General features: G+C 34.8%; 3 protein-coding genes and 1 pseudogene across 3 annotated transcripts; all 4 read left to right on the top strand.

Moving 5' to 3' along the window:
* The first annotated feature begins 578 nt into the window (after positions 1-578).
* LOC107618749 (small ribosomal subunit protein eS8) lies at positions 579-2,974 on the top strand. The gene is made up of 5 exons (XM_016320892.3): positions 579-643; positions 759-831; positions 1,358-1,688; positions 2,417-2,586; positions 2,682-2,974. The coding sequence occupies exons 1-5, from the start codon at positions 640-642 to the stop codon at positions 2,755-2,757; spliced, it is 654 nt and encodes a 217-aa protein (XP_016176378.1). The 5' UTR covers positions 579-639; the 3' UTR covers positions 2,758-2,974.
* An 825-nt stretch (positions 2,975-3,799) lies between these two features.
* CSLC6 (Cellulose-synthase-like C6) lies at positions 3,800-10,650 on the top strand. Its single transcript, XM_016320215.3, has 5 exons — positions 3,800-5,262; positions 7,451-7,759; positions 8,268-8,558; positions 8,634-8,747; positions 9,382-10,650. The coding sequence occupies exons 1-5, from the start codon at positions 4,498-4,500 to the stop codon at positions 10,015-10,017; spliced, it is 2,115 nt and encodes a 704-aa protein (XP_016175701.1). The 5' UTR covers positions 3,800-4,497; the 3' UTR covers positions 10,018-10,650.
* An 11,901-nt stretch (positions 10,651-22,551) lies between these two features.
* Positions 22,552-23,136, top strand: LOC148543819 (uncharacterized). The gene is made up of 2 exons (XM_088498085.1): positions 22,552-22,602; positions 22,672-23,136. The coding sequence occupies exons 1-2, from the start codon at positions 22,552-22,554 to the stop codon at positions 23,134-23,136; spliced, it is 516 nt and encodes a 171-aa protein (XP_088354211.1).
* Positions 23,137-31,005: 7,869 nt separating this feature from the next.
* Positions 31,006-31,585, top strand: LOC107615052 (putative ribose-5-phosphate isomerase 3, chloroplastic pseudogene; annotated as a pseudogene).
* Positions 31,586-60,948: the final 29,363 nt, after the last annotated feature.

Here is a 60,948-nt window from a genome sequence, read left to right as displayed (position 1 = left end):
AGTTATTATTAAATACATAATATTTAATGTATAAATAATTAACTTTTTTGTCAATTTTGTATTAGCGACTTATTTTCACAAGTAAATCTTCTTTTATACATTCTATTAATTGGGATAAGAGATAAAAATAAGTAGTTAGAGTTTATATTCTATAGTAGAAGACGACTATCATAGTGGAGATAAGAGATTAAAAGGTTATAATAAATAGAAATAAATTATGAATAGTGATGAAATTAAAATTTAAGATAAAAATTGATATTAAATTATAAAATTATCATTTTTCCGTGTATGGCTCGCTATTACAAATTTACAATTGAGTTTTATTTTGGGGGGGGGGTGGGGGGGACAAAGCGTTGTCCGGTTGAGGAAAACCCAACCAAACAAGACCCAGTTACTGATTACAATTAACATTAGGCTCAATTTAGGCCTGTAATCGTAACCCAAAGAGAAAAAAAAATCAGAAACTAGGTCATAAAAAAAGAGAAGCCCATTACCAAAAACAAAAAGAAGCCCTGACCCAAAGAGAAAAGAACACAAGCTCGTATATAACTATATATATATATATAGTGTAAGGCACAATTAGGGTTTAAGGTGGTAGCAGGGAGAGGCCGACTCTGTTGTGGTTTTGGTTCAGCCAAGATGGGTATGATTCAATCAACATTATCGCTCTTCTCCAATTGCCACGCCAATTATGTCATGATTTCACAGAATCCAATTGCAACACCAATTATGTGATGGATTTGTTTGTTGTGTTGCAGGTATTTCCAGGGATTCTATGCACAAGAGGCGCGCCACTGGTGGCAAGAAGAAGGTTTGGAGGAAGAAGAGGAAGTACGATTTCACTCTCTCTTTCGATTCTCCGTGTTTTTCTTCATTTTGTTTTTTTTTGTTTTTCGAAGTGCCTTAGTTTCTCTTAGTTTCAAACCCAAATTTCAACCCTTGTCCTTGATTGGATCTAGTTAGTTTCATTTTTTATTTAGGCTTCTTGGATTAAATTGGGAGATGAAGAACTGACAGTGTTAGCTCATTGGAATGTTGCATAGAAGTTTGATGCAAAATGTAGAACTTGTTTGAAAGTGGCTTATCTGTTATTGCCTGATTTGTGAAAGGATCCAGTTTCTTCTCCTGATATGTGTTATTTAATAATTTCGTTTTATATATTTAGGAAATAGAAAATCATAAGTACAGAAAGTGGAAATGCAATACAATGAGGTTGTTTTATTTTCTATTCCTGTAGTAAAACCTAAATTGAAATGAAATAGTACTATACAACATTTTCTTAATAAACTGGCCTATATATATATATATGTCCTAAATAATTTTTATGAAGCCAAGATACTTTTATGGTTTAACATAGGTATGAGCTTGGGCGCCAGCCAGCCAACACTAAGTTATCGAGCAATAAGACGGTCAGGAGGATTCGTGTTAGAGGTGGCAATGTGAAGTGGAGGGCATTGAGGTTGGATACCGGAAACTATTCATGGGGAAGTGAAGCTGTGACTCGCAAGACTCGTATTCTTGATGTTGTTTACAATGCCTCAAACAATGAGCTCGTGAGAACTCAGACTCTTGTCAAGAGTGCCATTGTTCAGGTTGATGCTGCCCCATTCAAGCAGTGGTACCTTCAGCATTATGGTGTTGATATTGGCAGGAAGAAGAAAACAGCTGCTGCCAAGAAGGATGCTGAGGTGAATGAAGCCTTCTGATCTTTTCTCTTTGTTTTGTTTTAGTATGATAAGCTTTCGTCATGTTTTATCCTGTCTTCATAATCAATGTAAATGATAAGCCTTTTGAAAATAATTAACCAACTTCTAGTTGCTCCTTAAAGAAACAAAAATGGAGATATTATTTTTATTACTCCTGAGAATTTAATTCAAACAATATAGGAAATTAGGGGAAGTGGTATTTCTTTTTTAACAAAATTCTATAAACTAAGCTGTAAGCATAATGATATTTATACAATATTTGTATACTGAAGTCCAATTGATTAGTTTATTTTATCCTTTCGATGTTGAACTTGGGTGTTCTTGCATTTTTTGTCATACAAATAATATTGGTCATTACTCATGAATATCTCAAGATTTTAAGTAACCACTCTCATGCATTTGTTTATGTTTGTTACATCTAACAGTGCCTGAACAGTGTCAATATGATATATTTGTTTTTGTTTGATGCTTTGCATATAATTTATGAAAATCTATTAGTAGCATTTATTTTAAATTTGACTTGTGTTTTTTATTAAATTTTCATTGTGCTTTTCACCCCTTAAAATGTGATTTTCTTATACTCTAATTTTTGCATTTTAGAATTTTGGTTTTCATTTTCCATTAGATCAAATGCACAAAATGCAGCATAAATAAGAATGCTGTGCAGAGGCTGATGTGTTTCTTATTATCCATTGATGTCTAATTTGCAGGAAGGTGAGACCCCCACGGAGGAAGCCAAGAAAAGCAACCATGTGCAGAGAAAAATCGAGAAACGTCAGAAAGATCGTAAGCTTGATCCCCATATTGAAGAGCAGTTTGGTGGTGGGAGATTGCTGGCTTGCATTGCTTCTCGACCTGGTCAATGTGGCAGGGCTGACGGGTAATGCATATAATTATTGCTTGTTTGGGTTGCACTGAATTGGCTAATTTGATTCTTGATCCGTTGCTTGTTTCATTCCTTCTTGAATGCTGCAGCTATATTTTGGAAGGTAAGGAGCTTGAATTTTACATGAAGAAAATCCAGAAGAAGAAGGGAAAGGGTGCTGCCTAATTGTTCTATTCTCATACTTGTATTATGGATTTATTCGTTTTTGTTGGGGATTGGTTCCATTCTTGGTGATTTTTGCACCGTCATCACCTTCTGAATGAAGCCATAACACGTTAGTGTGACTTAACGCGTATTGTTATCTTAGTTTTGTTTTTGATGTTCCTTTTGTTTTTGTTTTTTTTTTCCCTTAAATTATGAGTACTAGTAATTTTCATCAAAATGTTTTGAATTGATAGATAATACTTCGCTTAATTATATTGGCAGATCAAGTTAGAGATGCATAAGGATATAGTAAAAATTGCACTTTTTAAAAACTTTTATCGGTGTCTCTCAATCGCTTGTAATACATCTATTAAATAAGCATTTTTCTTTGTTGTTCCATTCGGTCCAAATGGGGACTAACTGCTAAGAAAATGTGTGCTGTTGACACTTGACACTTGGTGAATATCTCCGACACCCATTCTGGGAATGGAGAGTTTACTACTTATAATCCTCTGATTATGTGGCTTTATCTACTTGATCCATTTTTTAAATTTATTTTCACATATAAACATTTATTTAATTTTGGCTAAACAATTGGAATGGTACCAAAAAATCTGTATCATTGACGAAAATCTTTTTTAAAAAAAAAAAAATTCCAACGACAAATAAATTAAAAAATCACGACAAAAATAATAAAAAATGCCTTTTTGTTTTATAAGTAGAAAACAAAAGTTGTATTTGGCAAATAATTTATGTATTTAATTTGAATTTTTTGGAAATATTTGACTGCGTATTTAGGTGTATACAAAACTCAACAAAATTTAATAACTGGAAATTTTTTTCACTTTTTTATTTTAAAAAATTACAAAAAAATATTTAGAGCAAAATTAAGAAATTTTAAAAATAAAAAATATTTCATTCTTCTAATCATATTAATAAAAAATATTAAATATATTAAAATTTGATGTTTTTAATTATTTTATCACATTTTTAAATTTATTATTGATATTTTTTAAAATTATTTCTTTAATTATATAACTTTTTTTAATACTATTTTAATAATGTCAGTTATTTTCTAATGAAATTGCACACACAATGACAGAGACACAAGTGAGAAAGAGAAACCCCACTGGGCAGTGGATTTTCCCAAGATAAGTTAAGTAAAACACTGATACTGTTCCGAAACTGATATAAAAGGGAAAGAAAGCTCACTAGTAGAAGTAGCAGCAATAGTAGTCTCGCGATCTGAACAGCGACATAAAAACGTGGTTACCCTGGTCTCCCTTAATTGAACTCACATGATTCTGCCATCATTTCAGTTAACAAACACACGAGCCAAATCCAATTCAACTCCTTCTTCACCCACGCGCCCATCTACCACTTCACGCGCCACCGTCCTCCGCTCAATAATAACAGATCTCGTTGCAGCCAACACCCGCGTCGGTGCCATAAGAAAAACAATAAAACAATAAAACAAAAAATGAGCTGAAACAAGATCAAGTGGCTAAAATTTTGGTTCCACATTTTCCAAATATAGTTATACTCTTCTAGCTTTCATTCGCCCTTTGCCTTTGGAATTTGGATCACACTTCACCAAAAAGAAAAAAAAAAAAATAGAACATCAAAACACAGCCCCAAAAAATAAGAGAGAAAAAAGGGGAAGAAACAAAAGATCTCGAGTCTCTTCGTTTTTTTTTCTCACCATTTATTCCTCATTCATTGTTTCTTTTTTTTTTTTTTTCGGTTATTGTTACTCTTCCTATGTCTCGGGCACCAAACTATGAGTTTCAGGAATGGTGGAATAAGCAGAGAGAAAAGAACAACGTAGACCTTTTCCAAGACAAGGAGCACCAAACGGAATCAGCTCCTTTTCTTTCCGTCGACATCCAGGGCGGCGGCGATGTCAAGGGTGGTGGTGGAGGCGGCGGACGCGGCGGAAAAGCTCGTTCCTCCGATCCATTGGTGGAGAAGGACCGGGCACGGAGCGCACGCCAGCTGTCATGGGTTGTGAGGCTGAAATTCCAGCAGGTTGGCGCGTTTCTTGCGTGGATATCGAACGGCGCCGTCCATCTCGTCCGGACAGCCAACCGGCGGATCTCCTCGGCCGGATCGCGGTCCGATTCCTCGTCGCGGCTCTACCGGGCGATCAGGGCGTTCTTAATTGTGGTGATCCTCTTATTAGGGTTTGAATTGTTAGCATATTTTAAAGGATGGCATTTCAGCCCTCCGGTGGTTGGGTCCGCCGAGGTGCTGGGGATGGTGGGAGTTGTTTACGCCAGATGGCTCGAGATTCGGGCCGAGTACCTTGCCCCGCCACTGCAGGGTTTGGCCAATGTGTGCACATTTTTGTTCATTGTGCAGACAGTTGATAGGATTGTGTTGATCTTGGGGTGTTTTTGGATCAAGTTCCGGCGGCTCAAGCCGGTGGCTTCGATTGAGTATGCCAGCATTGGAGAGAATAGGGAGGTGAATGTGGAAGAATATCCTATGGTGTTGATTCAGATTCCCATGTGCAATGAGAGGGAGGTAAGAATGATGTAGGTTCCATTGTCCTTTCGAAACGAATTCTTTTTCTTATGTTTGTCGTTTAGATTTGTTAATGTTGCACTTGTTGATATTTAAAAATGCTGATGCTGGTTTGTTTTATTTGATTGTGATTTGTGCTTATGGTGCCAACTTGGTTTTCTAACTTATTGAGATGCTTAAGTAATGCTTCATTTCCAAATTATAGTTTCTTGTGTTAGTAGGTTGGAGAACATTTGTCTGGAGTAATATGACACATATTTGTTGGCATACTAACATTAACTTGTAATAAGGTTCCGTTGATTGAATGGATGATTAGATAAATGAAACAATCTAGGAGCTATTCTTGTGCACCTTCTTGTGAATTTCATTTGAATTTGTCAATGTGTGTTCAGTCATGGATGGCTCTGTTGCTGGAGCTATAGAATTTATATCAATGATTTAATTATGTCTTTGTATATAATTCTCTCCCATGTAAACCTCATCCGTTGTCTTTTTTGACTCAAATTAATGTTCATTTTTGTTGAAAGGTGCTAGTGTATTCTATGTCTCTTCAAATCCTTAAATTCTACAGAGCAGTACACCAACAAAGGCTCAAATTGAAATAATCCTCACTGGGGTTGTGTTGTTTCTTCATGGGATGTAAATTGTTTTGTAAAATACCATGCATGTTAAATTTTGTTCTTTCATTGGTGAAATGAATGATAAGGGCTCATGAATAGCCTTGTGGTGCTAACCTGCATTTGATTTTAACAGTTTTGTGTAAAACAAAAAATGAGGTGGTTTAGTGATACCACAACGATTCGTTTTTTTGTTTTGGTAAAAAATTCTGATGTGTGGAAATTGAGCAGGGGTAAAAAAAACCACGGGTGAACTGGATTTTACCCTATTTCTAATTTGACAATGAATTTTTAGTTGTTGGTTTATCAGTCTAAAGTCAATGTTTGTTAGGGAACTTGTTGCTTAATGTTGATTTTCTAGACGAATTTGAACTAGAAAAGGTTGACAGTTCGGTGTCAAAGTGTGTGTTTGAGTTCCATAATGGCTGCAAATCTAGAAAAATACGGAAATGTATGTGATTGGCTAGTTTGAGATAGTTACCTAAAACTATGTGCAACATTGTAGAATTAAAGAAAGGATATGATTGTTAGAGATTCTGAAAAGAAACGAATTCTAATGGGGAAGGGTAGGATTTTATATGTAGGGAGTTATTTATAACCAAGTAATTAAGCTTTAACAGGCTGAGTTGGGGCAAACCAAAACTGAGAGGGGGGCTGGGGATTGAATTGAAAAATAGTGGTACTGCTCCAGTACCATGTTGAATTTAGAGGAAAATAAAAGAGAAGGATGTGTAAAGTGGGGTAAAGCACAAAATGATAGCAGAATCGTCTAGTTTCAAAATGTTTTGTGTGCTTGTTGACTCGCCAAAGGTGTTTTAGTTATACGATGAGAAGATCAACATAGGTTCAAATGAGAAACGTGTAATTAATAGTTGTAGAGAAGAGAAGATGGTTGATTTAGAAGTATTTTGGGGAAATTGGATTTCGATGCAGTATGATAGTGTTTGATTTATGTAGACGACCTTCCTTAACTGGATAAAGTTGGGTTGTTTTGCAATGGAGTGCTCTCTTAGCCTAATCATCACAAAATATCTCAAGTTTGATTTATTAGACCTACTAGTTTTAAAATCTAGAGAGTTAACCTTGGCATAATAATAAGATTGTTGTCCTGCAACCTACAAGTTCCCCAAATCAAATGCCAGACGCTCTGCTCGAGGGTAAGACTGTCTATATATACCTTCCTGAGATTCTACTTGGTGACAGCCTCAAGCGTGGTCCTACTCAGGTTTCAGATAATCTTCTTCTTCACATACAACACAAACATACATGGAGGGGAAAAAAAATATTTCTCCTGCATACAAGGCAGATTTGGTTTCATGAACACCTATAACTTCTGAGTTGGCTGGTGTTACCTTTTATGTCTTGATTTGTAATGCAAAGTGAATTAGATAAGATTGTCCTTTCTTTAGATGGCGATTGGCATAGTTACTTTCTTGGAAATGTTTTGATTTTATCAATTGGAGCATGGATGGTGCTGACTTTTCTGTATGAGCTGAGAATCTTATATCTTAATTTATATTACCATACTCTCCTTTTTGGTATCATCATAATTTGTACCTTGTTGACCATAGGTTTACCAGCAATCCATTGGAGCGGTTTGTATCATGGATTGGCCAAAAGAGAGAATGCTTGTACAGGTTCTTGATGATTCCGATGATGTAGACATCCAACAACTCATCAAGGCAGAAGTGCATAAATGGCAACAGAGGGGTGTTCGGATAATATATAGACATCGTCTCATACGTACAGGTTACAAGGCAGGGAATCTTAAATCTGCAATGAGCTGTGATTATGTTAAGGATTATGAGTTTGTAGCGATATTTGATGCTGATTTTCAGCCAACTCCAGATTTCTTATTGAAGACGATACCTTATTTCGAGGTAATTCATGTTTATACATTTAAGGGATAAAGAAAAAATAACAGGAAGAAGAATTATTAACTTCAACTATGAAACGGAGTACACTTTCTTTTGTGGCATCATAAATTTTGGTCCAATTCATCCCAAGTGCAACACATTATGCTGATAGTTGAGTTTTTCTTTTTAAGTATATAAATCTAGGAAGTTAACAATTTACATTAAGAATAAATTTTCTTTTATTATTCAATAAGTGTGATATGCATCTCCTTTTTTTATATCCCCACTTCTAAATTTGGTTTGAATTAACAATTCAGGTCAGGAGATGTCATCACAAATGGCAGTTATTAACAAATCATTTCATTGTATAAAGAAGATATTCCAATGAACTAAATAAATACTGCAAATGTTTTAAATAATTTAAAAGAGGACAAAAAAAAGATTGATTGCTAAATGAAAATTCCTTTTGGTTCCGGTATTGAGTGTGAGTGTCTTTGTAATCTGATTGGTCCTTGTTTTTCTCTCATTGAAGGGAAATGATGATTTGGCATTAGTCCAAGCAAGATGGGCGTTTGTAAACAAGGATGAGAACTTGCTTACAAGATTGCAGAACATAAATTTATCATTCCACTTTGAAGTTGAACAGCAGGTGAATGGCTGGTTCCTAAACTTCTTCGGTTTCAACGGAACCGCAGGTGTCTGGAGAATAAAGGCCCTAGAGGACAGTGGTGGCTGGTTGGAGCGAACAACTGTCGAGGACATGGATATTGCCGTTCGTGCTCATCTGCATGGATGGAAGTTTGTATTTATCAATGACGTTAAGGTGAGCATTATTTCAAATATCGCAGCTTAATCTGAAATATTTTAGTTTTTATATATCTATTTATGGTTCTTGCAGTGCCTTTGCGAGCTTCCAGAGACCTATGAGGCATATAAGAAGCAGCAACACCGATGGCATTCTGGTCCAATGCAATTGTTTCGTCTATGCTTTTTTGACATTCTTCGTTCGAAGGTATTCAATTTTATGTATGTTTTCTTTTAAGAATAATTTGACTTATCTTAAATCGAGGAAACTACTACTCTGTTATTATATAGTGAAAGTAAGAATGGTGTGTATGCTCAAAAGAACCTAAATCTAGTTTAAGACAAACATAGGTAGCAGGCACAAAAATATACAATCATCTATTTCCTCTACATTAAAATATTTACATTTAGAATCAGAATACAAAAGTTGAAAGCTTTTCAGTCATTTAAAGTCAGAATTTGATTTCCAAGTTTCCTGTTTCACTAAGAATTCCTATTCTTGGTGGTTGAGTTGGAAGAATTATTGCTTAAAATAACTTACAAAGATGTTCAATCAGTCACATATTGAAGTTGCCTTTTGTGGTTACCAGGATTAATCAGGATAATTCTAATAGCTCCTTCATTTGAAAATCTTTTCTAAATTTGTGTATAATCTTCATAAACATTATAGATTGAAGGTAGAGAGAATCAAATAATAGATAATTGTTATCAAATATGCTTTTTATTTTTAATGCATGTACTGCTACCTAGTTTATGTCATCCATTTCATTAAAAATAATTGAGTATTTGACTTACAGAAGGATCTAATATTATTGTGCCGATGTAAATTTTATTTTCTCCAGATTAGTTGGGTAAAGAAGGCCAATATGATATTTCTTTTCTTCCTTCTAAGGAAGCTCATTCTTCCATTTTATTCATTCACCCTCTTCTGCTTCATTCTTCCAATGACGATGTTCCTTCCCGAAGCTGAACTACCTGCCTTAGTTGTTTGTTACATTCCTGGCCTCATGTCTGTCCTAAGCATTCTTCCGGCTCCACGCTCATTTCCATTCATTGTACCATACCTTCTGTTTGAGAACACCATGTCAGTGACCAAATTCAATGCCATGGTATCCGGCTTATTTCGCTTTGGAAGTTCTTATGAGTGGGTAGTCACGAAAAAACTAGGAAGGTCATCAGAGACAGATTTGATCGCCTACGAGAAGGAATCTGAACCTCTAATGCAATCTGCCACTCTTCATAGATCATCCTCGGATTCGGGCATCGAAGAACTAAGCAAACTAGATTTGTCTAAGAAAAGTGGAAAGACGAAGAGAAATCTTCTGTTCAGGAAAGAACTTGCTCTCGCATTTATCTTGCTAACTGCTTCGGTTAGAAGCTTATTATCTGCACAAGGAATTCACTTCTACTTCCTATTATTTCAAGGTATAAGCTTCCTGGTTGTTGGTCTCGATTTGATCGGCGAGCAGGTTAGCTGAGCTTCTGTATTTGGAATTTCGGGTGGATGCATAACCTTCTCGGATCCCCATTGATTCAAATTAAAAGGTCAGAATGGCCAAAACCTTAAACCCCATGATCACATTGATTTTGATCCTAAGATGTTTAAATACCATGTGGTTTTTGGTTCCCACTTGAAGCGATTCAGTTGCGGCTTGGCTCCAAAACTTGCAGTTCAGATTGTTTCTTTTTTTTTTTTTTGGTGTAAAGATTTCTTCCCTCTTGTTGTGCCAAGTCATATATTGCCTTCAGCTACCTAGAAAGTTATTTCAAACCATAATAGAAATGGAAACCATGGGAAAACCAAAAAAAGGGGATCACATTTCTGACCTTATAATAGTTGATACAGTTGTTTTGCCTGGTAGAACTTTTAGAAGGCAGAAATTATTAGATTATAGCATTTATTATTCTTTTTTCATATGGACAAACTGTACAATCACCATATAGTAGTATCATTGTGTTGTCGTTTGAATTGGATTTTTTCTAAGTCAGATTTTGGTCCCCTTCGGTTCACATATGTTTTCCTGTGTTCCCATTTTTGTAATTCTTTTGGTAGCTTCATTATTGTAGTTGGATTTGTTATCAATGACACTATTGGCTTTCCTCTTTTTTCACATTAGTTTTATTAATATTGGTTGTGTCCTCACCATAGTGGATTCTGTAATTTTTCAAGATTATGAATATCGTCGTTGATACGTAGAGATAGTTGAGATAAAAACTTGTTTGGTTGTGTAGATAAAGACATATATAATATTTTCTATTTCGAAGATAGAAAAATCTTGTATTTTCCGTAAGAGAGAGAACGTGGGAACCGGAAATATTCACCACATTGCTTTCCCATACTGTATTGGACCACCATCACGAACTGTTTAACTGACGTTGAAGAAGTTTTCATCTTTACTATTTTGTTTCACGTTACAACCATGATACAATGACTCTTGTTCGTCTTTGTCTACATGTCTATTTCTTTCTTAAACACAGTATTCAAGTGCAACTCAAAGGGGAGAATAGGTGCCTTTGGTGAATAAGAGACATGATATCTAAGCAACCCCAACAAATTACTCTGTCTGCTAGCTCTCATGATTACATCGAATTTCATTTATTTGAAGTCCTCTTTTCGGGGATACTAAGGGTATCCATTTGCCAAAAGCCAACAATTAATCTCTAACACCATTGGAGTTCACCTTTCGGTAGTAATAGACTGGCTACGAAACATATCATATTTCTTGTCGAGATTTCTTAAGTTCAAGGTCCATATAGTTTCCTAGTATAGTAAAATAGTAGAGATCTTATTTTAAATTGGTGAATTCTAATACGTCTATGATTATGGTAACTGTGATGATTATGTAAGTATTATTAAAATTAAAATCACACTTTTTTTTCACATTTTAGTAATATTTTTTTAAGGTTTAATTATTCTGTTGGTCCCTATATTTTTGCGAAATTTTTAATTAAGTTCCTATACTTTTTTTTTCTTTTAATTGGATCTCTGTACCAAATTTTTTTTCAATTAAGTCATTCTTGATAGTAATTGGCTTAATTGTATACGGATCCAACTAAAAAAAAAAATTGGTGCAGGAACTCAAATAAAAAAAAGGTGTAAGGACTCAATTAAAAAAAAATTGGTGTAAAGACTCAATTAGAAAAAAAAATATAAGGACCTAATTAAAAATTTTGCAAAACTATAGAGATCAACAAAATAATTAAACCTTTTTTAACAACACTTTTTAAAAGATATTGCTAAATAATAAAAAAAATATTATTTTAATTTTAACAACACCTTTTTAAAATGCCATAGTTATAGTAGTTGTTGTCACCAATAATTTTCTTCTTCATCAGTTGTGAGCTTGGCTACGATGCTATTGCTATGCTAGGGAATCTAGCTTGCAAGTTATATTATTCTGATGATATTTCATATCACAACGGTCATTATTGAATAACAAACTAACATCATATTGCTGGGTCATATTTAATTTCCCAGCAACAGTTATATATATATATATAGACAAATTCTGTGATACTTATAATTTTGGTGTTAAAATTGTTAAATTTGTCTTTTATAATAAGTTTTAAATATTAAAAAATTATTTATTTTTATATTTTTAATTTAAATATTAATTTTTATCTTTATTTAATAAATTAGGCAAATATATATAAACAGCATAACATTCACCTTATTATTATTACTACTACTACTTAGTGTGAAATTGGGAAAATTGGCGAAAAGATGTTTATGATGATGATTTGGACAAACTGAGCATATATAGGGATGACTACTTGTATCCAATATTATGGTAGAATTTTCATTTTTATTTACTCTTAATTTGCCTCTATTTAATTTATGATAGTTCCTAAAATTTACTATATAAACACCAAATTTCATACTAAACAAAGTTCTCAATTTTTTTCAAATTTCTTTTTCTGTTTCTATTTTTTCAAAAAAAATAAATAAATAAAAGAGAACCAAGGTATTCACACACACTCCAATAAAGTACGAATAGATTTTTTATTTATTCAAGGGGTGGTGGTCTACCATGTAGCTTGAAGAATATGATTGGAGGGCTATCAATTTTAAATGAAGAATCATATTTCATTAAAAAGAAATGACAAGATCGCTCGTTATAATATGTTGTTTTAGAATTCTTTACTATTATTATCTAAGAAGTATATTGAAAAACCTTTTTTTTTTCAATAGTTTGTTAGAACTTAATCTAAATGAGACAAAGACAAGAATTGTGATAAACACAAATAATCTTTTTAATACTTTTGAATAAGTTATGTCATAAAAAAATGTTTTTTAAACATTTTTACATAATTTAATAAATATCTTAAATGTTAATCAACCTCAATAATGTGTAGTGGTTTTATAAATATCTCAATACTAGAGCAGGTTTCATAAACCAATATAATTTTGGTTAATGAATTGTTATATATTTAATATTTATTTCATTTTCAACATCACCAATCTAATCACTTTGCATGAGGGTCATCTACAATCTTGTCAAACTGAAGGGGAAAAAGAAGGAAAATATGTGCACAATCATATCTTATTGTGATGTGATTTTTTTTTTCTTCTCCTTTTTCATTGGGGGAAAAATTATTACCGTGTTGAAAATAGGGTAAATTACTTCAATAAACTTAGGGCTGGCAATTCATACCCTACCCGCGGGTACCTAATCCGATCTAACCCGTTCGGGTAGGGTAGGATACGGTTCGGATATGCCTGCGGGTAGGGTAGGGTACGGGTTTAGGGTGTACTCTATCCTACCCTATTCGCACCTCAAATATAACACATATTTTATAAAAATTAGGTATATAGTGAAGGAAGTGAGAGTTAAACCCACAACCTCTCTTATGTAATAACTTACAATAAGTAAACAACCACTAAATTAGTTAGTTAATTTAGTAATTTAGAGCATTAGTTTGTTATTTTTTATGTTATTAATATATATAAAATTTGAAATGATTGAATTTTATATTTACTTTGAAAAAATTTGATATTTCTACGGGTAGGATAGGGTAGTGTAGGGTTTAGAACTTTAGGGTGCGGGTAGGGTTAGGGTTGAGAGATTCTCAACCCGCGGGTAGGGTAGGGTCCAAACCCTATCCTACCCTACCCATTGCCAGCCTTAAATAAACTAAATGGCATTTAATATTATCTGAATGTCCCAAATTCAAAAATACAACGTCAAAGTCCCAAAGTACATTTTTATATAAATCGAATTGAGTCAATTCGATTTAGTGAAACACGTAGTAAATCGAATCCATTGGATTCGAATTAGGTTAAAAACGTTATTGAATGAAAATCAAATCAATCGATTTGATTTGACAGTTTCCTACTAAATCGAAACAAATGGACTCGATTTAAAGATAAACGTAAATCGAAACAAATGGATTCGATTTGTAAATGAACGTAAATCGAATCAATTGAATTCGATTTATCCATGCACGTACGTTATGGTAAATTGACACTTATTGCTTCAATTTACTGTGTTTGTTATTATAGAAATAATTTGAAGACATTTAATTCGATTTACAGAGCACTGAGGTGTATAAAAACGAGCTCATACACGAAATTTTGTAGAAGAGTGAGATTCACAATGGCTAGTGATGAGAGTTTTGTAGCTCTTGTGCACTATAAAGGGTCAATTAAGAAAAAAACGCTATCAGGAATTAAGTTCACTGACAAGGACCCGCTGGGTGTTTTTCTCAAACCTTCGACTAGTTTTGCTGAGTTTAAGAATACTATACTCTAGAGACTAGGACTGCAAGGCGTGAAACGGGTAGAGAAGTTGTTCTATAGAATCCCGATTTCTGTGTTACGCAATGATGTCAAGTATGATTCATTTGTTATTAGCAGTGACGAAGATTTCCAGGTGTTGTTCCATTGTCGCCGTCAGTTTTCCGAGGTGAGGACTCCGGAGCTGTTGGCGAAGCTTGTGGACGTGACATCTAGTTCTGGAGGTTCAAATAGGAATCTCCACTCCACAGGACATCCAGCTTGCTTTAGTGCCATGCCTGTTGGATCTTCGTCAGCAGTGCCGGTGATTGCAACTGAGCCAAATTTAGTAGCTTCACCATCCTTTGCAGTTAATCTAAATCGCAGTTATGATACATTAGTTGGTGAGGCTGGACCGTTGGGGGAGGTTGCTTTCACGACGCCCAGTTCTCCTATGATGGTTGAGATTTTCGGAGAGGTTAGAGCACCCAATGGGGTTGAGGATGCATTGCATGATAATGATGATGATGATGATGATGTGGAGCCTGCCACCATTGCTGATGATAGCAACGATGAGACACCACGGATGACTCCAGCTGTGGGTGGGGGAGCATCTAGTTCAGGTACTAATCAGTACCCCTCGCACTTCTCTGCTCTGGACTTGGATACCATGGCACCTCAGGGGGATCCCAGTGCACCTGTTGGCTTCTGAACTTGGATGGTTCCAGAAGGAGGCTCGTTCAGGTCCACATCAACCCAAGTTTGGGATCCAGGAAGCGGAGACCTGCGTCTGGCCAGCTTATCCTCCTGCATGATTATGTTGATCTTGTCTAGAAAGTGTGACCCTCCAAACTCTGCATCGAGGGCTTCACTACCAAGCAAGTCCGACAACATCTGACATGGGCTAAAGTACGTCTGATGCTTGTGCAGACTATCATCACACGCAGGAACCCCAGCGAAATAGTCTCCAAATTCGCAACCAAGAATATCAGCACCTGCCTCAGGTCCCCCACCCACGCTCCCTCCGTCACCCCCTGAAACCCCTACTCCCCCACCTACGCTGCCTCCGTCAACCCCACCTCCACCTCCCTGACCATTATCGGATCCGCCGTCATCCCCGTCACCACCTCCACCTCAACCGTCGTCCCCCCTCCCACTGCTCTCATCATCCCCTCCTCCACCGCCACGTCGGGCTCAGCCTCGGCCACGACCTTTGCCTCCACGCAGGCCACGACCCCTCCTACCTCGCCTACCACGACCCCTCTCCTCCATCACATCAATGGCCTCCTCCAGTTAAACTCACTCACGCTGGCTAGGTCGTGTCCCAACACGCTGCCTCCGAGCAACCCTACGATTGTCTGGAACATCAGGCAGCTGGTCCATGTCTGGGACTCGTCTGGGACCTCACTCTATCGCCTAAGCTGGTATCGCATCTGCCCTAGGGTCACCTAGGATGAGCTCAAGCAATAAGAACCTCCTGCCGTGCTGATACCACCAATCAAGGTACTCATGAGAAGGTCTTGGATCCGCGACAACGTCAAACTGTAGCACGTGATGTGCCTTGTTGGCCCAATGAATGTGCAAACTCTGTAGTGTCAATGAAAACCAACGATCTCTGCCCCTCCCATTCTTTGACATCAGGAAATCTATGTTCAGGGCAGCACGAGGCCTACCCTGAACCCCACCAAACTGAGGAAGCACCCGATCTACTGGATGCCACTCAATGACAGTGAAATAGATCAACACTGTCGCAGCCCTCCACAACATAGTTATCAAAATCGAACCGGTGATCGAACCGATCAGGCTACTGAGTTATTGGGTTACTAGTTCAACCGGTGGGTTACTGTCGAACCGATTAACCCGGTCACTAGTCAGGCTACTGGGACACTGGATCATTGCTCACATACAGTTGTTTTCATGTGAAGTTGATATTTAACAACCGTTAGATGATTTGACAAGTTTGACTAAATTATCATCTAACGATTTTCAATTATTAACTTCATATGAAGACAAATGTATGTGAGTCTTTACCTATTATTATATACTACAAGTATTTATTGAAAAAATAATATTAATAGATATCGTATAATCATGAAAAAATAAATAAATTGTGATTAATAAAATTTTTTTGTTTATATTTTTAATTTGTATTAAATATAAAATTATAGTTAAATAAAATATAATTGATTTAAAAATGAGTGACTTTAAAATTAAAATAAATTGAATATAAGTAAAATAAAACATCCTATATGTATTATAATTTGTGCTTATATTAGTAAGAAGCATTGCAGCTTGGTGATCCTATCAGCTTTGTTACTTCCTTCAGGTAAGGGGTTCGAACCCTACGACCAAGCAGTTTGGTCAGACCGATCTTCACCGGATTTGACCGGTTTTTCTGGTTCACTACAGGTTTGACCGGTTCGTATTGGTTCTCTACCTTAAGCGGTTAGAATCTTGGACCGGACCGGTGTTGAGTCCGGTTCACTGGATTTTTGGTCGAACCCGCCGGTCTGGTCCGATTTTAATAACTATGCTTCACAGTGCCATATGGCGTGGCTCCAATATCTCGGGGTGTACCACCTGCACGACCTCCGCCAGGCTATATGGCATCCACAGAAACTACGCATACAAGTACTTATTGTTAGTCACCATAAATTGTATAAGATGCAAATACAACATGTTTACATGAAAATACTCACATCCCCGGGCTGGAGTAAATCAATCCTCAGTTTCCAATTCGCAACACAAGGCCCTTTGTCGCTCAAGCTCGGCTGATATCCTGACCATTTGATAACCACAACATTTAGTTAACAATAAAGTGAACTACTAAAAAATGGAAAAGAGTTTGCATAACTAAAGGGAGACTACCTCGATGCCAACGGCCAATGAAAAACATCAAATCCGTCCGGCCGGAAACCAGGGAACCTCCAGAAGATCTATGACTGGAGGAGCTACAGTGGACCAGCCAACTTGACGACATTTCTGTTCGCAACACGGCACATGCACCTGTATAGCCATGACAGTGCAGCAGACTCCCAACTGTATTGACCCATGTCCTCTAGCCTGGCGACGTACGGTAGCCATCGGATGTAGAGGTGGGTACCTGACTTGTCCCCAAACAGCTGCGTCGATAGGAGCATCATGATATACGCACGGGCATACCTCCTAATCGTCTCCTTATCTGTCCCATGCGGAAGCTCACTAAACGTCTCCTGAAATCATATGCACTTCACTGTGAACTTGTCAATGCAGTTCGCAGGAGGCAATACTCCCAGCAGCTCCTCAAACCACACCCATGATTCCCGGCCACCCGCTATATATCATGGAAACTCTGTTAAACACCCGCTAACATACTGACCATCGATCGGGAGACCGAGGTGGTACGCTACATCCTAGAGGGTTATCGTGCACTCTCCAAACGGCATGTGGAAGGTATGCGTCTCAGGCCGCCGTCTCTTTACAAAGGTGCTGACCAACGGCTCGTCCAATCGAAACCAACTCTCGTTCAGTCTTGCAAGATGGTACAGACCAGTCATCTGCAAGTACGGAACGATCCTATCATCCAACATCATACTGTGTTGCCGTCTCATGCTGCTGATATATCGATGGGGCTGCATAAGGATAGAAAATTCCTTCTCACATTCATCACCAAAAAACTGTTCGATACATAAAAATCTCTAGCTACCGTAGACATTGCATGCCGATACTTTAAAAACATGTTTACAATAAATCCCTACCAATCTTTCATAGATAAAAATACTAATCACTGCATTACTCATGATCCAATTCTTCAAGGTAAAAAAAAATTAATATGGCATACAGTCCTCCACAAGTACACAACAACTGCATAAAATCTGTTATTTTTATTAACACACTCAAAAAATCTATAGTTAATCCTGTTCATAAATCTACAGCTAACCCTATTCTATAGTTAATAACTTACTAATTCTACCATGAACTAAATTCAAATATCTGTTTTTTGTTTTATTTTAAAAATTCCAAACTAACAGTTCTAACCAACCACTAATTTATTTTTTAAAAAAATTAAAAATTAAAAATCACCAACCTCGAGGTGGACGGCACCAGCAATATGCGCGACTCCATCTAGTTGATACAAACAATTCGGATCGTCCTCCATCTGTGCAGATTCGGTTGTTTCCGGGTTGCTTTCAAAGATTTTCCGATTTGGGTAGTGGGGTTGGGGTGGGGTATGTGGTTTCCTAGTTCGAATGAAGTGAATTCGATTTGTTTATATAGCAAAGATCCATGCAAATCGAATCAATTAGATTCGAATTATGCTCCACGTTACACACATGTAAATCAAAACAATGAGGTTTGATTTACAAAACCATCAAATTGAATCCAATGGTTTCGAATTACCTTGGACTTCTAATCCGTTGGCTAAATCGAATCTTCTTAGTTTGATTTACATCTATTTATAAATCGAATTCATTAAATTCGATTTATTAACATTTTATCTATGAGCGTAATTCGAATCGAATTGATTCGATTTTTATTCAATAATATTTTTAACCTAATTCGAATTCGATTTATTACGTGTTCTACTATATCAAATTGACTCAATTCGATTTATATAGAAATGTACTTTGAGACTTTGACATTGTAATTTTGGATTTGGAACATTTAGATAATATTGAGTGCCATTTGGTTATTGTAGTAATTTGCCCTTGAAAATGAGGGCAACTGGCAAAAATACAAACACCTAAGAAGCACCAAGATTTGGTTGACACATTATAAAAAGAGGATAATAGAGGTCATTTTTACATATGGGTTAATGTAATAGGGTCATTTATGCAGTTGTAACAGTGCAACTTCAATGAATGACACCAAGTACTCTTAAGAGTTCATCCATCATGTCACTAAAAGAGATGACGCAAAGTTAGTTGCTTCATTACATCTCAAGTTGCAACTTCATTACTTCACCACCAAGTTCCACATGTTCTGCTGCGTCTTTTGGTATAAATTTTTAAGGAAAAGTATAAGGTACCAATATATTATCTGTCAACTTATTGTCAATAATAATTAATTATTATATTTTAAACACATATATAAAGAGACACATCCAGAAAATATATTTATAAAGATACTTCTATTAAACACAGCCATAAAAAAGACATTTTTATTAGACACATCCACAAAGATATTTCTATTAAATACAGTTATAAATAAGAGTTGGTAGAAGTTGACAGAAATACTGTTGGTAACTTAGCGGGATTAAATTTTTAATTTGTAAATATTAATTATTATAAAATTATTTTTTTATTTTATTTTTTAAAAAAATTAAAATAAAAAATAATTTTAAAAAATTAACTAATATTTATTAAAAAAAATAGACTAAATTGTTCTATTTTAGGTAAAATTTAAATAAATCGTATCAAATTTTATCAATTGTCATTTATTTAAAAAGCTAAAGTTATAGTTCGTGCATAATTACGTTTTGGATGTTTATGTATTATTGTTGGATCATTTTTTTAAGTTCCAATTTTGAGGACGAAATTTAAATATTCAGATATTAGAGTTTAGAGAGTTAATACTCAAATCGACTTTTGAAATTTGATTTAAATTTTAAATTAATTCCTGAAATTTTAATTGTCTCAATTTGACTCTCAAATTTTTACTTTGTAACTCACATTAGCTCTCAAATAATTTTCTTTAACGTCGTATTGACATAAACAAGCAGTACCACGTGTCAAAATAACATTCGACCATGTGGAATGAAAGGATAATGTGTCTATTAGTGACATATATCATGCTAATATGGACTATAATGCCACGTATCGGTTATGTGTTACGCATGATAATATGATTTGTCCACATGCTATTGATATGTTATCGTCCTTTTAAATTATTCAAATTAGTTCCTGAATTTTCACTTATAACTCATTTTAATCTTTAAAATAATTTCTCTCATTTTAATTTCATAAATTCAAAATTATTTATATTGTTTGAAATCATTACTTTTTTTTAATTTTTGCATATTGCAAAAATACAAAACTTCTTTAAAATATTTTTTAATTTTTTATTTTAATCATATATTTTTATAATAATTTAATATTAATAAATTTTATAACACATAATTATATTATTTCAGTAAAATAAATATATGATTGACTAAATATATATTTTTTACTTTTGGTCTTACTTATGGCTATTACTATTAACACTAATTAATAAATAAGAAAGACTATTTATATGAAAATTATTACAAATAATTTGTTTGAAAAAAATATAAAAAAAATATATTAAATTTACCTTTTATATAAATATTTAATAACTTTTTGTTTTTCTCCATTTTTACCTCTTGTTCCGTTTGGATGATCCGAGGAGTAAGCTAGGCCTTGGGAGCTTGTTAGGTCCGGACGAGCTTACACGTCCGCTGGGATCAGCGTGGCAAGGGTCCTCGGATGTCTCTGAAACACGGTGGTGGGAGTACCTGCAAAAGCACTCCGATGCTTAAGTCAGAATGTGTATTTATCAAAGAAGAAAGAGTATTAAGTAAGAGAAGAGAATACTGTGTCCTCCAGGGACTGTGGTTTCTGTTTTTATAAGTGAGGTGTGAGTTAGTTGCGATACAAATGACCGGGATTGTTTGTTAGTATCTTTTTAGTTCCGAGGAATCGTCACGTGCTTCTTCTTAGCGTATCCTGTTGTGATGGGTTTCGGTTGGAGGATAAAGCTGACTCAGCCAGGAGTGATTGATGCCGAGATCTTAGGTCGGTTACAGTACTGGGAGGGTGCACACGTCATAGCCCCCAAGCTCGGCTGGTGTTGTGTTCAGGAACGTCGGCCGAGCTTTGATAGTCCATGTCTTTATTTGCGCGCGATAATCGTTTTGGTGGGCTTGGTTTTTAGTTTGTATGTTTAGTGATTCGTGTCGCTTTTATTGCGCATTTGATGTCGTTTTAGTTCCCCATGTTTCGTAGTGGGTATGGATTTAAGTTACCCACTAAAATAGTGGGCTTTGCAATAATCACTTCTTTCGGAACTTACGCCTTCGCCGTTTCTTCTTCTTCTCACTTTATCTTGCTATGTCTTCGAAAGGTTAGTGTTTTCTTTCTTTGTCTTTTACTGTTTCTGGGCATTCATGGGGGAGAAATTGAAAGAGAAACTAAAGGCTGTGGAGGTCAGGGAAGATGATCCTTACCACTGGGTTAGTGAGGACGTTAGGACCCGGTCGTCTTCTTTTACTAGTGTTGACTCCCTTGCTGAGTTGAAAGGGTTGGACTTCGTGAGGAAGGGTTCCGGGGTTACTGTTGAGTTCCTTCCATGTTCTAGCGATGATAGGGTTTTTGAGAGAAGAGGGGATTGGTTATACTTTTACATGTACACTCCCTGCATGCTTGAGCTTGGTGTGCGTTTTCCGTTTTCGCCCTTCGAATGCGATGTCCTTACCCAACTGAACTGCGCTCCCTCGCAGTTACACCCTAACTCCTGGGCGTTCCTTCGCGCCTTCCAGATTCTGATGGATTACCTGTCTTTTCCCTGTTCCCTGCCATTGTTCTTCTCGCTCTTTCAGGCGAAAGGTACTCGAAAAGGTTTGTGGGTTTGCTTTAGCAGTTTCCCTGGTCGTTCCATATTTCTTCTTTATAAGTCTTCTTTTAAAAATTTCAAGTCCCTTTTTGTCAAAGTCCGGTCCATTGAGTCCGAATACCCGTTTTACTTGGACGATGAGCTTTGTGAAAGATTTTCTCTTTATTGGTGTTCTGAGCCTAGTCAAATTCTTGAGGCCTCTGAGCGGAGTGAAGAGGAGGAATTTGTGTTGGATTTTTTGGTTGAGAGCGTTGCTGCTGGGGAGTGCATGTCTATTTCTGATATATTGCGTTTGTATGACTCGGGTGATGTTGAGGGTTTGAAAACATATATAGGTAAGGTTTTGTTTAATTCTCGTCCGTACTACTATTTTTCTGTTTTGTTTACCGTTCTTGTTGGCTATGTTGTAGGAGGACGAGTTCCCTTGCTGGATCCTTTAAAGTTGCAAACTTTTTTAAATAAGAAAAAGGACAAGGTTGTCGGTCCGGCCGAGCATAAGGATGGTGGCGAACAAGCTTTTTCCTCTGTTGGTCGTCCGGCCTCTTCGTTTAAGAGGAAGAGGGATGCTGTTTCTCTGGAGGTTATCTCTGAGGCTGACCAGGAAGTCCGTGGTGAGGGGGACCCTGTGTTTGATCGTCAGAAGAAACTTCATGGCTTCATTGCGGGGTCTAATTCTCATTCTCTGTGGAGCGAACAGTTTAACTTTGTCAATCTTTCTGATCGGGCCTCTCAATACCCTGGGGACATGCTTATGACGCGGCGTGCTGGAATGGAAGCGCTTGGTAAATTTGTTCAGGTATGTTTTGTTTGTGTTTCTTATTCTTTCAATCTTTTGTATTGTTCTCATATTACGGATGCTGGGTAGGTGGTTGCTTCTCGCTTACTCTGCGTTGGTCGGACTGTTGAGTGTGTTGGTGCTGATCAGCAAGAAGCTGTGAACAAGGTTTCTTCCATGGAGAAGTCATATACAGCTCGGATTGCTGATTTGGAGAAGGTTGTAAAGGAAAAGGAAGATGTTGCTGTCAGTGCTGTGGCTAGAGCGAAAGAAGCTGAGGATGAGGTGGTTCGTTTAAGAGATCAGATCCGCTTGTTGCAAGCTGAAGTTATGGAGCACGACGTGGCTAAAGGTCGGCTTACTTCTCGCGTGTATGAGCTAGAGGAGGCTGGGATGGAGATGTTCTCTGATGGTTTTGATCGTGCTGTGAGTCAGATTGCCCTGTTAGCTCCTAATTTTGATTGTGATAAGCTTGATATTACAAAGATAGTTGTAGGTGGAAAGTTAGTTGTAGATGGTACTGTGGAGGAGCATGATGAGAATGCTCCTTCTTAGTTTGTTTTGTATTTGTGGCTTTTGTTTTGACTGTCTGAGCTCTAGACTGTTAGTTTTTTGGACTTTGTATGGCGTTTGGCCGACGTTAGGCTGGTTTGATTATTAAGTGGTGGTATTTGGCCGATGTTTCAGGCCAGTTTGATAATATAATATAATATATTTATAGTAAGTGTTTTTGTTTTGTTATATTTTGTCATCGTCAGGCTTTATTTGAAAAGAATCTAACGCTTTTATTTGGATTTGGGGGGCGTCCGGCCTCATTAAAACCCTTCCTTAGGCAAAACCCTTTCGTTGGGAAAAAGCTCTAAGGGGGAAAAAGAGTACCTTCATTCGCATTTTATACAGACTATGACATATACATTTTGAGTGACGAGATGTTCCAGTTTCCTGGAATGGCATTGCCTTGTAATGTTTGGAGTTGATATGCTCCCTTGCCGAGCACTTGGGTGACACGGAAGGGGCCTTCCCAATTTGCGGCGAGCTTGCCATGAGCTGGAGGTCTTCTGGCTTCCTCTGTTCGCCTGAGCACAAGGTCGCCTTTGTTGAATATTCTCGGAATCACCTTCCTGTTGTATTTTCTTTCTATTATTTTCTTCTGGGCCCTTTGTTTGATAGCGGCGATTTCCCTGTCCTCTTCAGCTAAGTCAAGCTCGGCGCTCCTGGCCCTTAGGTTTTGTTGTTCATCGTACAACTCGGTTCTCAACGTCGGTAATCCGACCTCAATGGGGATCAGGGCTTCCGAGCCATAGACCAACTTGAAGGGTGTTTCGCCTGTAGTGTTATGTATTGTCGTGTTGTAACTCCACAGTACTTCGGGAATGAGCTCGGCCCATTCTCCCTTTGCGTTGTCGAGTTTCTTCTTTACTGCCTGCAACACAACTCGGTTAGCAGCTTCGGCTTGCCCATTAGTTTGTGGGTGTTCTACCGAGCTAAAACAATGTTGAATATTGAAATTTTTTAGAAATAATCCGAGCTTATTGTCTGTAAATTGTCTACCATTGTCTGATATTATTTCTTTTGGTATCCCAAAGTGGCATATTATATTTCTCCAAATAAAAGATCGTACCTTTTCAGCTGTTATCTTTGCTAAGGGTTGCGCTTCTATCCATTTTGAGAAGTAGTCTATGGATACCAAAAGAAATTTTACCTGTCCTGGTGCTGTTGGGAAGGGACCGAGGATGTCAAGCCCCCATCTGTAGAAAGGCCAGCTTACCTCCATGCTGTGCAGTACTTCGGCTGGCTTGGTTGAGATCGCCTCATGTTTCTGGCATTTGTCGCATGTTTTGACTTTTGCTATGCAATCTCTCTTCATGGTCGGCCAATAATATCCTGTTCGGATTATTTTTGCAGCGAGAGCTCGTCCTCCTATGTGGTTCCCACATACTCCTTTATGGACTTCATTCATTACCTCTCTGGCCTGGTTTTGGTCTAGGCATCTTAGTAATGGTTGTGAGAAACCTCGTCTGTATAGCTCTCCTGATATTTTCGTGTAGAAGCTTGCCTTACGTTTGAACTGTTGAGGATGGAGCTCGTCTCTGGGTAATGCACCTGTACATATGTATTCAAGGAAAGGTTTCCTCCAATCGTGGAGGTGGTTAATGTTTTCAATACATAATAATTCAATGCTCGGTTTTGTGAGTGTGTGCTGCGATAATGTTGATGTTTGTGTGTCCGCCCTGGTGGCGGCGAGTTTAGATAGTATATCTGCCCTGACGTTTTGTTCTCTATGCACATGTAATATGGTGAACGAACTGAAATTTGAAATTAGATCCTTTGCTATGAGCCAGTATTGTTCTAGCAAGGGATCTTTTACCTGGAATTCTCCTCGGATTTGTTGGACCACCAGGAGGGAATCGCAATGTGCCGTTAAGTTCGTCGCTTTGTGGCTTAGGGCGAGCTTTAATCCCGCTATGAGGGCTTCATACTCGGCCTGATTGTTGCTTGCCGAGAAGTGAAATTGGAGGGCTTGCTCGGCTACCACCTTATTTCCCTCCTTTAATATTATGCCAGCCCCGCTCCCTTCTCGACTTGACGCCCCATCCACGTGCAATTCCCATGTTTCAATGTGATCGTATGGGGTCATCTCCGTGATGAAGTCGGTGAGAACTTGTGCCTTGAGGGCCGGTCTAGTCTGAAACTGAATGTCGAACTCTGAGAGTTCAATTGACCATTTGGTCAACCGTCCTGCCAGTTCTGGTTTTGTTAATATTTGTCTCAGTGGGTGATTCGTTCTCACTACTATTATGTGGCTTTGGAAGTAGTGTCTGAGTCTCCTTGCTGTTGTTATCAGTGCAAGGGCGAGTTGTTCTATCTTCGGATATCGTTGCTCGGTTGGTTGCATGACTCTGCTGACGAAGTATACTGGCTGTTGCGTTTTTCCTGTTTCGAGAACAAGGGCCGAGCTTATAGCATAACTTGAAACAGATAAGTATAAATATAAAGGTTTACCGATTTCTGGTCTTTGTAGCACGGGTGGTGTTGCTAAGATCGCTTTGAGCTCGGAAAATGCTTTCTTGCCTTCCTCTGTCCAGTGAAATTTTTTGTTCTTCGATATCGTTTGGAAGAGGTGATATGCTCGGCTTGATGCAGCGGGTAGGAATCGGGATAGCGCAGCTATCCTTCCTGCAAGTTGTTGTACCTCTTTTATCGTTTTAGGGCTTTCCATGTTGAGTATTGCTGAACATTTTTCAGGGTTTGCCTCGATTCCTCGCGATGTGAGCATGAATCCGAGAAACTTTCCTCCCTTTACTCCGAAGGCACACTTCTCAGGGTTCAATCTCATATTGTAAATTCGGAGTTGTCCAAATATTTCCTTGAGGTCTTCACAGTGCGATTTTTCTTTCTTGGTTTTCGCGACCATGTCGTCCACATATATCTCCATGTTGCGTCCTATTTGGTGATGGAAGACCTTGTCCATCAAGCGTTGATAGGTCGCACCTGCATTCTTTAAGCCAAATGGCATTACACGATAACAAAAGTTTCCATGTTCGGTTATGAATGCTGTCTTGCTTTGATCTTCAGGATGCATGAGTATTTGATTATACCCCGAGTATGCATCCATGAAGCTTAAGCTTTCGAAACCTGAAGCGTTGTCTACAAGCTTATCAATGCACGGTAAAGGGTAGGCATCTTTAGGACATGCTTTGTTTAAATCTGTAAAATCGACGCACATGCGCCATTTACCTGAGTTTTTTCTTACCATTACCACATTCGAGAGCCATGTGGTGAAGCGGATTTCTCTGATGAAGTCGGCTTGTAAGAGTTTACTGGTCTCTTCCAGGGCTGCCTTTGATTTCTCTGTTCCTAGGTTTCTTTTCTTCTGAGCTATGGGTCGACTCGAAAGATTGGTGGCGAGTTTGTGACAGATGATCTCCGGACTTATGCCCGGCATATCTGCTGGGGTCCAGGCGAATAAGTCTGCGTTGGCTCTTAGCAGCTTTACGAGATCCGACCTTTCTTGCCCTTGTAGTGCTTGACCTATGTATGTTACTTGCTCTGGTTTGGATGTCAGTTGAATTTTCTGGAGTTCGTCAGTTGGTTGTGGTCTCTCTTGTGTGTCTCCCCTGGGGTCGTGTTCGGCTAGGGAAAGGACTTCCTCTCTGGTTTGTACCGCTTTGATCTCATGTTGTCTTTCTCTGTTATCCGACCTTTTCAAGCAAGAGTTATAACACTGCCGAGCTTGTTGGCGGTCTGAGTGGATCGTTGCTATTCTTCCGTCCTGTGCCTGAAACTTAACACATAGGTGGAAAGTTGATATTACTGCTCTGAACATGTTCAGAGCGGGTCTCCCGAGGATAATGTTATAAGGACTATTGCAATCGACAATCAGGTATTGTATATCAAGTGTTCGGGATGATGCGTTTTCACCTATTGTCGTTTTAAGCCATATATAACCTTTTATTGGTACCCTTTCTCCGGAGAATCCTACCAGTTCTCCGGAGGAGGGTTGTATGAGTTTTTCAGATAAGTTCATCTTTAAAAATGTAGAATAAAAGAGTACGTCTGCGCTGCTACCTGGGTCCAAAAGGACCTTTCTTACCAGTAGGTCGCCTGTCTGGATAGAAATTACGACCGGGTCGTCCAGGTGTGGGGCGGCCGAGCACATATCCGCTTTATTGAAGGTGATCTCTAAATCTGGTGCGTCGCTCTTGTTTGGAGGCGAGGTTCCTTCTATGGCTAGCATGGCTCGGTAACTCCGTTTCCTGGCCGATGTTGTCTCGCCGCCTCCAGCGAATCCCCCGGAGATGCAGTTTATGACTGCCTTGGGTAGGTTATTGCTCGGCCATTTTTCCTTGTTTACTGAGGTCGGTTGCCTTTCCTCCCTGCCTCGGTCGTCTTCCTTATGCTTCCTCCCTTCAATGTATTTGTCTAATAGGCCTTGCCGTGCAAGCCTTTCCAAAAGGTCTTTGGCTATTATGCATTCGTCGGTGGTGTGTCCGTATTTTTGGTGGAAAGCGCAATGTTTGGTTTTGTCTACGAACCTCTGGTCTTGGTAACTGCCTGCCCTTACTGGGGGTTTTATAATCTTGGCATTGAGTATTTCCTTGATTATCTTTTCCCTTCTTGTGTTGAATCTGGTGTAATTGTCAAATTTCGGAGTGAGCTTAAATGTTTTGCCGACCTCCTTGTTGTGGGTCGATCTCATTGATCGTTCCTCCTCCCTTATGGGTTTCCTTTCCGTTTTGTTGGCCTCGCGTAGTTCTTCGATTTCCATTTGTCCGGCTGCCCTTTCCCTGAACTCCTCCAGTGTCTTCGGTTTGGTGATGGCGATCGTTTCTCTGAATTTGCCAGGTCGGAGGCCGGCCTTAAGTGCATGGAGGTGGACAGCCGGATCTAGGTCGGGTATTTCCATGGTCGCCTCTGCAAACCTGGTCAGGTAATCCTTTAGGCTCTCCTGTGGACCTTGGCGGATCGTGCCGAGGTAATCTGATCCATGGACGTATATTCTCGCTGCGGCGAAGTAATCAATGAAAGACTTCGCCAGCTCTTCAAAAGAAGAGATTGAACCTGCAGGTAGTTTCGAGAACCAAAGCAAAGCTACTCCGTCAAGATACGTCGGGAAGGCTCTGCAAAGTACAGGTTCATTGTTAGGACCGTTAAAAAACATCATAGATTGAAATTTCTTAATGTGAGCCCGGGGGTCACCAATCCCTTATACGGCTCAAGTGAGGAGGGGAGTGTGAAATGTTTTGGCATTTGAAAATTTGTGATTTCTTCGGAAAAAGGGTTGTCCAAGGTTAGTCTCTCCTTCGGTGGGTCAGCGATCAGCAGGTCAGGTGTGCCCTGGGAAGATCTTTTGGAATTTCCCTCGCCTATCTGGTTGGCGCTATTTCGTGCTGATAGTTCGTTTAGTCTTTTGACTTCCGCTTGAAGTTCCGCCATTTGGGCCATGAGTTCGGCCTGTGTGAATTGAGGGACTCCGTTGTCAGCCATGACTGGGGCTCGCGCTATCCTGCGAAGAGAAACTCAAGAGGTAGAAATATAACAGGAAATCGTGGGGTTAGTGTTATCGGCCCCACGGTGGGCGCCAAATGTTCCGTTTGGATGATCCGAGGAGTAAGCTAGGCCTTGGGAGCTTGTTAGGTCCGGGCGAGCTTACACGTCCGCTGGGATCAGCGTGGCAAGGGTCCTCGGATGTCTCTGAAACACGGTGGTGGGAGTACCTGCAAAAGCACTCCGATGCTTAAGTCAGAATGTGTATTTATCAAAGAAGAAAGAGTATTAAGTAAGAGAAGAGAATACTGTGTCCTCCAGGGACTGTGGTTTCTGTTTTTATAAGTGAGGTGTGAGTTAGTTGCGATACAAATGACCGGGATTGTTTGTTAGTATCTTTTTAGTTCCGAGGAATCGTCACGTGCTTCTTCTTAGCGTATCCTGTTGTAATGGGTTTCGGTTGGAGGATAAAGCTGACTCAACCAGGAGTGATTAATACCGAGATCTTAGGTCGATTACAGTACTGGGAGGGTGCACACGTCACCTCTTTTTCAAATTCATTAACAAAATCAAACCCTCGTCATAAATCATATATATCGTTAGAATTGAAAAACGATTAATGGTTTAATTCAGTCAGGAAACAAAAAAACAAAACAAAGAAATATTAAATCGTCTTTCATCGTCAACTCCTAATTTTATATTTTAAATTTCTTGAAATAGTTTTTTATATTATATAACAGAAAATTTATTTAATTTACATATGAAAAAATAAATGAGAAATTAGAAGATGTAAAAGATATTAATAATTTTAAATTTATAAAATAAAAATGAAAATAATTATTTTAGAGACTAATTTGATTTGTGTTTTTCAATTTCAGAAGTTAAAATAAATCATGAACGAAAATTCAGGGGCCAATTTAAATAATTTAGAATAATAACAAGCCAATAACACGTGAATAAATCGTATAATGATACCTGACACTATCGATCATGTTAATATGTTATGTGTCATTAATAAATACATTATCTCTAGGGACGGACCCAAACACAACAACGAGGAGGCACTTGTCCCACGGTGTTTTTAATTTTTGTTTTAAAAAATATAGTTATATATAATATGCCCCCACTTCAAATTTTAAATGATCCCACTACAAATAAAATAAATTTAATTTGCTAAAGTTTTAAATTTATTTTTATTTTTTTTATCATTTTGACTATTATTTAACCTAATCAAATTTAATTATTGTACTGTCACTTTTTTATTCTCTTAAATCCTCTTCTTATTTTTATATTTTCAACCTTCTTTTTCTATTCCTTGTCTAATGGTCATCTTCTTTTCATCAAAAAGTAAATTTTAAATTCTCCAATTTTTTTATATAACTCTCCATGACTCTATGTCTCTATATATCTTTTAATTTTATTATTTCTCTTTTTGATATTTTCAATTGTAATTTTTAATTCAAACAATTATAGTTTAGTTATTAATCTAATATTTTATTTTTTCGTGACTTTATATATTTTATTTTATTCTCGATTTATTCATCCTTATTACTTATTTTTTATCTTTTGTTCTATTATATATATCAATGTTGCATATAAAATTTTAAAATAAACTGATTAATTTACTAATTTAGAATATATTTTTTTATTTTTAAAAATAATGATAAAAATATTTTAATTACAATATATAATTAAACAGATACATAAAATCTTTTATCTAACATTATATCAAAATTAAATAAAAAATATATAATAAATTTAATTATTTTAAAAAGAAATAAAAAATTATAAATTATGTTTTTATTATTTTATATAAACATACTTTTCATATAAAGATTTAATTTTTCTAGTATTTATATATAATTCTAATTTCAAATTATAAATACTAATGTATCATTAGGCGCTAATTCAGTCTTTTATTATTAAATGTGTATAAAAAGATTAGTTAGGATAATAAGTTATCTATAATTTAATTAAAATATTTTAATTTTAAATTTTAGAAATAAAAAATAATTTTTTATAAATTATATATAATGAATAGTATTTTAAGAATAAAAGTATTTACTAATTCTTTTTAGCTTTTATATCTCCATATAATTAATAATATTTGACAAAACTTATTTAATATATATATTTTTGCCCCCACTCCTAAAATTTTCTGGGTTCGTCACTGATTATCTCTTTATTCTATATGATCGAATCTTGTTCTGCTAACACGTGATACCGACCATTTTATATCATCATGCATTCATGCTATATCAGCACAACATTAATAGAAAGAAAAAATATAGATAGACAACATAAACAAGTAAACTTTTTAAACAACTTTATTTAATAATTAATTTTAAATTTTTTAAATTTAAAATTTAAATAATTAGTAAACCAAATTAAAAGCTATAAAAATCTTCCCCTTGTCTCCCACATTAATTTACGCACAACAACACACATAGACCCCTCTCATTCACCATTAGGCTCTCTCCGCCCCTGTCCTCACCCAAGACGACCTCAAGAAGCTCGCCGCCGACAAGGCCGTCGAGTACGTCAAGTTCGGCATGGTCCTCGGCCTCGACACCGGCTCCACCGCCGCATTCGTCGTCGCCAAGCTCGGTCATTTCCTCTCTACCGGTCAACTCTCTAACATCATCGACGTCCCTACCTCCAATTGCATTGAAGAGCAGGCATGCTCTCTCGAAATCCCACTCTCTGTCCTCGACAACAATCTCCTCCTCGATCTCGCCATCAATAGCACCGATGAGGTGGACCCGACTTCAACATTGTAAAAGGCCGTGGTGGTGCTTTTCTTTGCGAGAAGATGGTGGAGGCCTCCTCCGACAAGTTCGTTGTGGTGGTCGACGAAACGAAGCTCGTGTCAAGGCTCAGCGCTAGTGACCTTGCGATGCCAATGGAGATGGTGCAGTTTTACTGGAAGTACAATCTAGTTCAACTTCAGGAGTTGTTCAAGGAAGAAGGAGTGGTAGAGCACGGACTGTTCTTGATATATTATAGAAATATATAAAAAAATATTAATTTTTTTTTTTGGTGACTAAAAAAAAAAATATTAATTTAATATGAAAAAAATCCTAATGCCTAACAGAAGAAATGTCCAGTTATATTTTGGCAAAAACAACTAGATACCTATAGGATTTAAAAAAAATCATGCAATTTTTAAAGAAATAGAGATATTTACATTTGCAACACAAAAAATTTAAAAATTACATAAAAAAAACATCCATTTAGTATGAAAAAGAAACATTCTAATGCTTAACAAAAGAAACATTCACGTATATCAATTTATCTTTGTTAAAATGGGTTTCGAGATCCAGTCCATTAAAAAAAATTGGCAGAAGTTGACTGAATTCCTATTAGTTACCTAGTGAAATTGAGAAAAGAAATTATTTGAAAAGCTAATATAAATTATAGGTTGAAAATTTAGGAGTTAAGTTGAGATAATTAAAATTTTAAAAGCCAATTTAAAGCTTGAGACAAATTTGAAAGACGAATTTGAGTAATAATTCGAATTTGGAATATCAGGATATAGGTTTATGATGAATTGAAACGGTACCGTCTTTAAGTTTTAGAGGTGTGTGGTTGAGAGAAATATAAATAATTTTTAAGAATTTTAAGATGGAAATATCATATTTTTATGTTTGGTTCAAAGTTTAAAAAGCTATTTTTAAGTAAGTTTGATTCCAAAGAATTAAAATACCATCATTTCAATTCTCACCTTCCTCTTAAGTATATTTGATTCCCATAAGAATAAAATTTGAATAACAAAATAATACTTAAACCACGTACACCCTTAGTGTTATATACCATATTTACCGGACTCAAGACTCACGGATGAAGATTTAGTTCTGAGCATGGCATATAAATTAAGAACATAATCGCATAAACAATGGTAGATAGGAATTAATATTCTAGTAGTAATTAACCGTTTATTATTGGCTAATAAATTATCATATGTGGAAGACAAAATTTAAATTTAAAAATTTTATTTATTATAATAAAAATTATAAAATAAAATAAGATTTTTTATTTAAATTAAATAAATACAAAATTTATGAAAATACATAAAATACAGCATAATTACGTAAATACACAATGTGTCACTTCTCAATTACTGAGAAGGTTTTAAAAAATAAATAGATCTCGAATATTCAGACTCCGATTGATACGGAACGGAATCTAGAATAAGATGGAAAATAAAAAAAAAATTCCTCTACCTCAATTTGATTTTCAGATGCAACAGTTAAAAGGAATCACTCTACCTCACCGTTCACACTCAAATTTCTCAAAGAAATTTAAGAAATTTTTATTCATAAAAAATTAAAGAAAAATGACTACTAGGTTTTAGAGGGTTTTTATACTTTTTAAGTTTAAAATTCTAACTCATAAGTTCACTAAAATAAAAATAGGCCAAATAATAACTGGGTCTAAAATAAACAAAACAAACTAAAATAAAATAAATATAAAATAAATACTAAGAAAGTGATGGCTATTTAATTTATCTTGACTAACGAGAGTTTTCAATGCATCTTGTAAATAGTAAGACGTTTGATTTTCTATAATCGCTAATCATTGTTTTGTCCAATTCTTGATACATCTCTTGAACAAATGATTTCATATTTACAAAATATTTTTTTATTTCCTTAGTACAACAATACAAGTATATTTGTTTTTATTGAATTAAATTAAATATTTTTATAATTTTAAAATTTAAAATGATTTGAATTAAATGAGATGAAATGAAAAACTAAAAATCAAACAAACATAACATCAATTCAATCATACACACATCTCGCGATGACTGAGACGCCAATTAAAATTTGGCAACTACTCAAATGAAGATGGCAAAAACATCTTTTCATAAAGATGTTTTGTTTAAAAGTGTGATTTATTTATTTAGCCACACTTTAAACAAAGACAACATTTTTATAAATATTAAAATCTAACCATCCAATTCATCATCCAAAGGTCAAAAGAGAATATTTTCACATGAAGACAATGATAAAGTCTTCATTGTAATATCCACCTTAAAATTTTGTGTATATCTCGAGTACTGAGACTCTTTATGAATTTTGCACATATTTTGAGTACTCAGTATCAACTCTTGTGAGTTGTGACAGAATTTTTAAATCTCTTCCTAATCGAGATGTGACACATTGTGTATTTATGTAATTATACTGTATTTTATATATTTTTGTAAATTTTATATTTATTTAATTTAAATAAAAAAATTTCAATAAAATAAAACGATGAATGATAACACCCACTAATTGACTAGTATCTCGAGTAAAACGTAAAACTTTGACAAGTGCTTAAGCCCAAGAGGCATAATAAGCCCAATTACAATATTTATTTAGATTAAATTAATTGACTCTAATAATTATTTAAATCTAGTTAATGTGGAGCTAAATCAAGATGAATTTGACTTGTAGAAATAAAATTAAATTAAAAAAAAATTTACATATGCTACCAGTCTACCACCTTTGCTGATTTACTTTTTATTTTTGAAAGAAAATTAGTGTTAAGGAATACTAAAAAAAATGAATAATAAAAATAAATAATTATTAGGACTTGATATGGTTTTTTTTGTCATTAATAGGACTTAATAAGTTTGAAAAACAAAAATTCTATTTCCGTTTGTCAAATTGCTTTTCTTGTAAAACCCATCTTATGATTCATTTGACCAGAAAGGGTTTACTTCACCATGGTAGAAAATGTCACCCTTATAAATTAAAATAAAATCTTTATAAATAGGTTGGTAGGTGGGGACAGAAGCAAACGCGTCTCATATTCCTGAATTTTCACCTCATTTTGGTTGGTGATGTCCCCCTATATGCTTTTAATAATTAAGTGACTCTCAAGGATACCACTTGAGTTTGGAATCAAATGCAAGTGAGAAACGAAAATGGGTATGATGTTGACACAAATTATAAAATACATTACACTTTCTTTTGGGGGAAACATAAATTTTGGAATAGGTCATGATATTTGTACCAAGTTAAAATAAAACAAAATTGATGTTGAGTCTTTGAAATGCTAAAAACAAAAATAATATTGGGTAGTAATTAATTTGGATTAGTTGAGTAGTTAATTTACTCGTCCACTTAAATAAATATTAAGAGTTTAAATTCCACTTTATACATATAGTAATCTATTTACCAGTAACTATTCTTTAAATAAAACTCAAATTTGTGATGAATTAATCCTTGCAATTGAGTTAGAAGACAACATAAAGACAACAAAAAAATTTACTATTAAGATATTAATTTACTAATGAAATGGTGCTTTAGGATTCAGTAGTATCTTGTAGTACCTTAAAGCTTATGTCTCATTTTAGTTTTGCGAAAATCGGTGTTTTAACCCTTAGAATATAAAAAAAAATTATGAACACACAAAAAGTTTTTCATCAAATCAAACGCAATATATTTATATATAAATATATATTATTAATTTATTTTTAATATATATTTTTATATTTTAACATATATTTTATACATATGATTGATTTGGTGGCTAATTTTTTATATACACATAATATAATTATAAAATATTTGTTCTAATTTGTTGAGTGTTGAAATTTTGTCTCAGATAGCAAAGAAAGAACTTGATGATGATTTGGTGAGAGCGAGGAGATTGTTAAAGTAAAGTTTTGAGAGCTTCTATGAATTTTGATTTATTAGAATAATGAATCACACTTACATCGAATACAAACTTTTTTTATATACAAATCATAATAAACTTAACTAATAGTTAATTATCTGCATTGTATAACTAACCTTCTGTTCTACATTACTAAGTTAATTTCTCTAACCAACTAATAAATACAAGTGACTTAGCTTGCTAACTAAATTCTGTTATATTATCAAGGAGCTAACACTTCTATTTTCTAACATCCCCCTCAAGCTTAGCATGTAAAAATCTATTAAGCCAAGCTTGAAATGAAAGGTTGAAAAAGGTTCTAAAGCAAGTGATTTGATAAGTATATCGGCAGTTTCATTTGCTGAAGATATTGGCAGAAGTTTAAGAACACTTTCTTGACTCTTGTCATGAATTACATGACAATCAATGTTTATGTGCTTGGTTTTTTTGTGAAAAACTGGATTTGAAGCAATATGGAGGGCTGCTGGTTGTCACAATACAAAGTGATTGTGTTTTTCTCGTTAAATTTTGATATCATTGAGGATATAAGTCACCCACAAACCTTCACGAGTGGTTGCCGCCAGAGCTCGATACTTTACCTCTGTAGAGGAGCAAGAAACAATAGTTTACATTTTGCTTTTCCAAGAGATTAGGGCTGATCCGAGGAAGAAGCAGTAACTTGTCATGGATCTTCTCGAATCTGGACATGTCCCAAATCTAAATAACCTGTGAGTTCAGAATTTGATTGAGCTGGGAAGAAAACTCCCTTGACCGGAGCTTGTTTGAGGTATCGAAGGATGTGTAGAGTAGCCTTAAAATGAGCATCCATTGCACAATCTAGGTACTGATTCAATCTACTAACAGCGAAGCAAATATCAGGCCTAGTGTTTATGAGATATATGAGTTGGCCAATTAATCTTTGATAAGGTTGGAGATCATCCAAAGGAATCCCTGATGACTTCGAGAGTGTTGTTGTGTAGTTCATGGAGTGGTAGCTGGTCTTGCATCTAGTAATCCATACTCCTTTAATAAATCTAAAGTGTATTTCCGCTGATACAATGAAATTTCTTAGTTGTTTCGAGCCACCTCTAGCCCCAAAAAGAACTTTTGTTTTCAAATATCCTTAATTTTGAACTTTTCATCCAGTAACTTCTTTACAAATTCGATCTCTTGCATATCATTCCTAGCCAATATCAAATCATCAACGTACACCAATATTGATGTAAAGCTAGAACCTGAATTCTTGGTAAACAACAAGTGGTCAACCTTTGATTGCGTGTTACCTGAACTAAGGAGTACAGAACATAATTTGGAATTCCAATCCCTTGATGCCTACGTCAATCCATAAAGAAACTTCTCAAGTTTGCAAACTGTGTCATGGGGGCTTAAAGACCTGGTGGGGGTTTCATGTAAACATTCTCTAGTAAATCACCATGCAGAAACGCAGTATTAACATCTAGTTGGTGAACGTGCTAATGCTTCTTAGCTACTAAGGTTAGCATGATACAGAATGTGGTAATCTCAATCACGGGGCTGAAAGTGTCGAAATAATTGAAGCCTTGAACTTGAGTAAAACCTTTATCTACAAGTTGGGCCTTGTGCCTTTCAATGGTGCCATCCGCTTTGAACTTTGTTTTGAATACCCACTTGCAGCCGATCGCTTTCTTTCTGGGTGAAAGTTTAGTCCATTGCCAAGTTTTATTTTCCTCCAATGCATCAAGTTCGGTTTTGATTGCCTCTTTCCAGCAGTCATGCATAATTTCTTGCTCATAAGATTGTCGTTCTTTGATATTGGATATTACGATCGAGAATGTTCTGTGGTCACTGCTCAACTTGTCATAGTTTAAAAAGTTGCATACAAGATATCGCTTAACATTAGAGTCATCCGTGCTGGAAATGGAGGTTTCCATACACTGGAAATCATCTAGATATCGAGGCCTATTTTTAATTCTTCTAGATTGATGCGTCCGGATCTTTAGTAGTTTTTACTATATTTTTCTTATGTTTTCTTTATGTTTTATTAAGTTTAAATACATAATTCTCTCTCAATCCTATTAGAATTAACTATCAGTGCTACTAAACATTTATCTAAGTGTTTTTAAGAAAAAATAATGTGTTTTAAAGATGAGAAAATCAAGTAGCAAAGCAAGAGGGAGCAAAGAGCAACTCAAACAAAACTTCCTGGGAGTGCAGCAAGGTCATGTGTACGCATGGTTCATGCGTACACACGACTATGAAAAAATCGAAGGTTCCGCGTATGCATTTCTCATGCGTAAGCGAGAGTGCAAAAAATTACCATGAAGTATTTCAGGCTCGGAGCAAGCGTTACATGGCAAATAACTTCCAACACGCCAGTGACGCCCAGTAACTTTCCAAAATCAAATGAAATAACTTCTAGATTTGAATTTATTAAGTTAGTTTGGATTCTGTTTTGAAATTTGAATTTGAATTGTAGCTTTTTTTGGGTTAGTATTTAAAGAGAAGGAATGCTCTCTTCCAAGGGGCGGCTCTCTTTTTAAAATTTTTTTTTACAGTTTTAATTTCTTAAGGATTCTCTAAAGAACATGAGTTTTTAATTCTCCTCGGTTAAGGTTAGGAGCTCTGTTAATTCTATGGTTTAATACATTAGCTTTTCTACCTTTAATTTATGCAATTGATTTCTTCTTAAGAAAATATTTTCGTTCTTCATCTTAAAGAGTTTGAATATGTTGGAAAACAATTATTCTCTGATTTGAATTCTCTTAACCTCTTGAAAAAGTTGATTAATTGAATTAAGCTTGAAAATTGATTCTCATAATTCTTAAGTGTTGAAACTGGATTGATAAGTGACATAAAATCAACCAAGGATGATTCTTATGAATTGTGTGATTTTATAAATCAGTGAGTGTTCTTCAACTCTTTTCTTAAATAATTGACTAAGGGATTAGTGATTAATTAGGTTAAAGAGAAATTAAATCACCAAGGAATTTATGTTTGATTACTAATGATTTGCATAAAAGAATCGTTGCATGATTTGGGTGGAAAGTGAAAAAAGACATCGATGGTTATCAGTAGCTAAAAGAAGGAGGGTTGAATCTTGGCCCTTTTTCTTTTTCATGTGAACTTGCTTTTTGTTAAGAGAATACAGGAGTTATTTTGGTTTTATCTCTTAACTCGGTAAGAGATACTTTTGTTTTGTCTCCAGTTATACAGAATAAAAAACAGAGATGAGAGTAGAGATTGACACACAGATATTTCCTAGTTCAGCTACCTAGTGCAATGTAGCCTACATACAGTCTTCATCACAACTGTGATAGAATTTTACTATCTTTTCAATAGATTACAATCACCAATTCTCCCTAGGATTCTTCCCAATCTTATCTGGACAAGTTCAGTTTCTAACCCAACCCGAACTTGAGTAGGACTCAAACCTAGCTTTCAATAGCAAAGTGCTAACCCAACTTGTAAGGAAATTCTCACAGGATCATGACACAAAAAAAGAAAAACATACAAAGAATTTATGTGATAACTATGGCTTTTTCTCCAAGTCTAGCTCACTGCCTTTTTTCACTCATTGGTTTTTTCTTACAAACCTCACCATGTTTGCCTTTTTCAATGAGACTCAGACAGACTAAACTGAGAAAAAAAAATATAAAATAAAAACCATGAAGGAGAAGAACTTAGAACAGCTTAGGAAGCTATAAGAACCAAACCAAGTGCTCTATTCCACTCTCCTTGCTCCACCCTAGGCTGTTTACCCTTATTATAGAAGAGTGAAGCCTCCAAGATTTGAACCAGGTTCAACACTTGGGTTGTCTTCTTCCTCCTTCATCAGAACTTACAGCGGCATCGTCAGTGGAGAGAAAGAAGGCAGAATCTTTGACATGCAACATACATTTCTCTTTCATCCTTTTTTCTTCAAGTTAGTTTGATCTTGACTATGAATCTTTTCTTTGGCTCCAAGTTTGGTTTTGGACCATGGATTCAAGGCAGAGCACCATTAACTTCTTCTTTTCCATGGTTGCTTAATTTATGCCTGAAAATTAGTAGATTTTTTCACGGTTCCTTGGTGTAACACAAATGTGGAAAGTAACTTTTGAAAATGCTCTGTCCGAATGGTTTTGCTTCTTCGTTGTAGCCCTTCTTCTTGCTTGAAATTGGAAACAAGTTTTGGTTCTTCGCTGAGCCCTAGCTTCAAATCTTTTCTCTTTTTTCTTTCTTAGTTCAGTGACTTGATGTGATAGAGAAAACAACAGAGAGAGAGAAGAGAGAAAGATTGTGTTCGGTGAAAGTGAAACGAAATTCAATTGAATTTTCAGTTTTTTATCCGGTTGAAGAGAGATGGGTTTGAGTGTCACCACCGAATTGGGCTTGGATCTCTATTTGGGCTCGGCTGATTTCCTTCTTTCTTTGGGCAATGTGTTTATGTTTGTGGGCTTGCTTACTGGGTCTATTTCGATTCAAATTAATTTCTGCACACTTAACCAAACGAATTATACAAACAATTGATAATCACCTAATAATGTTTGTTCATCACTTTAATCAAGCTTTAGTTTTTCAAACTCAACAATCTCTCCCTTGATAACAAATATTATTAAAAAATGAATTGAAAGAGATTGAGGGTAAGAAACTTCCCTTTGATGAAGCTCCCCCTATCCTTTGATCACTAAGCTCCCCCTTAATATTTGCTTATTAATAACCTGTTAACAAAGTGAAAATAATTCCAAGCAACCAAGCGTTTTGCAAACGATTTCAAATAATGCAACATTTTGCTTTTACAAGGATTTTTTTTAAATCATTAATCAGCCTTATAAAACAAACACAGATCATAGCTAACATTCTCAAGATTCAAATAACAAATCAGAGACATAAGCATTCAGGTATGAGTTTTTATTTTTTCAAACCGAACATAGGCAGTCATGAGACAAAGACATTTCATGAGACAGAACCATGAATTTTCACAGGTTCAAAACAGAGGCAAACAATTTTATCAGCCCATTTTGAATTCATATTTCCTTGTTCCTTTTCTTATGTTCAAACCATTCAAAATGGAGGCAGCTATTTTTAGCAGCCCATCAGCCCATTTTTCAACTCATTTTTCCCCCTTTTGTCATCAAGGAGGGAACCTGCAGAAAGAATGTCACTATGCAATCCAAAACAGCAAGTTAAACAAGCATATTACTAACAAAGTTAAAAAACTAATCCTATTACAGTCATCCATACATCAGTATTTAAAGTAGTATTCAAAGTACAAAGAAACACAATGCCATCATAATAGAGTTCAAAATTCAGAAACAACAAAATATCAAACTTTCAAAGGCAGCAGGGGACAAAACTAAGCATCGGATTCCTCTTCTTCAGTGTCCAGGATGTCTTCTCTTTCTCAGACATTACCTAATCCTCATCAAGTGAGTCAAGGTGCTTCAAAAGTACCTTAATCCTGTCATGGGATTTCATCAAAGATTTCTCAGTTTGAATAGCAATCTTTCGAGTTTGTTTGCTTGATTGGACCATCTGTTTGGTCATAGACACAACCTCTTGAAGGACATCTTTGACAACCCTAGTAATTAAGTACTTGTGGGAGTCAAAAGTACCATTCATTGAAGGTAAGGGAAGGCTTTCATCTTTATTTTCATCCAAAACAGGATCCTTAGTGATCTTAGGACCCTTACTTTTGGTTTGTTTTGTTGCACCACCACCTTTTAGAGAGGACACTTTGTTTTCGACAGGCCCATTACTTAGATCAATTGAAAAATATTCAACTATGCAAGTCAGACATATTCCATAAGGAAGAGAAACATTTTTCTCACTTCTAACACAGTCTAGCATATGATGGATCATGAGGTAAGCAAATGAAATAGGAGCAAGATTCAGAATTGCATACAACACCAAAATATAACATATGGTAACTCGCTGGTATGATCCACTTTGGGGAAGAATTACGTGAGTGATGATTCGGTGGAGTTGGGCTCTAACAGGACCTAGAGCCTTATGGGTGAAAATTATACCATCCATAAGTGAAAAATATTCACAAATGCTAGCCAAGGTATCCTGATGAGAGATACCTAGATGGTCATCCCATTTTTTAGACATGTATGCTCCCACTTCGATGTCTTTATAACCGAGGACATCACTAATGGTCTCCTTATTCAAAATAATTTGACAACCCTTGACATAAGAGTGGATTTCTCCCTCATAAAAAAGCAAGCTGGCATAAAATTCTCTGAGCAAATTCGAATATACTAGTTTTTTAATCTTGAAAATATTTTCCCATTTCAAAAGATCAAAGTTAACTTTAAAATCAATTCCTTTTTCAGTCAGAGCCTCAAGTCAACAACAAAGGTAGAACATAGAGAACGTTTTGAAAGTACTTGTTTGTGAAACTCATAATCCATACAGAAAAAAAAGTGGAGAAGATCATAGTAAGAGTGAGAAGGTTTATCAAATTTGGTTTTGTAGTCAAGGGAGTCAATGTTAGGAGGTTCTCTGGTAGGTTTGAGAACTGGCCTTCTGAAGTCTTTGGAAGGATGGCTAGAAGGGGTAGATCGTCCTGAAGGATGAGGTGTAAAGCGAGGAGGTAGAGATGGTGGATGATCTTCTTCATGCATGGGACCCTTTCCTTTTCTCCCTTAGCCTGAGATGACTCAGCCCCCTTCTGTGCTGAGAAAAGCCCTAGGATGAATGATTTTTCTTGCTATAGATTCCATCGGTTGAGGTGACTAAGAAGAAGAGGAGTAAGAATGAATGTGTATGTGAGTGTGTGATTGAGGTTGCTTTGAATGAGGTGGGTTACGAGGAGGTATATAGGATCCAGTGCCTCTTCTAGTAGTAACCTTCTTTCTCATAATAAAGAAGATAAGAGTGAATAGTGGGGAGAAAGAACATCGTAGTGGAGTAGTAAAGAAGAGAGAGGTTTTTTTTTATTAAGAAACCGTCTTTAATGCATAATGAAAACTTCTCTTGAAAACATGAATTTATTCAATAAAACGGGTTTCAAGAGAAATTTTAAAATTCAAAAAATATGCAGTTTTTGAAGTGACATAACAAGGTGGATTTGAAAGATAACTGACTGATATGACTTGAAATAGAGAAGAGAGATAAAAAGAAACAAAATTTTAATTTTCATAATTTAATGATCAAGGTAAGTATGAGGCCTATTTCATTAAACAAAGCTTATCTCACGTAGGTCCAATGGTGATGAAGATTCACTCGAGACCACTATGAGTCTTATTTCAAGCACATATCTCAGAAAATTTCTGGGCCTTGTTCAAGCCTTATAGAGGAGTTCATCACTTGCCCAGTTTTGTCTTCCTGCGACTTGTGAGAAAAAAACAGCTGAAAAAATATTAGACAAAATTACTCCACAGATTTGATATCGATCATTCCCAGAGCAGTTCTTAGTTTACAGAACCTATCTTCATATAAAGGTTTTGTGAATATGTCTGCCAACTGATCCTTCGATTTTACAAATTGAATATCAATAGTTCTCTTTTACACATTTTTTCTTATAGAATAAAACCTAACCTCAATGTGCTTTGTTCTTGAGTGCAGCACATAATTTTTAGAGATATTTATGGCACTCATGTTATCACAGAATAAAGGAATACTATTAATCTTCAGTTTGTAATCGACAAATTGAGTTTTGAGCCAAATTAATTGTGAACAGCATGAGGAAGCTGATATGTATTCGGCCTCAGCAGTGGATAAAGCAACAATCACTTGTTTTTTACTTGACCAAACATTTAAAAATCACCCAAGAAAGCAACACATCCCCGAAGTGCTTCTTCTATCCACACGGTCACCTGCAAAATCTGCATCACAATACCCAACTATACAAAAATCAGTAGTTCTAGGATACCATAAACTAAGGTCAGATGTGCCTTTAATATATCTAATGATCCGTTTAACAGCCGAAAGATGTGATTTTTTTTGGATGAGATTGAAAATGAGAACACACATCCACACTTTGAATTATATTCGGTTTAGAGGATGCTAGATACATAAGAGATCCGATCATTCCTCTATACCATATCTCATCAACATCTTTCTCTTTCTCATCCTTGTCAAGTTTAGTATTTGGATGTATAGGGGTGCTTATTGGTTTGGAGTTTTCTAAACCAAATTTCTTCATCAACTCTTTGGCATATTTATCTTGGTGTACAAAGATTCTACTAGGAGTTTGTTTGATTTAGAGTCCAAGGAAGAATATAAGTTCTCCCATCATACTCATATCAAACCCACTAGTCATTAGTTTTCCAAAATCTTCATACAAGGCATTATTAGTCGATCCAAACACAATGTCATCCACATATACTTGAACAAGCAAGAAATGATCATTAAACTCCTTAATGAATAGAGTAGTATCCGTAGTACCCCCTTTAAAAATTATTTTATAACAAGAATGAGTTAAGCCTTTCATACCAAGCTCTAGGAGCTTGTCTAAGGCCATAAAGAGCCTCTGAAAGTTTAAAAACATCATTTGAAAACTCTTTGTTTTCAAAACTGGAGGGTTAAGCTACATATACTTCTCTATTAATAAATCCATTCAAAAAATTACATTTGACATCCATTTGAAATAGTTTAAAACCTTTGTGGATAGCATAGGCAAGCAATAATCTTATTGCTTCTATTCTAGCCACTGGAGCAAATGACTCATCAAAGTCAATGCCCTCTTCTTTATCGTACCCTTGGACCACCAATATAGCCTTATTTAGAATTACACTACCATTCTCACCCAACTTGTTTCTAAAAATTCATTTGGTGCCGGTTACCTTCTTGTCATTAGGGTAAGGCAAAAGAGCCTAAACCTCATTCTTTTCAAATTGGCTTAACTCTAGCTTTAACCCAAGAAGGATCTTCAAGTGCTTCTTTCACAGTTTGTGGCTCCAATTGGGATAGTAAAGTAAAGTTGTTGACTTCGGAATTTTTTTGCTTGAGGATCTAGTGGTGACTCCATAGGATGGATCTCTAATGATGAACTCATGAGGATAATTCTTCAAGAACTTCCATTCCCTGGGTCTTTGTGATGTGATTTTTGTTTGGCTTTGATTTAGTTCTGTAGCACTCTCAGTTTTGGAATCTCCACTAGCATCAGGAGACAAAATTGAACTGTCTCCTGCATTCTGAACTGCAGGGTCAGTGCTAGTATTTCTCACAGAGGAAACTGGTTTATCTTTTCCTTGATTCTCTTTTGGGTTCAGCTCAGCTTCAATACCTGTATCATCCTCTATAATAGAACTTGGAATGGTGTTAATGTCACAAAAAGAGACATGTATGGATTCCTCTATGATTCTATGTTCTTTGAGATAAACCCTATATGCTTTACTAGTGGTTGAGTATCCTACAAACATACCCTCATGATTTTGGATCAAATTTTCTAAGATTGTCTTTATTATTTAACACAAAGCATTTACATCCAAATATGTGAAAGTACTTGAGATTTGGAGGTATTCCTTTCCATAGATCATAAGGAGTTTTCTTTAATCCTTTTCTAATGATGGTTCTAGTTAAAATATAGCAAGCTGTGTTTACAGTCTCTGCCCAAAGGAATTTTGGAACTTCATTTTCACAAAGTATTGTCCTATTCATTTTTTGGAGACTTCTATTTCTCCTTTCATCAATCCCATTTTGTTGAGGAGTTCTAGGACATAAAAAGTTATGAAAAATTCTAAATTTTTCACAAAAGTTTTCAAAATCTTGATTCTCAAACTCTTTTTCATGATCACTTCTTATACAAGCAATTTTTAAATCCTTTTCATTTTGAATCTTTTTGCAAAGAGAAGAGAAAGCAATGAACGAATCATTTTTGTGAGCTAAGAAAAGAACCCACCAAAATCTCGTAAAGTCATCAACCACTACTAAACCATAATGTTTTTCTCCCAAACTTTGTGTTCTAATAGGACCAAAAAGATCAATGTGTAGCATTTTCAATGGCCTTTTGGTAGAGATTCCATCCTTAGGCTTAAAAGAAGATTTTGTTTGTTTGCCTAATTGACAAGCATCACAAGTGATGTCTTTGTCAAACTTTATGTTAGGAAGGCCCCTAACCAAATTTTTCTTTACAAGCTTAGAAATTTGATACATGCTTGCATGTCCTAATTTCTTCTGCCATAGCCATTTTTCAGATTCCATAGAAGTAAAACATGCTATATTTTGTTCTTTTAGTTCCTCTAGAGTTAATCCATACACATTATTGCATATTTTTGCTTCAAACAAAATTTAACCGGATTTTTCACAAATGACTAAGCAATCAAATTTCCTAAAGATAACCAATTATCCTAGGTCGCATAATTGGCTAATGCTCAGAAAATTATGTTTCAATTCATCAACAAGAAAAACATCATTAATGAAGGAAGAGAAGCTTTTACCTACTTTACCTATGGCCATTATTTTTCCTTTACCATTATCGCCGAAAGTCACAAAACCACCATCATACTTGTCTAGCTTGATAAAGAATGTAGACTTTCCGGCCATATGCCTAGAGCATCCACTGTCTAAGTACCACATGTTGTCCTTTCTTTTGGATGCTAGGCAAAGCTACAAAAAATTCTTAAGTGACCTTAGGTATCCAAATCTTTTTGGATCCTTTAATGTTAAACCATCTCCTTTGGCCAAGACCATTATAGTTGTCAACTATTTTGTAGACTTTATCACCAATCAGTATTTATGTTATAAAGCATTAAATGAAAAAATGTCCATCCCGATTACATAAGTGACAAAATCTTTTAGGTTGCTGTTCTTTAAGAAGATTTGGGCTTCGAAATCTTGTGTCATTAGAAGTGGAAGCCGTATTTTCAAATTGTGATCTTGTAAAAACAGTTTCAAATTTTTTATAAAAGCCCAAACCCGCCTTTTCATAAAGAAGTCTTCGACTAGCCAATAGGTTAGTTAAGTTTTTAGAACTTTGAGCAAACATGGCTAGATCTTGTTTTAAACTTTTAACCTCTTTATGCAACCTATCATTTTCTTCAAAACAGTTTAAGTATGCAATCATTGAATGTTGTTTCTAACAACCACTAAGTTCAGCCTTAAGCCGCTTATTTTCTTCAATAAGATCAACAGTGGTTTTGGCTTCTCTTAATTTTTCTTTGAGAAAAGCGTTTTCAGCTTTTAGGATGTCATTTGCCGATTCAAGATCATGACGTTGGTTCAGAAAACTTCTTAATTTTTCAGTGAGATGATCAATCATGAGATGAAGATCTTCATCAGAGGGTTTAATGAAAATTACCTCATTAGTTTCGGAGTGGTTGGCCATAAGGCAGGCTTGAGAACTATTTTCTGAATCCTCATCTTCATCTGAATCATTCTACAGATCTTTCCACGAGGCCATAAGCCCTTTCTCCTTGTCTTTGTGGACTTTGTCTTTCTTCTTCAATTTAGGATAGTCAAACTTGTAGTGTCCTACTTCTTTATAGTTGCGGCATATGATTTTGCTTAGATCCTTCTTTGGTTTTCTTAAACTGCTTCCCTTGCCTCTTTCTCTCATTTTCATCATTCTCCTGAGTTTCCTGGCAAAAAATACAAACTCGTCATCTGATGAGTTATTACTGGATTCATCACCCAATGATTCAGCACATGATTTTAAAGCAACTCCTTTCTTTTTTGCATCATTTTTCAAGTGTGTAATTTCAAAAGCAAATAATTTTCCTCTCAGTTCATCATAAGTCATTCGACTAATGTTACCACTCTCAGCTATAACTATAGCCTTTGTTTCTCACTCTTTTGTGAGACTTCTTAGGACTTTCCTCACGAGCATTGGTTCAAAATGTGTAATCCCCATAGCATCTAAGCCGTTGATGATGATAGAGAATTTTCAAACATATCATCAATGGATTCTCTTTCCTTCATAGAGAACATCTCATATTCTTTATACAACATGTCTATTCTAGTTTGCTTTACTTGGATGGTGCCTTCGTGTGTGACTTGGAGCTTATCCCAGATCTCCTTTATTGTTTTGCACTTTGACACCTTTCGGTATTTCTCGAAGATGATTGCACAGTTAAGCATATTTACAGCTTTGGCATTGAGTTCTATTTTCTTCTTGTCTTCATCATTCCATTCGGCTTCTGTCTTGGGAACAACTACACCATCTGCTCCTGTTTTAGTAGGGACTTGTGGACCGTTCATGATGATCTTCCAAATTGTAAAATTCTTACAATACCCTTATTCCCCTTTTTCCCAAACCAAACCCTAACCCTCTACTAAGACACTCACTCACCTCTCACTGTCGCACACACCCTCACTCCCCTCACACACTCTTCCTCACAGCACACACCACGATGCTGAGGAAAGAAAGAAAAGAAAGATGGAGATCGAGAGAGTGAGGGAGAGAAGGAGAGAAGGAAGAAGAGGAGGGAGAGGGCTACTGCACCGGCGCCGCACCTCACCGTCGTCCAACTTGCTGTCACGCCGCCTTGCCGTCGTAGTCGCCAACGATGGATGAGAGAGAGAGGTGAACGCGAGGAGAGAGAGGGAAGTTGTTTGCGCGTGCTAGAGGGTCACCACCATCATCCTCATCGCGACCTGTCACCGTCGCTGGAGCTAGCCATCTTCGTCGCCATTTGTGCCGCCGTCGAAGCCTGGATCGTCACCGTCTGGGTTGCGTGGAGGAAGGAAGAGCCACTGGGTGTCGCCACGCCTCGTCTCCGTCACCGCTGAGCTTCAACCGCCGCCATGCCAAGTCAATGTCGCCATTGTTGAGAGAGAAATAGGATGTGCGAGAGGAGCCGTCATGAATAGAGGGTTGTTCTGTCACCGTTGTTGCGTTGCCGCTCGGGTGAACCTTGGTTGCTATTAGAGCTGTTGGTGTCACTGGTGGAGCTGAACCGTTTCTGTCACTAACCCAAACTATCGCCAGTTCTACCTTGTCACTGCCCCAATCCAAATTCTGCACTCATTCATTTCATTCTACTTCAATCCTCCTCACCTTGGATTCTGGCACTCCAGGTTCGGTATCTTCGGTCCTTTGGGACCAAGTTGTGAGTAGGCTTTACATTTATAATTGTTTGATTGTGCATCTATAACTATTTTGACATATATCTATTATGATCTTTGAATTATACTCACTATATTTGTCTTGAACGGTTTTAAATTAATTAGAATAATTGATTTATTAAAATTGAATAATTCGTTTTTATGAAGTTTATACTTTCGGAACTATACATGAGACCATATATATTTTTGATAAAGTTTTGCATTATTTCAAATTTTTTTATCTTACTTGAATATCTGTTTTTGAGAGTATATATATTTTTTTATGAAGTTTTACATTATTCTAAAAATATTTGATTTTACTTGAATATCTGTTTTTGAAGCATTGAAGTATTTGTTGGTATTCACTTAGTTTAAAGATTGTGAAATATGTTTGAAATGTCTTATGATTGAAAAAGTATGATTGAAAAAGATTCTGATGAGAAAATATAATATGATTTGATTTGATTCGATACCTTATATATTTAAAAGATCAAAGATTTGTTGTATTTGAAATTATATGTTTTGAATTGATTTGGGAGACTCGTATTAGAAAACCGTAGTTAACGGCGATTATGACGTTAACTTAGATGCATCTAACTCAGACCCCATCTAGCAGGGGTGTTGCTAACCTAACGTGTAGGTCACACGTTACATCTGTTATTCTGTTAGGATACACGAGAGGAAAGGGCTATCCATTGAGGTGGAGCCGTCCAAGTGTGGACTTTTGATTTCATTTCTGTATGAGAACTCCCTTATTGATTCACTTATTATTATCAACTATTATTTTCTAATTAAAAATTACTTTAATAATGATGTTTATATGGTCTCATGTCGATTATAGATGTATTGTCTAGTCACTGAGTTGCAAAACTCACCCCGTTTTTCTAAAAAATATTTTCAGGTAAATATTTGGTCATGTGAGCCTTTCTGTTCAAGAGTAATGATCTGCAATGGGTACCTATTCTTTGTTGAGTTCTTAGACGTCATCTGTTCCATATATCACAGGCAGGATCCAACCATTTTTAATTATTTTAATTTTTGTTACAAATGTATAACTATTTATTTTGGAACTTGTAAAATATTTGAAATTTTCTTATTCATCTTATATATGAGTTTGATAGGCTTGCTAGGGAATTATTTTCCTTGAGCGCCAGTCATGGTTCATTTTGGACCGTGACACAAATGTTGTAGTCCACCGATTGAACAAAGATCTTCATTCTTTCCTTCCAATAGTTATAGTTCTTTCCATTGAAGAATGGAGGTCTGTTATTTGATTGCCCTTCCGTCAGAGTATAAGCCACTATGTTAGAACCATTATTGCTTGTCATCGGGATCTTTCCTCCAAGCTGCAAAGCTTGATCTTTTTGAGACCAAGCTCTGATACCAATTGATGGTTATCAGCGTCTAAGAGAAGGGGAGTTGAATCTTGGCCCCTTTTTCTTTTTTGTGTGAACTTGCTTTCTGTTAAGAGAATACAGGAGATATTTTAGTTTTATCTCTTAACTTGGTAGGAGATACTTTTCTTTTGTCTCCTGTTGTATAGAATCGGAAACAGAGATGAGAGTAGATATTGACACACAGATATATCCTTGTTTAGCTACCTAGTGTAATGTAGCCTACATCCAGCCTCCATCACAACTGTGACGAAATTTCACTATCTTTTCAATAGATTATAATCACCAATTCTCCCTAGGATTCTTCCCAATTCTATCTAGAACAAGTTCAATTTCTAACCCAACTCGAACTTGACTAGGACTCAAACCTAGTTTTCAACAGTAAAGTGCTAACCCAATTTGCAAGAAAATCCTCACAGGATCATGACACAAAACAGAAAAATATACAAAAAATTTTAAAATAACTATGGCTTTTTCTCTAAGTTTAGCTCACTGCCTTTTTCCACTCATTGGCTTTTTCTTACAAATCTCATCATGTTTGCCTTTTTCAATGAGACTCAGACAGATTAAATTGAGAAAAAAAAATACAAAATGAAAACCATGAAGGAGAAGAACTTAGAACATCTTAAGAAGCTATAAGAATCGAACCAAGTGCTCTATTCCACTCTCCTTGATCAACCCTTGGCTGTTCACCCTTATCATAGAGGAGTGAAGCCTCCAAGGTTTCAACCAAGTAATACTTGGGTTGTCTTCTTCCTCCTTCATCAGAACTTGCAGCGGCATCGTCAGTGGAAAGAGAGAAGGCAAAATCTTTGACATGCATCATACCTTTTTATTTCATCCTTTTTTTTCAAGTTCCTTTGATCTTAACCGTGAATCTTTTCTTTGGCTCCAAGTTTAGTTTTGGACTGTGGATTCAAGGCAGAGCACCATTGACTTCTTCTTTTCCATGGTTACTTGATTTATGCTTGAAGCTTAGTAGATTTCTTCACGGTTCCTTGGTGTAGCACAAATGTGAAAAGTAACTTTTGAAGATGCTCTGTCCAAATGGGATTTGCTTCTTTGTTGTAGCCTTTCTTCTTGTTTGAAATTGGAAACAAGATTTTGGTTCTTCGCCGAGCCCTAGCTTCAGATCTTTCCTCTTTCTTCTTTCTTGGTTCAGTGACTTGATGTGATAGAGAAGACAAGAAAGAGAGAGAAAAGAAAAGGATTGTGTTCGGTGGAAGTGAAACAAAATTCAATTGAATTTTCAATTGCTTACCCGGTTGAAGAGAGATAGGTTTGTGTGTCACCACCGAATTGGGCTTGGATCTGTATTCGGGTTCGGTTGATTTCCTTCTTTCTTTGGCCAATGTGTTTGTGGGCTTGTTTACTGGGCCTGTTTCAATTCAAATTAATTTCTGCACACTTAACTAAACAAATTATACAAACAATTGATAATCACCCAATAATATTTGTTCATCACTTTAATCAAGTTTTAGTTTTCCAAACTCAACAGATATTAATCCGAAAGTTTTAATATTTTCGAAACCTTAACTTTCTTAATGATATCATCTTTACATTACTCATTGTCTTGCTTTATTTCATTGCTGTTTATGTTTCAAAGTTGTCAAAACCCTAATTTGATATTCTGACTAGATTGATCAATTGACGATTGCTTGCTTAATCCGTTAATCCTCGTGGGATCGACGCTCATTCACCGTGAGTTATTACTTGGTACGACCTAGTGTACTTACCGGTATTTTTTGGTTTATAAAATCTACATCATAGATCTTCTAGGTATATCATGAACATGTTCAATGAATGGTTGTTGTGTGTGATTGAGGTGTGATGATATTAGAAGTAGTTGGAATGTATGCATGAGATATATATGTATTATGTACGTGAGAATGAGATATACTGTGATTAGGTGAATCAATGTGTGTTATGTTCATCCCTTGATCATCATTAGGCATTGAGATGGTCTTTATGTCATTGGTGTGAGTTATAGTGTTAGAAATACCATGTTAAAAGTCAAATTGACTTTCAAAAGAATCAAGAGTATGTCTAGAAGGAAAAATAGGTACTGTGATTCCTAGTGCACTATTTGACACTATGTTGGCCAAAGTAGTATGAAATGGAAAAAACCTTTTTATAGAAAATTACATTCTTTGATATGAAAATTTTTCTAGTGTAAATATCCATTAAAATGTAACATTCAGTGGTAGGTGATAAGCTTAAGAAAATACATTTCTTTGCTCTTTTATCTAATTTTTTTTATGTCAAAGTAGAGGTAAATGTGAGGCAACCAAAAACTTTGAAATGTTGAATTAATGGCAATTTTTTTGTATAAGATCTGAAAAGGACTTTTATCTTTTAATATTGAACTTGGCACTCTATTGATGATATATGTAGCATATGCAGCTATATAATCCCAAAAATATTTAGGCAAGCTGGATTTAAATAAAAGTGCTCTAGTTATATTGAGGATTTTTTGGTGTTTTCTTTTCACTACCCCATCTTATTGAAATATCTCAACACAAGATGTGTGGTGAAAGATCTTCTTTTCTATAAAAAATTGGTTGAGTTTAAATTCACTCCCGTTATCAGACCTAACACACTTAACATGAGTATTGAATTGAGTCTAAGCCATCAAAATAAATTATTTTAAAAGGTGAGTTGTTTCTATTTTTTACTTCATGAATTGAAACCGTAGAAATCTGCTGCTATCCTCTACAATGATTACGAAATATTTATATCCATCCATTGAAGGAGTGGCTAATGGCCCTCATATGTCAACATGAAGTAGTTTAAACAAGTATTTTGATTTATTTTTACTGAGATAAAATAGTAAGCGTTTTTATTTTGAAAAGTGAAAAAAATCACAAGGAATGTCAGTTTTTGAATGAACTAACATAGAAAAATCATTTTTCATTATTTTCAACCTATCAAGTGAAATGTATCCTAACTTGCAGTGCCATAAATCAGGATCATCAGAGGGAATCACTGTGCTTGTGTGCTTTATTGTGTTTGTGATCTAACTGTTTTTAGATGCTCGTAGGTCTAATGCTGCCTCCTCTTGATTCTTTTCTTCTAGTATATACATACCCTTTTTCATTTTAGATGCTCCAATCATCTTCGATGAAAGCTGATCATGCACCTCACGTTTTATGTGATTGAATAAAAATTGGTAAGACATAGCATTAGTATCCTTATAAATAGAAATTATATTGAATGAAAAACTGGGAACATATAGAACATCAGTGAGATAGAATTCAATGGAAAAATAAACTGTTCCACATATGGTTGAAATAGTCTGTGAACCATTTGGCATCTTTATGATCTCTGGATTAATAACACTATGTGATTGGAAGAATTTTAGAGAATGACACATGAGTGGTGGCTCCTGTGTCTAAGATCCATTTGTGAGAAAAGTCTGTGTGAGTGTAAGAAGAAAGTATTTGAAAAATACCTGAGGATGGGGCCAGTACTGTTGTTGCCGAATTAATATTATGAGCAGGGACTTGTGTATGATGTTGAAACAAGGCAATTATTGCTTTTTTCTTATCTTCGGAAAATAATTCTTCGAAATTTTGACTCTCTTCCTCCTGAGTTGAAGTCATGTTGTTGTTTTCATCATTAATTGCAGAAACTATTAGGTTGTTAATGTTTGCTCCTTTTTCAGTTCTTTGCGTGTGTGGGGGGAACCCATGTTTGTGGTAACAATTATCAACCAAGTGGCCAGTTTTGACACAGTGCGAGCACATCTTTATAGATGCTCGACCTCTTCATCTACCAAATACTCCACAACCCCTTTCTCTTCCTCTATTGCTGGAAATTGGGTTGCTCCCTACTGCATTGATCATAGCTTTAAAATTCATAATTTTAGCTTGGTTCATCTGCCATTTTTGTTGCAAAAGTAATGAGAAAATTGTAGCTACATCATGGAGGGACTTCATCAACATTATTTGGAACTTTATAGTAGCGTATTGCTCATTAAGTCCTCTTAAAAAACAAATGATATTCGTTTGCTTCTTATAACCTTTCATCACTCTAAGTCCACAAGAACATGTCTCAACACACTTGCATAGAGAAATGGTTCTAAATTCATCTAACTCTTCCCAAATTCTTTTTAGTTTAGTAAAATAGGATGTGATCGACATTTTTTCTTGTCTCATTATGAACAAATCTTATTGTAATCCAGCTATCCTAAAAATATCTCATTCGTAAAACCTATGCTTCAAGTCAGTCCAAAGCTCATAGGCATAATTACACCATAATACACTTTGTAAGATTTCTTGACTCAAAGACACATGAAGCCAAAAAAGTACTATCGTATTGGATCTATCCGAAGCATTGAAAGTACTATCATTTTCATAAGGTTTCGGAAGAGATCCATCCATAAGTTTGATCTTATTTTTCGATTTTAAAGCAATTCACATAGATCGGGCCCAAGAATGGTAATTCTGGTTTGATAATGGAATTGAAATAAGAACGGTACCTGGATTCTCTCTAAGGTGTAGAAAAAAAGGGACTCGATGGGTCTTGATTGAGGCTAGTGCTCGTCTTTGCAGCTTGTGATTGAAACGATGAAAATTGTGCCATCATTTTTACAAACTTTTGAAAATCTGACACAGTGAATTGTTGATTCTCTGGGTTTGTTTGATCCATCGTTCTTTCCTGTGCGTTCGCCGAAATTGGGCTTGAACCATAGTATCAGAATTCACAAAGAAATTAAACATTGAATGGTGAAAGGTACTCATAGATCTCTGTAATCGTTCACGCTCACTGCAACATGTTAAAGTTTTGTCTCAGATAACAGAGAAAGAACTTGATGATGATTTGGTGAGAGCGAGGAGATTGCTAGAGCAAAGTTTTGAGAGCTTCTTAAATGAATTCTGATTTATTAGAATAATGAATCACACTTACATCAGTTACAAGCTTTTCTTATATACAAATCATAAAAATGCTTAACTAATAGCTAATTATATGAACTATATATCTAACCATCTATTCTACATTACTAAGCTAATTTTTTTAACTAACTAACAAATAAATACAAGTGACTTAGCTTGCTAACTGAATTCTATTATATTATCAAGGAGCTAACACTTCTATTTTCCAATAGTATCATGAATAAGGTAATAAAACTATGAAAGAATAAGAAAAAAAAATAAAAAATTTTTATTATCGAGAGATCATCACACTTTGAGGCTGCAACATCTTACTGTGAGTTAAATTATATTCAGTCCAAGATATTTAAATTATTTATTTTTGGTAAGATGTTTTCTCCAATTTTTACTTCTATATTATTTTTTTCTCTTATGACGAACTTGCCTTCTATATATTTTGTCTTGCTGTGGCTTATGTGTAAATTATACACTCCTAAGTCCTAAAATTTTTTTTCACAAATCTAATTTGTTTAAATCTTCCCTTGATTTTCCTAGATTCATGAATATGTTGGGTAAACACTTCTAACTAAAATCAATGGAAAAAAATTTATGAATTTACTGTACGCTTAGTGCATTCTTACCCATAAAAAATCCCTTATTTCATTATCTTAAAGTTTTTAAATTAGTTGTCACAATTTTTTTTTTCATTCGTGTTTGAGAATACAGATTATACCTGTTCTTTTTCTTTTTTTTTTTCTGTCTGAACATAAAAATTAAACTTGAATAAGTTAAAGATACATGCATGGGAAGGATGGTTTAAAATAAGATAATCATCAAATTTTGAAAAAGAATTTTATCAATGAACTAATTTTATAAATGCAAAACAGTGATTCATGCAAAAATCTTGTGGTTACGAAATAATGGTAGGTAGGTAGGTAAAGCAAATTAGGTTTTTTTTTTTCCCATAGGGCTTTTGGTTTTTCCAACTCCAACAGGTAGAGGAAAAATAAAGTTACTTACTCAAAGCCCAAAAATTTGATTATTCTCTTTGTCCCTCCACCCTAAGGTGAGAGATAAAAATCATGACAAAAAAACAAAAAGGTGAGAGATAAAAAATAAATATAAAAATTAAATTGGGTTGGTCTAGTATTAGTCTGCTTAAGTAAGTGTTGGGGGTTCGAATCCTGCCTTGTGTATGCAACAATTCATTGGCCAGCGACAAACCCTTAAATGGAGCTCAGTATTATAGCGAATTAGTTTTTGACCTGCCGGACTGGAAGATACTGTAAAAAACAAAAAATAAATAAATAAATAAATAAATAAATATAAAAATAAGGGTAAAGGGTCCCAATTTCAAAATGAAAGTGGGAAGTGGCCAAGTGGGTGATAATACATAATAGTGATTTGTTTGCTTAGTAGTGTAGGGTACCTACCCTAATGATCATTATGGTGCCTTATAAATCTCTCAAGACATTCATGTTTGGTAGGGTCTCATTTTCTCATCGTTTTAGTGGGGCAATTTTAAAGCTTGGTTCACGAGAGAGAACATGTTTTTAAAAATAAAAATATAAAAAAGCTTTTTTTTCAATTTCCCCTCCTCTTTCAGTATATGATTATGACCATTGAACTGCAAATTTTTTCTATCTCTAGTTATTAGGGAAATTGAAGACCCATGTTAGTTAAAAAAAGCTTTTAGATTTTATTTTATTTTTTAGAATTTTCTTCCATTAGTAGTTGCAGTTGATTTGTCTAGCAAATGTGATTTATAGTACAATAACAGTGGGAAAGAAAGGAAAATTATGTACTTTTTAAAAGTATCTTCGTAAACGTCTTTAAAAAAAAAAAGAAATATTGGGTTTTCAATGTTTTCAAAATATTAATTATATTTGAACTTTTAGTTTGTTTAAGAAGATTTTTAAATATACTATTAAGAGTTAAGAAACACAGACACTTTGTAAATTTACTGCGTGTTGGACTTATTTTGAAATATGACGACATTCATTAATATCCGACATGTATATTTTCTATATCCAAAAAAATAAAAAATAAAATTCGAACACATTTGATACACTTAAATACAATTAAATAAAATATCATTAAAACTAAAAAATATTTTAAAAAATTTTATAATTAAAAATTAATTTATATTTTAATATTCATAAAATATCAAAATATTATTATAATTTATCTAAAAATTATTTTATATTATATATATATCGTACTTCTATATTTTATAAAGATTTAAAATTTTATCATATATTAAAAAATTTTATCACTGGTAAAATGATATTGACCATAGAAATAATAGAGTAAGAGAGAAGCATGGTCAATTGGCCATGATCTACTTCTATCTAATAAAAGTAAAACACTAAAACACACAAATTTAAAGCCTAATAATGAAAATTCAAGAAACAACAAATTGAGAGACACGAATAATAGAAGATAACAAAAAATTAAAGAAATTAAAAAGGGGAAATATGTTATCTACTATGCATGGCTTGACATTATGACCAAACTATCAAATAAAGAACGTAGAAATTATCAATTTGAAGACTCACTTGTAAGTCTTGGATACTTAAAAAATATCTTAAAAATACACCATCATCAAAATTAGCATCAAACTTGACTAATCTCTTCTATTAAGAATAAATAATGTGATCCAAAGACATGAAAATATAATATGCTAGATTTTTTTCCTTTCTAAAATTCATAGTTATTAATATAAGTATTGGTCTTATGATGATTCTATTTTAAATGTAACATTGTATTACTATCTCAACTCATAATAGTTTTGATAATTACATTTTTTTTTCACAGAATTTCCTAACTCGACAGGTGAAAGACTAATCCGTTGTCGATCTCATCTTCATTTAAGGGTCTGTTGCTGACCAATTGATTTTTTTTTTACCAAAGATATGAGACTCGAACCCGCAACCTCTTAATTGAGTATGAGAAGACTATGTCATTTGAGCTATTACTTATTGGCTGCTGACCAATTGATTACTGCATGCACAAGACGATATTCAAATCCCTTAACACTTACTTAAGTGGACGAGTGAACTGACTATTCAATTAAACCAAGTTGGTTTGATAATTACATTCTAAAAGTATAATTTTTGTCATTTCTTGTAAATTTTTTTTGTCTCTTTCAACAAACCCCCTTTTTTTTTTTGCCATTTCTTGCATAATTTGAGATCTTTTTACAAACTCTTTTTGAGATAACTACTCAAAAATGAATTTGATATTTGCATGACCAAACTTTTCGTATCGTAACTATTGATCATGTAGAATAGAAGACAAATATCTCGCATTTATGTCTATTAGTTCTTTTAGATAAAGCGTATGATATTAGTGTTACCTATCATTTGTGGAGTCACCCGTTGCTTTGCTAGCAACCTTTTCACACTAGCATAATCAAACTATAATAGTAAAATAAACAAACATAATTAAACTTTTCATATATAATAAAAGCTAAATATGTATCCATATACGATTATCGATTGGTTTTTAGTGTTTATATAACGTGATTGGTTTATTATATATGATGAATTGAATTAATAACTTCTTTTACTATTAATAAAAGTGTGAAATTTCTCTCATATAACTCTTACATTATTTTGATCATGATGATATAAAGTGCATATAAATCAAGACACAAAATAAAATAAGAATACATAATATTTTTCTATTGTTATCAAGATTCTAAAAATCGATTATCAAACCATTTTAACTACTAGTTTGTCAATTTTGAGATTTAATCCATTTAATTGTAATTCAATCGAAATAATTAAATTATAATAAATAATAATGTATAAAATCATAAATAAATAGACAAAAACGTAAATATATGCTAATATGAATTTTTAAAATGATAAATTAAAAGTGTAAAATCAACTAAAATTTTATAATCTCATACAAATATAACAAGAGTTAAAATTTAAAAGAAAACAGTCAAATCTCAATATATATATATATATATATATATATATATATATATATATATATATATATATAATATTATATTATATATTTTTTGTTATAAAATAATAAAAAATAACCAAACCAAAAAAAATATTAGTTTAGTTATATCTTAATTCGTAAATTTTTTTTGTTTGAAAAATAAATTTATTTTATATATTTTTATTTTTAATATATATTTAATTTAAATTGAATATATTATGTTATAATATAAAAGATAACGATAATTTATTATATATATAAAAAAAAAATTAATAGACTTGAATAGTTTGTTAGAGAAATTTAAAAAATGTCATAATTATAGAAAAAATTTTAAAAACAGGCTAATTTTTTATTTGGTTTGATCAACCAATTTTCAACGGATTTAGCGATTTACAAAAAAAATTTAAATAAGCCGTTTTAACTTATTAATCGAACTGCATAATTAAATAACTTTTAATTTAATTGGTCCAATCAAGTGGTTGAATTTGATTTTTAGAACATTAATTGTTATGTAGCGGTACAAACACTGACATGGATACGGAACACAATACGACACGAGACATGCAGACACACAGATTTTAAAATTTTATAAGATATTGGAACACGGCATATATATAAAATATAAAATATTTTTTAGATAAATTACAATAAATTTTTTATATTTTATTGGTATTAAAATATAAAATAATTTTTTAACTATTTTTAATGTTTTCTTTTAACTATATAAAAGTATTTAAAATATTTTTTGTTTTAATAAATAATAATATATATTATTTTTAAATGCATTTCAAGAATACATATTAAAAATAAGATTAGATATTAGGGGTGTGCATGGGCCGGGTGAAACCGGGTTTGATGTGACCCAGATCCGGCTCGAAATATATACCGGGCCTATTTATTAGACCTGAACCCGGCCCTAAACCCGATGAAACCTATACACTTTCGGGCCACGATTATACCGGGTGAAAACCGGGCTGTTAACACTACATTACCTTGATACCTTATAAGCTAGCATGTGAAAATATCCAAATTTCCAAGACTCCAACCATTATTTGACATAGTAAAATTCACTTAGAAAAATATAACAAGAACCAACTCTTCTCTAAAATTAAAGCATAACCATAATCAATACTAATATTGTCTAATAACACCAAATATTTAAATCAATATAAATAACACAATATTATACATTAGTCTAAAATCTTATGCATTTTAAACATAAAACGTTAACTTATATTCTTATAATAACTAATAAATATTAAGGTTTATAATACTTAAATTCCACATAAGAATAGCCATCATCCATCACTAATAACACAAAATATTAATTGTGTATGATGACCGGGCCACCGGGCCGACTTCGAGTGACCCGAGCCATAGTCCGGACCCGACTCGAAATAATAACTGGATTTATTTTTGAGACCCTTACCCGATCCTAGACTCGGTGAAATCACACCAAAATAACTTCTAAAGTGTTCGGGACTGGACCGGGTCTTCGAGTCGGGTTGGGCCATGCACACTCCTACTAGATACGTTGACACCTGATAATATTTAGGTGAATCCAGAAATTTTTTTTTTATTTTTTATTAAAACACAGTTAAACACAATAAACACACGTGTCGGACGAATATGAATGAATGTCGTGTTTAAAATATGTTCGACACGCGGACAGCACCTCAATAAAGTATCCGTGCTTGTAGAATTATAGTTAATTACTATATCAATACTTCATTACCATCCTATCAAAAGGGGGTAATAAAAGAAAACAAGAAAAACAAAAACAAATCAAAATTTTCAAAAGTGCTTAGTAGACATTCAGTTATATAAAGCTTGGTGGTTCATGTACTGAAAAACCAGCTTTAATTACTACCAAATATATGAAACTCTGCCACACGCAATCTTGTCAGATTATTAAGCTATAGATATATATAGCCCCCTGCTCTATTTTGTTTGTTTCATTGGCCATTCAATCCCTATATAATTGCTTGTTTTCTGGTTGGATTTGGCACTAACATTGTTCAATAAAGAAATATTGAATACGACTCTTCATTTCCTAAAATTTATATGATAAAATGTTCTTGCTCTATTCAAAAGTTACTTTAGGCAAAGCTTCATATGTATATCTAATTGCACGTCTTAATAATCAGGTCCCCATGGTACCTTCATTAATAAGGCATTACTTCAATTTCACGTTATTCACTAAACTAAACATAATGTATGTAAAAACAAAATTTTAGTTTATGGTAATTTATATTTATTACTCATAGTCATAGGGTTAAATAATGACAAGAACTACAGAAAATTAGCAAATAATTTTAGTAAGTATCAAATAATGTAAAAACTTAATGTGTACTTTTAAAATACTAAAAAACAGTAAACATTTAAATTTGTCTTAAAAATATTTTAAATTGGATATTTGAGTTTTCAATAAATTTTTATTTTTTTATTATTATTTGATAGATTAGTTCTTTTGCTCCTTTCAATAAAATTTTTTAATATGCATATTAGATAAATAAATTCTTAACAAATTTTATTATAAGACAATTAGATTATTAAAG

This window comes from Arachis ipaensis, chromosome B9 (genome assembly GCF_059453495.1).
Source record: "Arachis ipaensis isolate K30076 ecotype BB chromosome B9, ASM5945349v1, whole genome shotgun sequence".
In the NCBI taxonomy this organism is placed as follows: domain Eukaryota; kingdom Viridiplantae; phylum Streptophyta; class Magnoliopsida; order Fabales; family Fabaceae; genus Arachis; species Arachis ipaensis.
This window is presented reverse-complemented; position numbering and strand designations above follow the sequence as displayed.

Excerpts from the sequence above, each read along its gene's own strand:
- LOC148543819 (XM_088498085.1), top strand. The coding sequence starts at position 22,552 with ATGCTTATGACGCGGCGTGCTGGAATGGAAGCGCTTGGTAAATTTGTT. Across the intron at positions 22,603-22,671 it reads CGCTTGGTAAATTTGTTCAG|GTGGTTGCTTCTCGCTTACT; the intron begins GTATGTTTTGTT and ends GATGCTGGGTAG.
- CSLC6 (XM_016320215.3), top strand. The coding sequence starts at position 4,498 with ATGTCTCGGGCACCAAACTATGAGTTTCAGGAATGGTGGAATAAGCAG. Across the intron at positions 5,263-7,450 it reads CCATGTGCAATGAGAGGGAG|GTTTACCAGCAATCCATTGG; the intron begins GTAAGAATGATG and ends TGTTGACCATAG. Across the intron at positions 8,559-8,633 it reads TATTTATCAATGACGTTAAG|TGCCTTTGCGAGCTTCCAGA; the intron begins GTGAGCATTATT and ends TGGTTCTTGCAG.
- LOC107618749 (XM_016320892.3), top strand. Across the intron at positions 832-1,357 it reads GTTTGGAGGAAGAAGAGGAA|GTATGAGCTTGGGCGCCAGC; the intron begins GTACGATTTCAC and ends GGTTTAACATAG. Across the intron at positions 1,689-2,416 it reads CTGCCAAGAAGGATGCTGAG|GAAGGTGAGACCCCCACGGA; the intron begins GTGAATGAAGCC and ends TCTAATTTGCAG.